Consider the following 72,089-nt stretch of genomic DNA (forward strand, 5'->3'; position numbering starts at 1 on the left):
AGGAAGTGTGCTGATTTGGTGAGACGATCAACTATTACCCGAATAGTATCAAAACCACTTGCAGTCCTTGGCAATTTAGTGATGAAATCCATGGTAATGTTTTCCCATTTCCATTCTGGGATTTCAGGTTGTTGTAGTAGACCTGATGGTTTCTGATGTTCAGCTTTGACCTTAGAACACGTCAAACATTCTCCTACATATTTAGCAATATCGGCTTTCATACCTGGCCACCAAAAATGTTTCTTAAGATCCTTGTACATCTTCCCCGTTCCAGGATGTATTGAGTATCTGGTTTTATGAGCTTCTCTAAGTACCATTTCTCTCATATCTCCAAAGTTTGGTACCCAAATTCTTTCAGCCCTATACCGGGTTCCGTCTTCTCGAATATTAAGATGCTTCTTCGATCCTTTGGGTATTTCATCCTTTAAATTTCCCTCTTTTAAAACTCCTTGTTGCGCCTCCTTTATTTGAGTAGTAAGGTTAGTATGAATCATTATATTCATAGATTTTACTCGAATGGGTTCTCTGTCCTTTCTGCTCAAGGCGTCGGCTACCACATTTGCCTTTCCCGGGTGGTAACGAATCTCAAAGTCGTAATCATTCAACAATTCAATCCACCTACGCTGCCTCATATTCAGTTGTTTCTGATTAAATATGTGTTGAAGACTTTTGTGGTCGGTATATATAATACTTTTGACCCCATATAAGTAGTGCCTCCAAGTCTTTAATGCAAAAACAACCGCGCCTAATTCCAAATCATGCGTCGTATAATTTTGTTCGTGAATCTTCAATTGTCTAGACGCATAAGCAATCACCTTCGTTCGTTGCATTAATACACAACCGAGACCTTGCTTTGATGCATCACAATAAATCACAAAATCATCATTCCCTTCAGGCAATGACAATATAGGTGCCGTAGTTAGCTTTTTCTTCAATAACTGAAACGCTTTCTCTTGTTCACCATTCCATTCAAATTTCTTCCCTTTATGCGTTAATACAGTCAAGGGTTTTGCTATTCTGGAAAAGTCTTTGATGAACCTTCTGTAGTAACCAGCTAGTCCTAAAAACTGGCGTATGTGTTTTGGAGTTTTTGGGGTTTCCCAATTTTCAACAGTTTCTATCTTTGCCGGATCCACCTTAATACCTTCTTTGTTCACTATGTGACCGAGGAATTGAACTTCTTCCAACCAAAATGCACACTTTGAAAACTTAGCGTACAATTCTTCCTTCCTCAATACTTCTAACACCTTTCTCAAATGTTCACCGTGTTCTTGGTCATTCTTTGAGTAAATAAGTATGTCATCAATGAAAACGATGACAAACTTGTCAAGGTATGGTCCACACACTCGGTTCATAAGGTCCATGAACACAGCTGGTGCATTAGTTAAACCAAACGGCATGACCATAAACTCGTAATGACCGTAACGTGTTCTGAAAGCAGTCTTTGGAATATCATCTTCTTTCACCTGCATTTGATGATACCCGGAACGTAAGTCAATCTTTGAATAAACAGACGAGCCTTGTAGTTGATCAAATAAGTCGTCGATTCTCGGTAGTGGGTAGCGGTTCTTGATGGTAAGTTTGTTCAACTCTCGGTAGTCGATACACAACCTGAATGTACCATCTTTCTTCTTGACAAACAAAACAGGAGCTCCCCACGGTGATGTGCTTGGTCGAATGAAACCACGCTCTAAAAGTTCTTGTAATTGGCTTTGCAGTTCTTTCATCTCGCTGGGTGCGAGTCTGTAAGGAGCACGAGCTATTGGTGCAGCTCCTGGTACAAGATCTATTTGAAATTCAACGGATCGATGTGGGGGTAATCCCGGTAATTATTTCGGAAATACATCGGGAAATTCTTTTGCAATGGGAACATCATTGATGCTCTTTTCTTCAGTTTGTACTTTCTCGACGTGTGCTAGAATAGCATAGCAACCTTTTCTTATTAGTTTTTGTGCCTTCAAATTACTAATAAGATGTAGCTTCGTGTTGCCCTTTTCTCCGTACACCATTAAGGGTTTTCCTTTTTCTCGTATAATGCGAATTGCATTTTTGTAACAAACGATCTCTGCTTTCACTTCTTTCAACCAGTCCATACCGATTATCACATCAAAACTCCCTAACTCTACTGGTATCAAATCAATCTTAAATGTTTCGCTAACCAGTTTAATTTCTCGATTCCGACATATATTATCTGCTGAAATTAATTTACCATTTGCTAATTCGAGTAAAAATTTACTATCCAAAGGCGTCAATGGACAACTTAATTTAGCACAAAAATCTCTACTCATATAGCTTCTATCCGCACCCGAATCAAATAAAACGTAAGCAGATTTATTGTCAATAAGAAACGTACCCGTAACAAGCTCCGGGTCTTCCTGTGCCTCTGCCGTATTAATATTGAAAACTCTTCCGCGGCCTTGTCCATTCGTGTTCTCCTGGTTCGGGCAATTTCTAATAATGTGGCCCGGTTTTCCACATTTATAACAAACTACATTGGCATAACTTGCTCCGACACTACTTGCTCCGCCATTACTCGTTCCGACATCATTTGTTCCTTTCGTTCTATTAACCCCTGGTCCGTAGACCTCACACTTCGCCGCGCTATGACCATTTCTTTTACACTTGTTGCAAAATTTGGTGCAGAACCCCGAGTGATACTTTTCACACCTTTGGCATAGCTGCTTCTGATTGTTGTTGTTGTTGTTGCGGTTATTATTGTTGTTAGGATGATTATTGTAGTTGTTGTTGTTGTTGTTGTTGTTGGGCCGTTTGTTGTAGTTGCGATTGATGTTGCGATTGTTGGGATAATTGTTGCGATTATTGTTGTAATTGCTGTTGTTGTTGTATTGGTGATTCTTATCACCGTTTTCCTCCCACTTTCTTTTGACTTGCTTCACATTGGCCTCTTTAGCAGTCTGTTCTTTAATTCTTTCTTCAATCTGGTTCACTAGTTTGTGAGCCATTCTACATGCCTGTTGTATAGAGGCGGGCTCGTGTGAACTTATATCTTCTTGGATTCTTTCCGGTAATCCTTTCACAAACGCGTCGATCTTCTCTTCCTCATATTCGAATGCTCCCGGACACAATAGGCACAATTCTGTGAATCGTCTTTCGTACGTGGTAATATCAAATCCTTGGGTTCGTAACCCTCTAAGTTCTGTCTTGAGCTTATTGACCTCGGTTCTAGGACGGTACTTCTCGTTCATCAAGTGCTTGAATGCTGACCACGGTAGTGCGTACACATCGTCTTGTCCCACTTGCTCTAGATAGGTATTCCACCATGTTAACGCAGAACCTGTGAAGGTATGCGTAGCGTACTTCACTTTGTCCTCTTCAGTACACTTAATTATGGCAAACACCGATTCGACCTTCTCGGTCCACCGTTTCAATCCGATCGGTCCTTCGGTTCCATCAAATTCCAAAGGTTTGCAGGCAGTGAATTCTTTGTAGGTGCATCCTACACGATTTCCTGTACTGCTAGATCCAAGATTATTGTTGGTATGTAGTGCAGCCTGTACTGCGGCTATGTTTGAAGCTAGAAAAGTACGGAATTCCTCTTCATTCATATTCACGGTGTGTCGAGTAGTCGGTGCCATTTCCTTCAAAATAGTCAAATGGAACAAGTTAATCATACAGAATATTAAGAGTAGTTAATAGTATTTCGTAGCATAATATGAACTCATTTATAAAAGCTTTTTCTTCATATGAGCATTTTATAAGTTTAAATTCGGGTAGTACCTACCCGTTAAGTTCATACTTAGTAGCTAATATACAATTCAACTACTACAATTCTATATGAAAAACTGATTATAATAATATTTTGCGTTCAAACTTTTACACAATATTTTACAAACTTACAATACTGCTTATTTTACATATAGCATGAAATATAGCACACAATAAATTTGATACAAGATGGTTGTGAAGATAATTCTAGCTAGTACACAAGTCGTTCAGCAAAGGCAATAAAGACACGTAATTCATACGTCCAGAAACAAGTCATGCATTCTGGTTTTACTAGGATTACTTCCCATCCTTGGTCTTGTGGAACATAACCGTTATGGCCGTTGATAAGACAGCGTGTTGTAACGTCGTCAAAGGGACGAGGGTTACGTAATGTCCAACAGTCCCGTAACAATCTAAAAACCTCATTTCTTACCCCAATTACCGACTCCGTCACTTGTGGGAACGTTTTGTTTAATAGTTGTAGCCCGATGTTCTTGTTCTCACTTTTGTGAGAAGCGAACATTACTAATCCGTAAGCATAATATGCTTCTTTATGTTGCATGTTAGCCGCTTTTTCTAAATCATGAAGTCCAATATTTGGATATATTGAGTCAAAATAATTTCTTAACCCATTGCGTAAAATAGCATTTGGGTTCCCCGCAATATATGCGTCAAAGTAAACACATCGTAACTTATGGATTTCCCAATGTGATATCCCCCATCTTTCGAACGAAAGCCTTTTATAAACCAAGGCATTCTTGGAACGTTCTTCGAATGTCTTACAAACTGATCTCGCCTTAAATAGTTGTGCCGAAGAATTCTGACCGACTCTAGACAAGATTTCATCAATCATGTCTCCGGGTAGGTCTCTTAAAATATTGGGTTGTCTATCCATTTTGTGTTTTTATACTGTAAAATAGACAAGAGTTAGATTCATAAAAAAAATACTTATTAATACAAGCAATTTTTACATATATCATAAAGCATAAGCACACTATATTACATATATTACACCACACGAATACAACTATCTTATTCCGACTCGCTTGTTTCTTCTTCTTTGGTTTTGGTTCGTTTTGCCAAGTTTCTAGGGATATATGATGTTCCCCTAATACGAGCCGTCGTTTTCCACATTGTTTTAGAAAAACCTGGTGGTTTAGAGGTTCCCGGGTCATTGTTACAACTTAAGGACTTCGGGGGTTGACGATACATATAAAGTTCATCGGGGTTGGAATTAGATTTCTCTATTTTTATGCCCTTTCCCTTATTATTTTCTTTTGCCTTTTTAAATTCAGTTGGGGTAATTTCTATAACATCATCGGAATTCTCGTCGGAATCCGATTCATCGGAGAATTGGTAATCCTCCCAATATTTTGCTTCCTTGGCGGAAACACCATTGACCATAATTAACCTTGGTCGGTTGGTTGAGGATTTTCTTTTACTTAACCGTTTTATTATTTCCCCCACCGGTTCTATTTCTTCATCCGGTTCCGATTCTTCTTCCGGTTCCGATTCTTCTTCCGGTTCCGATTCTTCTTCCGGTTCCGACTCTTCTTCCGGTTCCTCTTCGGGAACTTGTGAATCAGTCCACGAATCATTCCAATTTACATTTGACTCTTCATTATTATTAGGTGAGTCAATGGGACTTGTTCTAGAGGTAGACATCTATCACATAATATCAAACGCGTTAAGAGATTAATATATCACATAATATTCACATGTTAAAAATATATAGTTTCCAACAAAATTTGTTAAGCAATCATTTTTCAAGTAAACACGGTCGAAGTCCAGACTCACTAATGCATCCTAACAAACTCGATAAGACACACTAATGCAAAATTCTGGTTCTCTAAGACCAACGCTCTGATACCAACTGAAATGTCCCGTTCTTATTGATTAAAAACGTTCCATATTAATTGATTTCGTTGCGAGGTTTTGACCTCTATATGAGACGTTTTTCAAAGACTGCATTCATTTTAAAACAAACCATAACCTTTATTTCATAGATAAAGGTTTTAAAAAGCTTTACGTAGATTATCAAATAATGATAATCTAAAATATCCTGTTTACACACGACCATTACATAATGGTTTACAATACAAATATGTTACAACAAAATAAGTTTCTTGAATGCAGTTTTTACACAATATCATACAAGCATGGACTCCAAATCTCGTCCTTATTTAAGTATGCGACAGCGGAAGCTCTTAATAATCACCTGAGAATAAACATGCTTAAAACGTCAACAAAAATGTTGGTGAGTTATAGGTTTAACCTATATATATCAAATCATAATAATAGACCACAAGATTTCATATTTCAATACACATCCCATACATAGAGATAAAAATCATTCATATGGTGAACACCTGGTAACCGACATTAACAAGATGCATATATAAGAATATCCCCATCATTCCCGGACACCCTTCGGATATGATATAAATTTCGAAGTACTAAAGCATCCGGTACTTTGGATGGGGTTTGTTAGGCCCAATAGATCTATCTTTAGGATTCGCGTCAATTAGGGTGTCTGTTCCCTAATTCTTAGATTACCAGACTTAATAAAAAGGGGCATATTCGATTTTGATAATTCAACCATAGAATGTAGTTTCACGTACTTGTGTCTATTTTGTAAATCATTTATAAAACCTGCATGTATTCTCATCCTAAAAATATTAGATTTTAAAAGTGGGACTATAACTCACTTTCACAGATTTTTACTTCGTCGGGAAGTAAGACTTGGCCACTGGTTGATTCACGAACCTATAACAATATATACATATATATCAAAGTATGTTCAAAATATATTTACAACACTTTTAATATATTTTGATGTTTTAAGTTTATTAAGTCAGCTGTCCTCGTTAGTAACCTACAACTAGTTGTCCACAGTTAGATGTACAGAAATAAATCGATAAATATTATCTTGAATCAATCCACGACCCAGTGTATACGTATCTCAGTATTGATCACAACTCAAACTATATATATTTTGGAATCAACCTCAACCCTGTATAGCTAACTCCAACATTCACATATAGAGTGTCTATGGTTGTTCCGAAATATATATAGATGTGTCGACATGATAGGTCGAAACATTGTATACGTGTCTATGGTATCTCAAGATTACATAATATACAATACAAATTGATTAAGTTATGGTTGGAATATATTTGTTACCAATTTTCACGTAGCTAAAATGAGAAAAATTATCCAATCTTGTTTTACCCATAACTTCTTCATTTTAAATCCGTTTTGAGTGAATCAAATTGCTATGGTTTCATATTGAACTCTATTTTATGAATCTAAACAGAAAATGTATAGGTTTATAGTCGGAAAAATAAGTTACAAGTCGTTTTTGTAAAGGTAGTCATTTCAGTCGAAAGAACGACGTCTAGATGACCATTTTAGAAAACATACTTTCACTTTGAGTTTAACCATAATTTTTGGATATAGTTTCATGTTCATAATAACAATCATTTTCTCAGAATAACAACCTTTAAATCAAAGTTTATCATAGGTTTTAATTAACAAACCCAAAACAGCCCGCGGTGTTACTACGACGGCGTAAATCCGGTTTTACGGTGTTTTTCGTGTTTTCAGGTTTTAAATCATTAAGTTAGCATATCATATAGATATAGAACATGTGTTTAGTTGATTTTAAAAGTCAAGTTATAAGGATTAACTTTTGTTTGCGAACAAGTTTAGAATTAACTAAACTATGTTCTAGTGATTACAAGTTTAAACCTTCGAATAAGATAGCTTTATATGTATGAATCGAATGATGTTATGAACATCATTACTACCTTAAGTTCCTTGGATAAACCTACTGGAAAAGAGAAAAATAGATCTAGCTTCAACGGATCCTTGGATGGCTCGAAGTTCTTGAAGCAGAATCATGACACGAAAACAAGTTCAAGTAAGATCATCACTTGAAATAAGATTGTTATAGTTATAGAAATTGAACCAAAGTTTGAATATGATTATTACCTTGTATTAGAATGATAACCTACTGTAAGAAACAAATATTTCTTGAGGTTGGATGATCACCTTACAAGATTGGAAGTGAGCTAGCAAACTTGAAAGTATTCTTGATTTTATGTAACTAGAACTTGTAGAATATATGAAGAACACTTAGAACTTGAAGATAGAACTTGAGAGAGATCAATTAGATGAAGAAAATTGAAGAATGAAAGTGTTTGTAGGTGTTTTTGGTCATTGGTGTATGGATTAGATATAAAGGATATGTAATTTTGTTTTCATGTAAATAAGTCATGAATGATTACTCATATTTTTGTAATTTTATGAGATATTTCATGCTAGTTGCCAAATGATGGTTCCCACATGTGTTAGGTGACTCACATGGGCTACTAAGAGCTGATCATTGGAGTGTATATACCAATAGTACATACATCTAAAAGCTGTGTATTGTACGAGTACGAATACGGGTGCATACGAGTAGAATTGTTGATGAAACTGAACGAGGATGTAATTGTAAGCATTTTTGTTAAGTAGAAGTATTTTGATAAGTGTATTGAAGTCTTTCAAAAGTGTATAAATACATATTAAAACACTACATGTATATACATTTTAACTGAGTCGTTAAGTCATCGTTAGTCGTTACATGTAAGTGTTGTTTTGAAACCTTTAGGTTAACGATCTTGTTAAATGTTGTTAACCCAATGTTTATAATATCAAATTAGATTTTAAATTATTATATTATCATGCTATTATCATGTATGAATATCTCTTAATATGATATATATACATTAAATGTCTTTACAACGATAATCGTTACATATATGTCTCGTTTAAAAATCATTAAGTTAGTAGTCTTGTTTTTACATATGTAGTTCATTGTTAATATACTTAATGATATGTTTACTTATCATAGTATCATGTTAACTATATATATATCCATATATATGTCATCATATAGTTTTTACAAGTTTTAACGTTCGTGAATCACCGGTCAACTTGAGTGGTCAATTGTCTATATGAAACATATTTCAATTAATCAAGTCTTAACAAGTTTGATTTCTTAACATGTTGGAAACATTTAATCATGTAAATATCAATCTCAATTAATATATATAAACATGGAAAAGTTCGGGTCACTACAAAATTAAACCGTCGAATTAATTATTTTAACGGCATAAAACAAAAAATTTCCAGTTTAATTCGTAAAACGTGTCCCACGGATGGCGCCAATTGATCAATCCTTAATTAGCGATGTTACTTAATTACGGATTGAATGCAATAATAATGTAATGGAGGATGGAATGTTTGATGATTATTTTGGGCCCTGATGATCGTCTTTCACTTTAACTATCAAGTGATCAACCACCCCGACCCGGTCTTGATTGTTAATTAGCTTAATTCACCTTTGCGCGGTGTAAAAATCCCTTGGGCAAGATCACAAGTGGAAATTACGAAGGCTTAGGCAAAATGGCAGAGAATCAACAACCTATAAATGAGAGGCCAAGCTCTCTATTTATAGTGTTCGAGATAACCGCAATCCGCGAATTGCTTATCCTTCCGCGAAAAATCAGCGGATTGAACCGCAGTCCCCGATTAGTACGGAAATACAGCTGCTATGCTTATTTTCAGCGGATACTTCATGACTTTGCATTATAATTCGCGTAACTCTGCTCTTGACTTTTGGCAAATAAAATATACATATACAATGCTATGTATATGATCACCACCCAACAAGAAACCATTACCACCGAATTACCTGTTGCTATTATTATTACAATATTGGTTTGATAAAAATGTGAATATATTGGGGTGACAGTTGAAGGATTTTCTTATGCCCGAGAGACATAATAAATTAATGTGGCTAAAATGTTATGATCCAAGTCGGGTCATACCCAATAACAAGCTATCAACACTTTTATGTATTTATTTTGATGATTGGATCTTAGAAATAAATACTCGACACATGGACTTTAGAAAATGGGTTTTCTAAAATAAAAATGCTTGAGTTTAATTATTTGGATAATTATATATGTATAAGTTTAATTGTTATTAAACTATTACATATAACTTTTATAAAAGGTTATGAAAGTATTAAAGTATGCAAGTAACAATTGGCTTCCACTTATTTAAAAAAGAAAAAAAAAAAAAAAAATAATAATGAAATGGGCATGGGGGGTGGACGGTTTTTGGGACTCCAAGGCATGTCCCCATGCTTGCCTTGTTACACTAAATTTGCATATATCAAGAGCATGCAAGATGCACTTCTCTCTTGAATTTTACACACTCTTGCATTTCAAAAAAATAACCAAGCAAAATATCCTCTCCATTCTTCCTCTTTTTGGGCCGATTTTGGAGAAGCAAGAACAAGGGTTCTTCACTTGATTTTGCTAGTTATTTTGGTGTCCAAATCCTAACCTAGTTCGTGGGTGTTGATACATAAAGCTTGTGGGTATATCTTGCTTGAGGTTTCAAGTTAGAAACTAAGATTCATCTTCATCATCTTTCTTAGTTCTTCACCCTCACTTTAAGAGGAGGTATAAATCTTTATCTAGCTCTATTTACATTTTAGTATAATTTCAAGACTAGATCTATGAAATGGAATACATTTTAAAAGGTTAAAATTCACATGCAAATTTAAAATGCTTCCGCTTAATCTATACATATATACACGAATATATTTACATACAAAATGGGTTTTGTGATTTTGTTTACATGAGGTATTCCATCAATGGTATCTAGAGCCAAGTCTTGTTAATATACTTCTTGTTTTTGGCTAGAAAACTCATTTTTCTTACAATCTACTAACATGCATGAAAGTAGATTTGAAAAATCATGAGTTTTGGGTGGGTGTATGGTTTGGCCGAAAGTTTTGGGTCCCAAAAGTGGGTTTGGGACTTCAAGTTTGGCCAAGGTTTTTTGTTATGTTATTGTTCACAATCGAGCCTAGACCGTGTGCATGTTTGGTTGTATGATTTGGTTGATTATTCATTCTTGTGGTTTGTAATAATTATTCATTCATTTTGGTGTGTAATCAAGTTGTAATTATTCTTGTAATTTCATGTAATTTATTCTATTTGGTTTGTAAAAATAGAATAGGTTGTTATTTCATTTTCTAGAAAAATTGTATTAGGATATAATTTTGTAAAAAGAAAATGAAGATTCAAGATGAAGATTACAAGATGGAGCTTATGGAGATTACAAAAGAAAGTGGGAGATTTTGTTTAAAATCTCTTACTTTGATTACCCTTAAAGGTGACATTTGTTTTTTGGCTAAACAAATGTCCACCAAAATGGCTCTTGATTGTGAACATTTTATTTTGCATGCTTGTATGATTATGTTTGTATGTTTGGATTACTACAACAATATCACATGTTAAAACTTGCATAATACAAATTATAAATGGTTATAATAAAACATAACATAATGACACTAATAATTGGTTATTAGGACTAAATAAAATGGTTTATTTAAAATGATAATAAATTGGTTTATATCTAGTAATTGGTTTACTAAAAGGACATGAAAATAAGTTTTTTTATAAAGTGCTACACACCAAATGCATGATGGTGTATAGCTAATTGTTTTCTAAAACTAGAATGTAGAAAACTTAAAATCCCTTTAACTAAAACAAGGCAAACAAGTTAAACGCCATCCTTTTGTATGAACACTTAGACATATTAGGAAACTCTTGATGGGATAAAGGTCACCTAACCGTCATGAGCGAACTAATATGAATAAGGTACACTTCGCATACATGTGGGATAAAGGTCACCTAACCACTTGTATGTTAAGTCTACATGTTCACACAAGTAGGACGACTTGATTTGGGAATCATGAACTTAGGGTCACCGAAGCATGATGAACAAATAGGCGTTGATGGGATTAATATGCCATGTAAAAGGATTGCATGATCCCATAACTTAGAAGTTGCAAAAGGATTGCAATTGTCATTATGACTACCTAGCTAAATCAAATACCGGGATAAAGGTCACCTAACCGGAATTTGATTTACCGTTGGATTCTAAGATTTAATAAGACAATTAATATTAAAAGGGTATTGTTTATTAAATATAAAATCGATACTTAAATGAACTTTATTAAATTTTGTAGATGGCCGCTAACAACAACAACAACTTGCAAAACGTACCTATTAACATGAACCACCTATCATTACGGTCTCTCCTCGAGAAAGACAAACTCAACCATACCAACTTTATGGATTGGTTCCGCAATCTTCGGATTGTCCTCAAGTATGAGGATAAAGCGTATGTGCTTGAGGACCCTATTCCCGATCAACCGGACGAAAATGATACGGAGGGCATGGCTTATTGGGAAGCCTATAGGCACGATTCCTTACAAGTCTCGTGCCTAATGCTTGGGACTATGATTCCGGAACTTCAAAAAGATTTCGAGCATCATAGTGCATATGACATGATTACGCAATTGAAGGAGATGTTCCTTCAACAAGCGCGTGTCGAGCGCTTCGAGACCGTTCGGGCGCTACATGCATGTCGTATGGATGACACCCAATCCGTTTCATCTTATGTCCTTAAGATGAAAAGCCTTATCGATCGCGCTAACCGTCTCAACCTAAACATATCCAATGAGCTTGCCACCGATCTTATCCTAAACTCCCTTACAAAAAGGTTTGATCAATTTGTAGTTAACTACAATATGAATGGGATGGATAAAAGCATTGGTGAGCTTCATGGTATGCTTAGGACGGCGGAAACTAGCATGGGTAAAAGGGCTTTACCCGTGTTGGCGATTGAACAAGGTGGGTCCAAAGGTAACAACTCTAAGCTAAAGGTGGCTAAGAGAAAAGGACCCGCCTATCAAGGCAAAGGGAAGGGGAAGGTGGTTACCCCAACCATCAACAAGGCTAAGAAGCAAAAGGTAGCCGAAAAGGCAAACCCCAAGGAAGACCCATGTTTCGGTTGCGGTGAAATGGGTCACTGGAAGCGAAATTGCCCGGTCTACCTTAAGGAGTTGAAGGACAAGAGGGATGCGGGGCAAACCTCAGGTAATATATATATGGTATATATTGAGCTTAATATTACTTCTTCTAATACATGGGTATTAGACACGGGATGTGGAACTCACATTTGCAATTCTTTGCAGGGGTTCAAAAGAAGTGATCATATGGCGGGAACATCAAGTCTCTATATGGGCAATGGTGCAAAGGTGCATGTTAAAGCTCACGGAGATTTTGTTTTGAAGCTTCCAAGCGGATTGGAGCTAATTTTAAATAATGTTTTGTATGCTCTCGATTTGTGTAGAAACATTATTTCTATTTCTCGCTTAAAACAATGTGGTTTCAATGTTAATTTTATTAATGATGATATCCATGTTTCTAAAGATAATGTATTCTATTTCAAGGCTTCGCCTTTAAATGGGATTTATGAATTGGTTCATGATGACGCATCATCTAGCTCTATATACCATACTAGCACCAAGAAACTCAAAAAGGATTTGAGTGATTCCTACTTATGGCATTGTCGCCTTGGCCATATAAACAAGAACCGAATGCATACACTTCATAAGAATGGACTTTTGAAGACAAATGAGATAGACTCATTCGATGTATGCGAATCTTGTTTACAAGGCAAGATGACTAAAGCACCTTTCAAAGGGACCTATGAAAGGGCTAAAGACTTATTGGGATTAATACATTCGGATGTATGTGGACCTTTTAAGCCCATGACTAGGAATGGTGAAAGATACTTTGTTACTTTCATTGATGACTTTAGTCGTTTCGGATATGTCTACTTATTAAGACATAAGGATGAAACTTTTGAAGCATTCAAAGAATATCAAAACGAAGTACAAAATCAACTCAACAAAACAATTAAGGTACTTCGTACCGATAGAGGAGGTGAATACCTAAGCGATGCTTTCCAAGATCATCTTAGGAGTTGTGGGATTATTTCACAACTTACTCCACCAGGAACACCCCAACTTAATGGAGTTTCCGAAAGGAGGAACCGAACCTTAATGGATATGGTTCGATCTATGATGGCAAGAAGCTCGTTACCTCTATCATTTTGGGGTTATTGTCTGTGCTCTGCGGCTCGTATTTTAAATATGGCCCCAACCAAGAAAGTGGAACGAACTCCTCATGAGATGTGGTTTGGAAAACCTCCTTCTCTTTCGTACTTGAAAGTATGGGGATGTGAAGCTTATCCTAAGCGCTTCGTCGCTAATAAGCTAAATGCTCGATCCACGAAGTGTATCTTCATAGGATATCCCAAGGACGATATGGGATACTATTTCTATGATCCGACCGAGCAAAATGTATTTGTTGCTCGAAAGGCGGAATTCCTTGAAACTAAGTTCTTATTGGAAGGAAATAGTGAAAGGAAGATAGATTTTGAAGAGGTTCAAGATCAAATAGATGATACACAATTGGTTGACACTAGCACTCAACATGAAAATGTTGAGGATGATCAAATGGATGATCAAAGTATACAAAACGTTCGTAGATCTGGTAGGATTAGTAACCCTCCTGAGAGATATGGGTTTCTCATAAATGGTTGCTATACGATTGATTTGGATGAACCAATCAACTACCAAGATGCTTTATCAAGGACTGATAAAGACAAGTGGCAGGAAGCCATGAACTCCGAGATGAAATCCATGTATGACAATCAAGTTTGGGAACTTGTTGTGCAACCTCCTAGCTCTAAGCTAGTTGATTGCAAATGGCTTTTCAAGATGAAAACCGACAAACATGGAAACTTGGATACATACAAAGCTAGACTTGTAGCAAGAGGTTTTACTCAAACTCAAGGGGTTGATTATGATGAAACTTTTTCACCTGTAGCAATGCTAAAGTCTATCAGGATATTATTTGCCATTGCTGCTCATTATGATTATGAAATATGGCAAATGGATGTCAAAACCGCTTTCCTAAATGGATATCTTGAGGAAGATATCTACATGGTTCAGCCTGAAGGTTTTGTTGATCCTAAACATCCTGACAAAGTATGTAAATTAAAGAAGTCAATCTACGGACTAAAGCAAGCATCTAGAATGTGGAATCATCGTTTTAATGAGGAAGCCAAGAAATTTGGCTTCATTAAAAATGGTGATGAAGCTTGTGTATACAAGAAAGCTAGTGGGAGTACTGTCATGTTCCTTGTACTATATGTGGATGATATATTATTATTTGGGAATGATATTCCCACAATGGAAGGAGTCAAAACATGGCTAAGAAGTTGCTTCTCCATTAAAGATCTTGGAGAAGCGCAACACATATTGGGGATTGGGATCTATAGGGATAGATCCAAGAAATTGATAGGTTTAAGCCAAAGTACATACATTGACAAAGTCTTGAAAAGGTTCAAGATGGAGGACTCTAAGAGAGGTTTGGTACCTATTCAAAGAGGAACCATTCTCAGTACATCTCAGTGTCCTACCACGAAAGATGAACAGGAGAGAATGAAGAAAGTCCCATACGCGTCTGCTATTGGGTCAATCATGTATGCAATGATATGTACTAGACCGGATGTGTCATGCGCTTTGAGCTTGACAAGTAGATACCAGAATAACCCAGGTAACAGTCATTGGATTGCGGTTAAAAGTATATTGAAATACCTTAGAAGGACTAAGGACATGTTTCTAATATACGGATCTGGTGAGGATGAACTCGTAGTAAAAGGTTACGTGGATGCGAGTTTCCAAACTGATCAAGATGATTCTCGATCACAATCCGGTTATGTCTTCATGTTAAATGGAGGTGCAGTCTCTTGGAAGAGTTCGAAACAGGGAGTTGTTGCATTATCCACTACAGAGTCAGAATACATTGCCGCCTCATTGGCAGCTCAGGAAGCTGCATGGATAAAGAAATTTGTTGACGACTTAGGAGTGGTCCCTACCATTCAAGACCCTCTTGAGATCTTTTGTGACAACGAGGGAGCAATAGCTCAAATCAAAGAACCTCGTGATCACCAAAAGACACGTCACATTAAACGGCGATTCAACTACATAAGGGATGAAGTTGAGAATGGAATGATATGTATTCGCAAAGTTCACACAGATCTAAATATTGCGGATCCACTCACGAAGCTCCTACATAATCCAAAGCACGAAAGACATGTTAGTGCAATGGGACTTCGATATTCTAGTGATTGGTTATGATCTGTTTTATGTATTGTACCGGAACGAATTGTTCAAACTCATTAATATAATTATGGTTTAATTTATTTTGAGTTAAGTTCCTATTTAGCATATTTTATCCATGAATAAATTATTATTCTAAATTCCGTAGTTGATCACATCTGTGGGAACAAATGTGAGGTTTAGACTATTATGAACTTGGATTGGTTAACATTCAAATGGTGAATGTGAAGCAAGGTTGCAACCAAGGTTCATAGATATTTGTGGGATACAAATATTGGAAGACCCGCTCTCAAGACTTACTGTATGGAGCCTTTGTGGTTGATCACATGTAATCTTGAGTAAAGGCGAATATCATTGTATCCTCTGACCTGAGATACATATTGGGTTCAGATATTCACTATGTATTATGCCTTGATTCTTTCCTTCGCTATTCTGAAATATGGCAGCTCATAAGGAAGAACTCAGGTATAATGCAAAGCGTATATTTAGGACGTATGTAGTCAAGATGGAATTTGTCCCTCTTATTCGTTGAGAGTCAGATGTCTAAGGCCTGATAAAGTTAAATCTATAAGAGAGTGATCATTCTATGTCTCTTGGATTTAACATGACATCTAGGATGAAAGGATATAATGTAAGATTCACCTAATCATATTCGAGATGGGAACTCGAAAGGGATGATGTTATTGAATGGCACAAAGTCATAACATATTAGGGGTGATGGACGGTGTGTTAGGCTGTATCCATCACTTGCATTAATTCCTTATGTTTCTCGTGCAAGTGGGAGATTGAAGGATTTTCTTATGCCCGAGAGACATAATAAATTAATGTGGCTAAAATGTTATGATCCAAGTCGGGTCATACCCAATAACAAGCTATCAACACTTTTATGTATTTATTTTGATGATTGGATCTTAGAAATAAATACTCGACACATGGACTTTAGAAAATGGGTTTTCTAAAATAAAAATGCTTGAGTTTAATTATTTGGATAATTATATATGTATAAGTTTAATTGTTATTAAACTATTACATATAACTTTTATAAAAGGTTATGAAAGTATTAAAGTATGCAAGTAACAATTGGCTTCCACTTATTTAAAAAAGAAAAAAAAAAAAAAAAAATAATAATGAAATGGGCATGGGGGGTGGACGGTTTTTGGGACTCCAAGGCATGTCCCCATGCTTGCCTTGTTACACTAAATTTGCATATATCAAGAGCATGCAAGATGCACTTCTCTCTTGAATTTTACACACTCTTGCATTTCAAAAAAATAACCAAGCAAAATATCCTCTCCATTCTTCCTCTTTTTGGGCCGATTTTGGAGAAGCAAGAACAAGGGTTCTTCACTTGATTTTGCTAGTTATTTTGGTGTCCAAATCCTAACCTAGTTCGTGGGTGTTGATACATAAAGCTTGTGGGTATATCTTGCTTGAGGTTTCAAGTTAGAAACTAAGATTCATCTTCATCATCTTTCTTAGTTCTTCACCCTCACTTTAAGAGGAGGTATAAATCTTTATCTAGCTCTATTTACATTTTAGTATAATTTCAAGACTAGATCTATGAAATGGAATACATTTTAAAAGGTTAAAATTCACATGCAAATTTAAAATGCTTCCGCTTAATCTATACATATATACACGAATATATTTACATACAAAATGGGTTTTGTGATTTTGTTTACATGAGGTATTCCATCAACAGTAGGGTTGATTGGCCACATGCACTCCACTAGTTCATTTTCATTATTAAAAAGAAATAGAAACCAAAATTTTTCCCTTTTAAATTATTGATTTATACAAACTGGTTGATTTACCTGTTTGTAATGGGGCCGTTATATGTTAATTGGGCTGTGATTCGATTTTTCCCTGTTGGGTCGAGACACATGGGCCGTGATCCTTGTAATAACAATTGGGTCGTGACCTCTGGTTGGGCTTGTGTTTTATTTTTGGCCCGAGAAGTTTATTGAGAGGAAGATAAATGAAACAGATGATAAGGGTTATATAGATTTCGGTTATTTATGAAAACAGAAAAACGAAATAGCTTAGATTGTTAAGGTGTTGGTGGGTGAACGAGAGGTCTTGGGTTCGAGCCCTGTCTGGGACATTTTTGTTGGGAAAATTTTTAAAGGTAGCCCTCCTTTTCTTATTGTTATTATTATTATTATTATTATTATTATTATTATTATTATTATTATTATTATTATTATTATTATTATTATTAATAATAATATTATTATTATTAGTATTATTATTACCATTATTAACATTAATATTATTATTATCAAGTATTATTATTAAGTATTATTAGTATGAAGTATTATTATAAATATTATTGTTTTTATTATAAAAATAACATAACTTTTTAATATTATTATCATTATGACGATTTTTACATATTATTATCATTAATTTTATTATCATTAATATTAATATTTTTATTATTTTCCTTATTGATATTAGTATTATGGTATTGATTATAATGACGATAATACATAAATGATACGAGTAATGATGATGTTAAGATGATGAGTTGATAATGATAATAATACATGGTATAATCTTTATAAATGTCATTATTATTATTTCTATCATTATTATTATTATTATCATTATCATCATTATTATTAATAGTATTATCATTATTATTATTACTATTATTATATAAAGATACAACTTTTTATTATTATTTTATCAAATAAATATTAGTTATACAAAAAAAATTTATTTAATACATATAACATAACTATATAACATAACTATATTAATATTTTTATAATAAATACTAATTATTTATCTAAAGTATATAAGATAAATATAGTTAATTAAATTATTAATGAAACATATAATTTACTAAAATAAAAATTAATAATAATATATATAAATTTATTCGACTACGATTATATGTGTTAATATATATATATATATATATATATATATATATATATATATATATATATATATATATATATATATATATATATATATATATATATATATATATATATATATATATATATATATATATATATATATATATAACTGATATAGGTTCGTGAATTCGATGCCAACCTTGCATTGTTCAGTATCGTCGTATGCATATTTTGCCACAATATCGTATCGTGAGTTTCATTTGCTCCCTTTTTAAATGCTTTTACAATATATATTTTTGGGACTGAGAATACATGCGCTGCTTTTATAAATGTTTTACAAAATAGACACAAGTACTTGAACTACATTCTATGATAGAATTATTTGAATTCAGTGGTTCGATTTCTATACAGATTGCATTAGCTACCGTAGGTGATATTGTTTTGCATTTTGATTGCATTAGCTACCGTCGGTGAGATTGTTTTGCATTCTGATTGCATTAGCTACCGTCGGTGAGATTGTTTTGCATTTTTGCATTAGCTACCGCCGGTGAGATTGTTTTGCACTTTCCGGGTTCTCATCAGATGTTCTTCATATGAATGATTTTTAGCCGTGAGCAGACCGGCATATTATTTGAAAATGAAATCTTGTGGTCTATTAAATTTATGAAATGATTAATTACGATAAACTAATGAACTCATCAACCTTTTGGTTGACACTTGTAAGCATGTTTATTCTCAGGTTTGAAAGAAATCTTCCGCTGGGCATTTGCTCATTTTAAAGATATTACTTGGCTAACGGAAGGCTCGAAAGTAGAATATTATAAAACAAAGGTTAATTCATTAAAAGATGAATGAGCCGAACAAAAACACAATAGGATAACAGAAGGCTAGAAAGTAGAAAATGAATTATGTTATATCTTCGACAAAGATTACACTTTTATGTGGATATATTTTAATTAAGTCACATCACATATATTTTAGTTATATTACGTTTTGTTTTTATCATATAATAGAAAATATTATAATATTTTTTGAACATCCTATAGATATCCATTAACCTGCTTAATCCACCGAATATGGATATGGATGGATGAACTGAATTTAAATGAATATGGATATGAATGAATAAAAATTAAATGAGTATGGATATGAATACGGCGTCACCCGATCTATATCCGATCCATTGTCATGCCTTGGAGTGATGGATGATGCAGCATATGATGATAGCTTTGAGCAAATTATGTGGCTTTCTGCGATACAGCGGGCGTTTCCTGACGGTGGTTGTAACATTCCGATGACGGGCCTAGGTGAAATTTACCTTTCTGCCCTATAAGTGTTTAAAAGTGTATTTTGATAAAATATTTATTCATTAAGTGTTAATATTTAATAATAAGTCCAGTGGGTGCGTTTAGTGACAAAGGTCACAAAATTATTTGTTTATTAAATTTGAATCCCGTTAGGGCCGCTAGCGAGATGCGTTTTATCGCTAAAAACTGTTAAATACCCGTGTGTTATCCGGCGTGAGTTTTAATACCAATTTAAAAGTTAGTGACTGACTAATTTTTCCCCATTATTTCCCTAGTCACGATTTCTCTCTCTTTTTTCTTCTAGTTCTTATTCTTATTTCTAACCAAACACTAGCTTCATTGGTGATGATTATGATGTAATCCAAGTTCCAAATCTGATATTATGCATCCATAACATCTAACAATCAGGTTTGTCTTCCTAATTCTGTGCTTGATTCTTGATAATTTAGGGTTTTTGATAAAAAGTTAAAAAATGCAATTGCCATTGGTGCTTGAATCTTCCTTTTTGTGTTGTTATTTGTTAGATCTATGTTAGATTAATAATAATTACATTTTTGTATCCTGATTTCTTATTTTGTTCTTGATGATTCGGTGTTCTTGACAAAAATGATAAAAATGCATTTTTTTTTTGTCTTGAATCTTGATCTTGTGTTGTTGTTAGCTTGATTTATAGCGATCTTTATATGTTTGTGTATCATTGTTAACTTTTAATTTGGTCAAAAAACTGCTTGAAACTTGATTTTTGTGGGTGAAACCGAGAGGGACAGCAGCGTAGCTGCTACTACTGTTATTGCTGCTGCGCGGAGGCTGTTTCTGCTGCATTTGTGCAGCTGGAGCTGCTGTTTGCAGCCTTTATGCTGCTGCTCTGTTGCAGTTCACCCACCGTAGCGTGCAGCGGCTTGGCGTGGCCGCACCCCGATGACCCGTACACTTGTTTTATGGTTCGTGTGTTGGTTTGTTCGCCCGTTTCACCCCGTTTGACCTCGTTTGACCCGCTTGGACTATATTGTGTCAAAATGGGTATTTGTTGGTTTTGATATGTCCACGATGTCGTGTCAAGTGTATATGCATGTTTCGATATTTTAAAATTGGTTTTGAGCTTATTTGGGTTAAAGTGGGAAAATTATGATCCATTTGGGTCATTAGTGTCCGGTTGACCCATTTGTGTGACCTTTATCTTTCATTAATTATGTATCAGTATGATAGTGCAGAAAGAAACACAGTAGAATAGCAACGAGAATAGTTGAAGAAACTAATGTATTGGACTGTGCTATTTATATTTATATATTTATTTTACTTAATTTTAATTTTATAATTTTATATACTTCAGATTTTTTTTTTCTTTCTGAAAAGATGCCTCCAAGAATTGCCCAAATCCGGCTTGTGAGTTCACACCCTCAAGTTTACGAACCTTGTGATGACTCATATGCGCTGGTCGATGCACTTTTGGCAGACAGAACAAAACTATTAGAACACGACCCTTCATTTTGTATGGAAATTGGTAGCGGTAGTGGCTATGTAATAACAAGTCTTGCTCTTATACTTGGATCTGAATCAAAAAACGCTTATTATTTTGCAACTGATATCAATCCTGATGCTGCAAACGTGACCCGTGAGACACTTGAAGCTCACGGGGTTCATGCTGAATTAGTAAACACTAACATCGCTTCAGGGCTCGAAAAACGCATGTCGGGAATGGTCGATTTGATGGTGATTAACCCGCCGTATGTGCCGACACCCGAGGATGAAGTGGGCTGTTCCGGGATTTCGTCTGCTTGGGCTGGAGGTGAAAACGGTAGAAGTGTTATTGATAAGATTTTACCAATTGCTGATACTTTGTTGTCGGAAAAGGGTTGGTTGTATATGCTATTTCTTGCAGAAAATGACCCGTTACAGATATGTCTTCAGATGAAAGATAAAGGTTTTGGTTCAAAGATTGTTGTTCAGAGATCAACAGAAGAAGAAACTTTACATGTCATTAAGTTTTGGCGTGATGCAGATATTCAAATGGAGGGAAACGAAGGGTTGTCTAGTGGTAAAACAACATCTCAAAGGGGTTTTGATTTTCTGCGTTCACAAATTTCTCGGTTGTCGTTCAAGGAGACTAGACAATAGCTGATTGACAAAAGGCAAAATACAGAGATTTTTCTTTTGATACGCATAATCACATTTCTCTTAAACTGTGTTAAGGTTGAGCAAATGAAACATTTTGTGTTTTGCAGCTTTGGTGTGTGCTTAGTGTGTTTGCTGATGAGCTACCGAAGCTGCTTAGTGACTTAATTTTTTTGATCATTATTTTTTGGGTTAAAGTCAAAAATAGGCTACAAACTTACACAAATGTACCGATGTCGTCCACAAACTCATTTCCGTCCTACTGTCGCCTACAAACTTATAAAAAATGTACTGATGTTAACATTTTGTTACCGGTTACCTACTGAACCGGTAAAGTTAATTATTTAACTTTTTTTATTCATTTTATATGTCCCGATGTCGACCATATACTTTCAGTTGTGTTCTGATGTCACCCATATACTTTCAGTTCTGTTCCGATGTCGCCCATATACTTTCAGTTCTGTTTCGATGTATCACCGACGTGTCATGACTACTTAGAAGCCACGTATCAACCATTTTGGTTGACGGTTAAAAAAAGTATTTTGTTTATATTAGCACATTTTTTATAAGTTTGTAGGCGACAGTAGGACGGAAATGAGTTTGTAGGCGACATCGGTACATTTGTGTAAGTTTGTAGCCTATTTTTGGCTTTAACCCTTATTTTTTGACATGAGCTGCTTAAACAAATACCTGTTAATTAGTAGTGTCTGGCTACTTGACATAGCCACGGCATATGAATATTTTAGGCTGTACAATTCTCTAGGGGGTTGGTCTATTACTCTATTACTAATGAGATCTTCATATCATCATATATATAGTGGTGGTAGAATAAAAAGACCCATTTGAGATATTTTAAACTTAAGATACAAATGTTGATACACGCATACAATGAAAAAACACGCATACATCTTATTCCCCTTGAAATATTTTAAACTCGACTAATAAATCTTGGTAACTATATGTCACATTCGTATACTTAGAACACAAACAATTATATTTATCTACCTAACTCTTAACAAAATTTTTGTTTTTATAATTACAACGAGCTTAGCTTAATACACAAACTCATAGATCATAAAGAACAATTAAGTTAGAGTGCCAACATTATTCATATATATAGGTTGCAAAGGTATAATCTCTGGTTCAATTTGGTACTATACCGATAATACCGTCACCGAATAGGTACCGTTTTCTTAGTTATATTCTGTTTCCGGTTCTTAATTTTGAACAAGTTTAGTTTCGGTACATTCTGTTTTGGTACGGTTTGGTTCGGTATTCGTATCGATGGAATTTATGAATGTTCTTTGTATATATCAGTTTTATAATATATTTTATCAGCTAATTTCTTTACTAAAAAATAATAAACTACAGATCATCAATCTATAATAACCACATGGATCATCAAAAATTTGGATGGATTCATATAAATAAGGAAAACTAGTTAAACGGGATTTGTTTGTGAGATTCACTAATTTTACGAATAATGTCTGAATATAATAAACGTAAAAGTTACACTACAAACTACAAATATAAATGTGATTTGCTTGTGAGTTTCACTAATTTTACGAATCATATCTAAATATAATAAACGTAAAAGTTACACTACAAACTACAAATATAAATTATTAATTAATTAATTATTATTATTATTATTATTATTATTATTATTATATATATATATATATATATATATATATATATATAGGGGCAGGATCAATGGGTAAGTAACCAATCGGGGGGAAGCGGGGGGAAGCAAAATTTTTTTTTTTTTCATTTTTTTGGAATTTTTTTTTTCCGGCATCAAGATCACACGAAAATATGAACATTTAGAAGAGACACTTCGTGATGAATGTTATTATTTAGGCGGGAAAACGATCGACAAAAATAACATTCAAGATAATATTGTTCGTGAAGAATATGAACGTTGTTTTTTCATGTTTTGTGAAGTAAAATTTAGCCCGATTTAGAGTTTAGGGTTTAGGGTTTGGTGTTTTGGGTTTATTCCATAAACCCAAAACACCAAACCCTAAACCCTAAACCCTAAACCCTAAACTCTAAACCGTTCGTGTTAAAAACTCAATCTAAATCCTAAATCTAAACCCTAAACCCTAAATTTCTAAACCCTAATATCTAAACCCTATAAACCCTAATATCTAAACCCCAATAGCTAAAACCTCAACATACGCTCGAAAAACACGATAATTGTTATATATTACTTCTTCGAGCGTTTTCCCGCCAAAATAAAAACATTTATCACAAAGTGTCTCTACTAAATGTTCATATTTTCATCTCATCTATAATGTTCGTGAACAAAGTTTTTTCAAAAAACGAAAAAAAAAGTTTTTGCTTCTCCCCGCTTCCCCCCGATTGATTACTTCCCTCTTGATCCTACCACTATATATATATACTAAAAGAGGTGTGAAATGTTGTAGTTTTAGTTAAATCTGATTGTAGTTTTGAGTTTGTGTTCACATTATAAACGTTCCCTCAGCTTCGCCTATATTTTCACAACGGTCCCTCAGCTTCGCCTATATTTTCACAACGGTCCCTCAAGTTTACACTTTTTAAGGGGTACAAAGTGTAAATATATAATTTAATTAAAATATAAGAAACTAATTCCACCCGAATTTATAACGGGCCCTATCTTCTCGCTGGGTGCGAGTTAAATTTTTCAGAGACCACCGTTCAACTTGGAAAAATCTTATGAACACAACGGGACTAACTATACGCGAAACAGGCACTTCTAAAAAAAAACGCTAAACACAACGACAACCCGTATCTTCCCGCTCGGCATGAGTTAAATTTTTTCGACGATAGCGTCAGACTCAAAATAATTTTATAAACAAAACGATGCTAACTACGTTCGAAACAGACACTTTTTAAAAAACGCTAAACATAACGACAACCCGTATCTTCCTGCTCGCCGCGAGTTAAATTTTTTCGCCAGCACCATTAGGCTCGAAATAATTTTTTTATTAACAAAACGAAACTAACTACGTTCGAACCGGACAGATTTTAAAAAACACTAAAGACGACGACACCAACAACGACGCATAACAGATTGCCCGTTTACCCTTCTGTAAATAAAACTGCGTTAAATATGAATCCGCCGGCCGAAAGCTTCCGCCGCATCGCGCGGGCCGGTCCGGACTAGTTGTAAATAGAAATAAAATAAATACAAGTAGCTACATGACTACATATATAACAACTGTTTGTTGTTTACTCGAAGTGGGGGGTGGGTGGTTAAAGCATTCGTCTGGTCGGCGTCACACAACTGAAAAATCTTATAGTAATAGTGAGTGCTGCGCACACCGCAAATCATCATTCTCATCATTACCATCAACAAACTCAACTTCATTTTAATAATAATAAATAAATAAATAATAAACCCTAAAACTCACTGCTACAATATAAACTCCCCTCCTTCAATTTTACCTCATAAACCTAGATCTGTATCTCAGAAGTCTTATCATTTTAATCCGCGTTACTCATATTTTAACCTCCATTGTTACATTTCAAGGTACTATCTCAATTTCTTATGTTTGCAATAACCTCAGTTGTTAATTATTATTATTATTATTATTATTATTATTATTATTATTATTATTATTATTATTATTATTATTATTATTATTATTATTATTATTATTATTATTATTATTATTATTATTATTATTATTATTATTATTATTATTATTATTATTATTATTATTATTATTATTATTATTATTATTATTATTATTATTATTATTATTATTATTATTATTATTATTATTATTATTATTATTATTATTATTATTATTATTATTATTATTATTATTATTATTATTATTATTATTATTATTATTATTATTATTATTATTATTATTATTATTATTATTATTATTATTATTATTATTATTATTATTATTATTATTATTATTATTATTATTATTATTATTATTATTATTATTATTATTATTATTATTATTATTATTATTATTATTATTATTATTATTATTATTATTATTATTATTATTATTATTATTATTATTATTATTATTATTATTATTATTATTATTATTATTATTATATGTAATGTAATGGATCGGTGCTAAAATTAACGTAGTTCGGTGTTATGGAATTGAAGTTAACATAATTCGCTTTTGCTTAATTGAAATTAGGATGTAACTCATGAGCAAATTCTAATGAAATTGAAGTCAATCAGTAATGCTATTACGAACATGATAGGATCTAAAACTGCTACAGCATAAGTTATTGTGAATTTTGATTAATTAGCTGCGATTTTGATGTTTGTAGTGAAATGTACTTAATGACTTAGGTCTGAACCCTAGATGTTGAAATTATATACATTTTGACTTCCTGGACTAAGGAATATTGAGGGACCTGCTCTGTGTTAGTGCACGCTTCTATTTGTCATAAACATAACTTGGATCTGTCATCGAACAGAGTAATACTTGATTCTGCGAGGATTATTCAGTACAGTGTATATAAGTTTATCTGTTGTTGCTGGTGATGGGACACTAATATAAAAATAGTGATATTTTGCTATGTTCAAGTTCAATATTAATGTGTTGCTTGAAACTTTAAAACTGCAGTGGAGGATTCTTTAAAAAGAGCTATCGTAATAATGCAAATGCCTAAATCTCGACTGAACTTATCCACACAAGAAACGTTGTCAACGTCTCCTCGATCAAGGGAGGTTGAAGGTGCTTCGAGATGGAGTGAATACTTGAGTCAAGAAATGGGAACTCCGATGCCATCTAGAACCTCCCGAAATAACGGATCAGAGGTATCATTCCAGCTTCCCGGAGTATCGCATAAGGGGTTGAACATGCAATGGGTATATCAGCTTACGCAAGTTGCACAAGGACTAATGGCCAAAATCTATAGATTGAATCAAATATTGGATTATCCGGATTCAGTTGGTCATGTATTTTCTGAAACGTTTTGGAAAGCAGGCGTCTTCCCAAATTGTCCAAAGATATGTATTTTGCTTTCAAAGAAGTTTCCGGAACATCATAGTAAATTGCAGCTTGAACGTGTAAGCACTGTATTATCTTTTGTGTTTTTCTTATATATAATTTCTAACTCCTTGGGAAGCTAAAACTTGATTATAATCTTTTAGGTTGATAAGTCCGCTTTGGATGCTTTAAATGATCAAGCTGAAGTTCACTTACAAAGCTTGGAGCCATGGATTCAGGTGTGGAGTTCACTTTATACCTGATCACATGCTTGTTAACTACATTCAGGAATATCTTTTCTGATCATTTTTACTTTAACTATGACTCTAGGGTATGGTACATGATGATGTTGACCAGAAAATTGATTTATGTATGTAAAGACCTGTCTCTCTGTGTGTGTTTGGCTTAAGTCCGAGAAACAATTATCTGCTTTGCAAATTCCACTGGGTTACCCATCAGTCAACCAACTGTGAACTCCCACTTATGATTCTTATTAGGATTTTTAAAGCCGATGAATAAATATTTTAACACAAATAGTTGCCTTGGTGGAAGCTTGACGAATATATGAGAGATTCAGTTGTTTTCGGCAGTTGAGGATCAAAACAAAATAGCCCGTTGTATTCTGAATCAGCTGCCAAACACAAATGATACTTTAAGTCATCTAACTATGTGTCAAATTTTAAGAACCTCGTAAGTGGTAAAGTGTACACATTAATATAGTTGACAATTTTTTTCTCACTGTGAGATTCTCACTCTTTGTAATCTTCCAGTCACAAAAAGGGACAGCGAATTTTTTATTTCTATTTTTCGTTATCTCATACTCGCATGTCTATGTTGAGATGAGTTGTTAACATTCAAGTGACCTTTGCTTGTTGAGGTGAAAAAAATGGTTAAGTATGGTAACGGGTCAAAAATAGATCAGGGTTAAAGAGAGTAAACTTATAATAAATGTCAAAACAGGCCTGGTTGGGTTGACCTGCCGAACTTTCTTTTGTTCATTTCCTTCTCTGTATTACTACTAGTTATAGTTAATGAACTTTATCAGTCAAATAATGAATATTATATTAAAAAAGATTCAGGGCATTGTAATTTACAAGCATGTATATACACTGTAGGCATTTTTTGCGAATTTGACCCATTTTGTTTGTAGATAGTTTTTCTATATTATACATCTGACCTGTTATAAAGCAAATACAACACAAATTGATGGTTGCCATATTCACACGAATGGATTAAAATTGCCACCACTAAATGTCATCATCTTTAGAAGGAAGATTTGAGAAACACATTATGATATTCGGTTTAGTTTGTACTTTCTCTTTCTGACTTTTTTTCCTCTTGATGTTCTAATCTGCTACTTGTTTCCAGTTGCTTTGTCGTTTACTCTGAGTTGTTGGTTAGTACTAATGTACGCATGGAGTTGTGGGTATGGATTTATGTGGAATAAATAGTTTTACAATCTTTTCTAATAACATGAAGTTTGTTTAGCTACTCCTTGATATGATGGCATTCCGAGAACAAGCTCTGCGACTTATATTGGATCTGAGCAGCACCGTCATTACTCTGTTGGTTAGTTACATTATATATCTATCTACGGATGTCTTTTATAAAGAATTAAACTGGTTTTGATTATCTGTGAAAAGATTAAAGAGAATTTGGATTTCAACATCAACCATGGAAATTATAGACCAATAGAATTTATCACTCTAACAATACCATACTGCATACATCAAATATACACATGTATATATGTTCTTTTTCAGATTTTGTGAATTGTATTCCTGGTTTCTTACTCATTTTGCAGCCCCATCAGAACTCTCTTATCTTACATGGCTTCATGGATCTCTTCTGTTCATTTGTTCGAGTCAATCTCTTTGCTGAGAAGGCAAGTCTGTAGGCCATGTATGATTGATGTTTTGTTCTTGATATTTTTCTTTCACTCACATCTTCTAGGTAAGAATTACAGGATGCATGCAGGTTTTTAATTTACTGAGAACTATGTTGTTTGATTTACAGTTGCCAAGGAAAATGATGTTCCAGATGTACAACCTTTTTCATTCGATGTTGAGAAATGACCGAGACTGTGATTTTTATCATAGGTATCATAATTTTTTTTTCTATTTCTTAGAATAATTTGAGCACCATCATTGTTCAAAATCTTTTACATGTTTGTGCACTTGCTATGCAGTTAAACTTTCTGTAATTTCTACGTCGGTCTGCTTATGTTACTTAGGTTTTGATGAACTAATAATCTTTTTTCTTGCAATAATAGGTTGGTTCAGTTTGTAGATGCGTATGATCCACCCTTGAAAGGGTTGCATGAAGATCTAAATTTTGTCAGTCCTCGTATTGGAGAGGTTATTACTTATTTCTCTTTCTTGAAGCTAGTTTGATCTTAAAGTGAAGTGATATGTTTTGGCTTCTTAATTTATAGTTTCATGTTTTTCATATGTATCTTTATATTAGTTTCACTATTATTTTTTTTTTCCATTTTTTTTTTCTGTCTCCATTGCTTTCTTCCAACTTAAGCTATTTACTCTTCATGGGCATTCAGAAACACACACTGTTTCTTGAGTAAGGCGAGGACACTTTTGTGGGACTAACATTGCACACTAAACCCATCTATTGCAGGTTTTGGAGGCTATAGGCCCTACTATATTTTTATCTACAGATACACGAAAGCTCAGAAATGAGGGTTTTCTTAGTCCGTTTCATCCCCGATATCCTGATATCCTCACAAACTCAGCACATCCAATGGTACACCTTGTTTTAGCTCGACTTGTATGTGTGTATAGATAGATTGATACACATAAATCTTGTGTTTATTGCTAAATTTCTTTCTTTTTTGTTTACAGAGAGCTCAAGATTTGACAAATGTAACTTCTTATAGGGATTGGGCACTATTTGGCTATCTTGTCTGCCCTGATGAGCTTCTTAGAGTAACCAGCATTGATATAGCTATGGTACAATTTTTACACTTCTCTGGCATTTTACTTTACATGTTGAGTCTTGCATGAATTTTATCCTCAGATGTTTATTCTTCATATCTAAATCAAACTAATATAAGCATATCAGGACCGTAGTGCAATGTGCTGTCTCCAGAATTATATAATATGCCATTGAGAATTGGGAGTGGTTAAGCTTTTATGTGATTTATTGAATGATGCAATTTGTGATGCATCTGCTTCTTCATCTAATTCTATATGCATCTCTTTGTTTGTTACCCCTTTATTATCACATGTACTTATACTTATTAACAGGATCCTAGCTGTATCTTTTATTGTTGTACCTTGTACCTGACAATCTACTTTGACTTCACTGTTTGTGATAATTACAGGTTGTACTGAAGGAAAATTTGGTCCTCTCTTTATATAGAGATGCGGTAATCTCTAAACAATATCTGAAATTGACGTTATTTTTTGTTTGATGAAATGTAATACTGTAATGTTTTATTTTTGAATTACAGTATATATTGTTGCATGAAGACTACCAGCTATATGTATTGCCCCGGATATTGGAATCAAAGAAATTGGCAAAATCTGGACGTACAAAGCAAAAAGAAGCAGATTTGGAATATAGTGTTGCAAAGCAAGTCGAGAAAATGATAAGGTATTGAAAGTAGTCTAGTTCTAGAGTAGTGGTGTGCAAATTTTGAGTAATCATTGCCGAATTATGTGTTATAAGTTTGAATTAACACATTGCTATAGGCATTGTATACTTCTCTAATGAGCATCTTACGTACATGCTCTGTGCACTTTCTATCTGATCAATTATACTGGTTATAAATCGATAATTATGATCAATTGTGTTTTTTTTTTTTTTTTTTTTTTTTTTTTTCTTTTTCTTCCTGCAGTGAAGTGCATGATCAAGCGATATCATCCTGTGATGCAATTCATCATGAGAGAAGAATTCTATTGAAGCAAGAGATTGGGCGGATGGTTCTCTTCTTTACTGACCAACCGAGTTTATTAGCTCCTAATATTCAGGTATGTTGTACTCTTTATTTTTTACATTATACGGGCTATATTTTTCTTATTCTGTAAGTACTGATATAACAGATAAACTTTTGTTGTACAGATGGTATTTTCTGCGTTGGCATTGGCACAAAGCGAAGTCATATGGTACTTTCAGCATGTTGGAATTAGTTCATCAAAATCTAAGGCAAACCGTACAGCGGCAGTGGACATAGTATGTTCAAATTCCATCCTTGGAAGTATTATTATTATGACCCAATAATTAATGATTATATATTGTATATGGCGATTCTGTGATACGACATGTAATAGCTATAGTGACTTATACACTTTCGGCTGCAGAATGCAAATGATCCTACAATAGGTTTTTTGTTGGATGGAATGGACCGCCTTTGCTGTCTAGTACGCAAATACATTGCAGGTAAACTTTGATTTGATTACATCTGCATATCTAAAAGATTTTCAGAATAATCATTTATTATTCTAATATAATCCTCTCTAATGAGATCCCCAATGCCTTGAATCATTTACGATGATTTGCAGCCGTCAGAGGATATGCTTTATCCTATCTTTCATCTTCAGCCGGCCGAATTCGCTTTTTGCTCAACACTCCTGGAATGGTGGCTCTTGACCTCGATTCCTCGCTTAAAGGACTATTCCAAAAGATCGTCGAGCATCTTGAGAATATACCAAAACCACAGGGTGAAAATATCTCAGCTATTACATGTGATCTATCAGTAAGTAATACTTCTGAAACTATATTGTATTGGTTTGTTTATGGTGGCTGCAGTTTGTGCTGCTTACATATATCTTTATTTGAATACATACATAAATGTATTGAAACCGTTAAACAGGAATTACGTAAGGACTGGTTGTCAATCTTAATGATTGTTACCTCTGCTCGGTCATCTATTACCATTCGACATCTGGAGAAAGCAACGGTTTCTACTGGAAAGGAAGGCTTGTTATCTGAAGGGAATGCTTTATACAATTGGTCCAGGTGCGTTATACTGGGAAACTTGTTTATATAATATAACCTACTATAAGTATGTTAAACAGTTATATTATGCGCCAAATCTTATGTCATGCCGATTGGATTTCTCATGTCAGATGTGTTGATGAACTTGAATCTCAACTTTCAAAACATGGAAGTCTAAAAAAGTTGTATTTCTACCATCAACATCTTACAACTGTATGTTCGACCTTTTTATTTTATTTATAAACTTCTAATAATATGTATTATCATAAAATCTGCTTATTATGCTTCTCTCATTAGTAATACTTCTTACTTGGACGTGGATTGATGCAGGTTTTCAGGAATACCATGTTTGGTCCCGAAGGTCGCCCTCAACATTGTTGTGCATGGCTTGGTGTTGCGAGTAGTTTTCCAGAATGTGCTTCTACTATTGTTCCCGAAGAGGTAACTTCTACTATATCTATTCTCATTCCGTAGAGGTGGTAATTATAACCCGTTTGTACAGAAACGGGTTAGTCCAGGTTGTGTTATATCGGTAACAGGTTAATTTCCAATGGAATAAAGTTACAACGGGTCATAAATATCGCGTGACATGAATCTAAATGCTTTCAATCGTTTTATAAAAAGAAAGCATATTTAGTACATGCTATTCTCACAAAAGAGAAAAAAATGGACAGAGAAGTGCTGGTGGGCCGGGCCACCCCATTTTAACCCACACATATATATATTACCCCTTGCTGTGCGAACCCATATTGAAATATGAACCATTCCTGCCCAATTTTCCATCCCTAGCATGTAGTGATGGCGTATATTGAAGGACAATATGATGACTTTTGATTGGTTGATTGCAGCTAACTAGAATTGGCCGAGATGCTGTTCTATATGTCGAGTCACTCATCGAGTCTATCATGGGAGGGTTGGAAGGGCTAATTAATATCCTTGATTCTGAAGGAGGTTTTGGGTCTCTGGAGATGCAGGTTCTTTTTTGTTCATTCATTGCCTCGATATGTTAGCAAGTTAATACTATTAAATTTAAATTACTTATGCATGAGACTGACATTAAACCATTTAATTGTCAGCTTCTTCCGGAGCAGGCAGCAATTCTCATGAACTTGACATCGAGACTATCTATACCATCAGCAAAATCCCCAAAGGGCATATCTGGTATGCATTTACCAGGCTATGAAAGCTACCCTGAATGTAATAACTCCGTTAAAATGTAAGTGGATGCAATATTGACCTTTAAATGTTGTTATGTTATATTATATGTTACCTGAGAATTAACACGAAGACATTGATGTATGGTTGCCAGGTTAGAAGCTGCCATGCAGAGGTTGACTAATCTTTGCTCAGTCTTGAATGATATGGAGCCTATATGTGTTTTAAATCATGTCTTTGTTCTGAGGGAGGTCAGCTTCTCTGTTAATTACTAGTGTTTGGTCTTGTGTACAAAATATAATTATTAGATAAATCGCTGATAATGATTCTTAGATTTAAATATACCGGTTATTACTCTGTATTATTTAAAGCTAAAACAATGCATTTCACTGTTAAAATGATTCTTAGATTTAAATATAATGGTACATAACCTTAATAATGGGCATATTATTATTTAAAGCTAAAACAATGAATTTCATTGTTAAAATAGATGACTAAGATCTAAACTCTTGGAACGAAAATGAACTTGTTTGGATATACTTGATTATATGATTCCCCTTTCAATATCTGTTATGAATTTGAATAATTTCATTTTTCATCCACCCATTAATGTTTGTGTGACTTGTCTTTGCCTGTATTATCTAATATATACTTCTGATCTTGCAACTACAGGTTTGTTTGACATTTTAGGCTTCTCATGGTAGAGTATGTATGTTTAGTGCTAACGACAGTATTATACATGTTCAGTTCCTTAAAAATTTGCATTTAAACAACCATATTGCCCTAGCAACTAGAGATTATGCATGATACTATGATAGTCTATGTAGATGTAGCAAACTCGGCATGGTAGGCGAGTTCAAGAATGGGGTCAACGTGTCGAATCAAGATGACTCTAAACTTCTTGCCCTAGCCTTTGACCGGCCGTTGACCGGCATTGACCGAGTTTTTAGCCGAGTTGGAGCTCGAGAACTCGGCCAGCTAGTGAACACGAGAACTCGACGATTTCTCGCCGAGTTTTACAACACCGAACACTGATGTGATGTTTTAAATATAATGATTTAGGAGGTTTTGTCCATCAAATATACTATTTATGCTTTTTTGACCTGTGCAACACATTTAAAGTTTGAATCATTACCTAGTTTTCTTGTTTTTATCTGTTTGAACCTACAGGAATACGAATAGGAATTTAAGTTTTAAACACAATACTAATCAACCCATATATGAGTTGATGAACTAAAAACTTAAAATAACTGCCATGTACGATTGTGCCCACTCTATTGTACCGTGACTAACATATCTCCATGAATTCTTACAATGCAGTACATGAGAGAATGTATCCTCGGGAACTTCAGGAGAAGGCTGCACGCTGTATTAAAAGCAGATACAGATCTTCAACGTCCTACTGTTCTTGAATCTCTAATTCGTAGACATGTAAGCATAATCCATTTAGCAGAACAGCACATCAGCATGGACCTCACACAGGGTATGCGTGAAGTCCTATTGACCGAAGCTTTCTGTGGGCCCGTTTCATCTTTACACACATTCGATAAACCTGTTGACCAGCACACTGGGTCAGCCATCGAGGCTGTGTGCAACTGGTATGTGGAAAATATCGTGAAGGACGTGTCAGGAGTTGGTATCCTTTTTGCACCACTTCATAGATGCTTCAAAAGCACACGACCAGTTGGTGGCTATTTTGCGGAGGCTGTCACTGATCCTAAAGAAGTACAAGCTTTTGTTCGTACATTTGGTGGCTATGGAGTTGACCGACTTGACCGAATGATGAAAGAACATACAGCCGCCCTTTTGAACTGCATTGACATGTCACTAAGGGCAAATCGGGAATCATTAGAAGCGGTTTCGGGTAGCATTCATACTGGTGATAGGATAGAACGGGAAGCAAACGTAAGACAAATAATCGATGTGGAAACAGTTATTGGATTCTGTATTCAGGCTGGTCAAGCCATTGCTTTTGACTCACTTTTAGCTGAAGCTGGTGGGGCCGTACTTGCAGAAGGTGCACCGTTGATACACTCGTTATTAACGGGGGTTGCAACACATTTACCAGTTGAAATACCTGAAAAAATAGATATCAGGCGAATGAGAAGGGTGGCAAATAGTGTTGGAGTTGTGGCTGACCATGATTCTGAGTGGGTGAGAGAAATATTGGAGGAAGTTGGTGGTGCAAGCGATAATTCTTGGGGATTGTTGCCTTACTTATTTTCGACGTTTATGACTTCTAACATCTGGAATTCCACTTCCTTTAATGTCGATACAGGAGGTTTTAACACTAATGTTAACTGTTTGGCAAGGTAAACATCTCACAACTTAACTATAGATGTAAAATGAATGGGCTGGGCAGGTTGGGTAGTGGGTAATTTTTTGTATAGGTGAACTAGGCGATCCTGGTTTACCTGAATTTCATAAGTAATTTTTGTATTAGTATACAATTACAGAAAATATCTACAATAGTAGTCTGATTTTCTGAATATAACAAGAAAGGAAGATTTTTATCTAACCTATAAAATGATGGTTGAGTTTTTAAACATACCTTGTTTGACAGGTGCATTTCTGCTGTCATTGCTGGAAGTGAGTTGGTTAGAGTTGAAAGAGAACATCGACAGCGACAGTTGTATTCAAACGGTCGTGCTGGTGATACTGTTGAGCCAGAAATACCAGATCGCCAGTCTGTTGAATCAAACATTAAGTCAACAATGCACCTTTTTGTCAAAATTTCTGCAGGGATTGCACTAGATTCCTGGAATGAATTCGGCAGGTAATCATAATTGTTCATTTAAGGAAAAAATTTGCGTTATTTTTATTTTGAATACAAATGGAACTAGAGATTAGAGATGTCAAATAGATGGGGAGGGTTACTGGTGAAACTCGTCTGGTCAAAACAGGTAGTTTTCTTATACGGGTCGAAACGGTTGTCTTGTCCTGGAACACTTTTTTATGTCTAAATTTAACAACTGGAATCCCAAATAATGATTACATGTTGCAACTCTTCAACTCATTTGTCCCATTTGATGTTTCCTTTTATTTTGACTATTTGACTGGTTAAGATAAGACATAACTAAATTGGCTCACAATAAAAAAGTATAAAGGAAATGGACTAGATTGAAACACAATTTAGTAAAAGTGTTTCACTAATGATCAAATAATTAAGTTTTTTTTTTTTTTTTTCTTTATCCCAAAAAGTATAAAGGAAACTCATGGACCAAACCCAAGGTTACAAATTCCCTCTTTGTTACTAATGGACTAGATCAGAAACTTGTGACCTAAAGTCTTATCATATATGTGCAGGTCTCATCTGGTGGCAAAGCTAATATTTTTGGACCAATTATGTGAATTGTCTCCGTATCTACCACGGACTTCACTTGAAATGCACGTTCCTTATGCAATTCTACGTTCCATATACAGTCAATACTATGGAAACTCTCCTACCAATCCTCTAGCACTTCTAGGTATGTCCCCACACAGTTCTCCAGCTGTATCCATGGGTAGTCATGCTTCTCCTGCCATCAGGCATCCATATGGCGGCGATTCAACACCACAATCAGGTCATGATTCAGGTTACTTTAAGCCTGCATCAGTACACGGCCAAGATCAGCTGTACGAGGGGGGAGGGCATACGAGAATCACAGATCCAAAACATAAAAACGGAAGGAGATCATCGGGTCCGTTGGATTACAGTTCAAGCCAGAAAGTGAGGTCTATGGAAGGCTCGACTTCTGGTAGCAGAGTTCCTAGTCCCCTCCCAAGATTTGCCGTGTCCAGATCTGGTCCCATAGCATATAAATAGAGAGACCGTTTTTAGCAGCATGTTGTAATGTAATTGAAATTCTTGAATGTGTTGTCTTTGCTATCAGTATATACTCCGAATGAACCACTTGGTGAATTTGATTTTCCACAGATTTAATCAAACAACAGCCTTTATCTGTAACCTAACGAGCTGTCACTTTTATATAATCTCATTCTTAACATGGGTATGAGGAATGATTATCTCACTCCCCATGCTCTACATTAGTGGGATTGCATATTGTTATTATTTTTAACACGCTTAATATGTAACAGTTGCGTTATCCACGACTTGTTTTAACCCTCATATCCACCATCAGTGTTATCCCCCCGATTATTGTACCTCCTAAAATAACAGAAAAGTATGAACTGGGCTTCATACTTCTACGGCCAAAAAAGTATGCTTTAATATGTGCACTTCTCATATATTGACAGATGGATGTAGTTTGGTTATGATGATGCAAAATTTTTAAAGGTTGGCCTAATTTTATCAAATTTCTCTACATTAAAAATTTGATATGCTAAAATCAAAAACTATTTGCATTTCTTTTCCCCGACTATAGAATCCGGCATCCATCGAGCAGTGGCAACGTTTTTGATGAAACATGACTAGGAACTTCGAAATCAACAGGTTTAATTCACACAAAGGTGGAATTAGTGAATCAAACCATTAACTAGTGAATATGAGGAGCTTTTTGGGATTAAATTAGTCAAACCACAACAAGGATTGGATTTGTGTGATTAGATTAACGCCTAGAGCTATTATTCACTACTAGAGTGATTTGGGTTGAGAGAGAATCGGATTAGAGAACCAGATTTGAGTGGTGTGTGTGTGTGTGTGTGTGAGAGGCTTAACCTAAAATGAAGAACATAACACTTATATACCCCTGCTGTTGACTCACCCGTACGAGTCATCCATCACACGTACGAGTTGGCTTCATCAGCCGTACGGGTGATCACTCACTCGTGTCTTCTCATTTAGGTTATAATTGTGACTTAGCCCAGCATCAACCGTGCGTATGAGCCTGTCAGCCGTACGAGTGAGACTTCAATCGCACGTCTGACTAAGTCTAACATAGTCAAACATCTATATCGCGTTCCTGCAGTACCTGTAACCACATACAAACACAGATAGGATAATAACGAGCGATCATGGTATCCCATAAACTGAAGTACTAATCACAAACGTAGGCTAGATGTCTAGGGACTTACAGAAAATGCATCAACAACTCCCCCTAGGACCTAGAACATCGATTACAATAAAGTAAACGTCCGTGAAATACATACAAGTCCAAAAGTAACATCAGTTTAACATCAAGTACATATCCAGATTCTCTCTCTCACCTAAATACATCATAATCAAAAACAAAAACAAAAAATACAAACTAGCAACACAGAATTCGACATAGATCAGCTGGCATGAACTTGGTTTGAGCTTTGAGCATCACTTTCTCTGTTGAGGTATGCATAGTAGACATCGATCACACGTTGATATCTCATAGCTTCCTCTTTTCGATCATCTCTAAACGTAATGTGATGGTGGTGATGAGTCTCCACATCAAATCTCGATAAGTTCCTCAGCCACATAGGATCTAGAATCCTCACATTGTCGAACTGTATGCTTCCATCTTCCTTTTCAATTGCAGTTAAGATCACTGCTTCTTCCGACAACTCATCATAGAACCACCATCTGAAGTTTTTGCATATATCCTTGGGTAAGGGCATCAATGGAGATTGGTTCATGTACTTGGCTGGACGGAACTTAACAACGCGTACAGGTCCACCTTTAGAATTTTTCTTTGTTGGGTGCATGGAAAACCTGGCGGCTGTTGACTTAAAGATATCCCATTTCCCTGTCTTATACTCATATCTGAGTTTTCTTTGAAACCACCTGGAAAGGTCACAATCTTCAGCGTTCAACATCTTCAGCTTAGAAAGTTGCATGATCTCGAAGTACGGTAGAGTTTTGAAGTGACTAGGACGTGCCATGTAATCAACTCCCCCTTCTCTCTTGATCGCGAATCAATTAATCTCCTTGAAGTAACCCCAGCTTAGTATTTTACCCTTGGAATACTTCTTGGTTCTCTTTCCTCTTTCGTAGAAACTAGCAAACTTCGGCTCGAGTTCTGGCTTATTCAACTGATCAGGTAGGGTTACCTGCAACGGCCCGGCTTTTTCGACTTGCTTTTGTGCTTTCACGAAACTGCGTATTTGTGCGTACTGAGCTAGCTTATGCTCTGGGATCTTTAATCATGGTTAATTACTTTCGTTAATATCTTACAACGTGCTATTAAGTGTGTAATCACTTAACTTGATCCTCGAATGCTTTTACGACCGTTGGTGTCACTTATCGTTTTAAACGAAATACGTACTTGGTATACGTTAAACTTTTGTCGTAATTGGAATATTATGACTGCGTAAACTTGATTGTTATTTATTATAACAATTACTTGGCTTAAGGGCATATTTAATTAAGCTTAGTATTTACTAATGCTTACTAGTTACCTTAATGGACTTAACATCTTAATTGACTTTCCATGTCCCGACATGTCCTTGTGACACACGTACTTTTCACGAATAATATTTCGAATATTATTTACGTTCATGATTAATTATTATTAATCATTTTTAATTAACTAATGTAAGTAGTTAATTGATGTTAAAGCGAAGGGGTACAAAATAGTAGTATTTTTACTACAAAATACTATTAAATACGATACAATTTTACACAAGTTATTTATTTATAGAGTGGATATACTTAAACCTTGCTACAACACTTATAGGCAGTGTACCTAATCGTAAAGTAGTGTAGTTTTTAGTAAGTCCGGTTCGTTCCACAGGGAGCTAACCAAGTTTAACACTATATTTTTAAAAACTATATTTGTATAAAAATATATATATAGGAGTAGTATTATTATTATTATAAAATGGGGTTTTTACCGTTTAATGACCGGTTTTTCGATTTTAAAACTTTAGTCGCAGTTAAAACCTAATGTAAAATATTAAAAATAAATATAACTTAATTTAAAGCGTAAAGTAAATAACGATAATGAAATTTCGATAAATAAAAGTGCGATAAAATAAAATTGCGATAATTAAAAAGTACGATAATTAAAAGTGCAATTAAATATGAAATAAAGTAATTATGCTTATTTAAACTTCCGTAATCATGATGTTTGACGTGTTGATTTTAGTTTTATTACCATGGGTTAATTTTCCTTTGTCCTGGATTATTTAATATGTCCGTCTGGTTTTTGTCCATAACAGTCCATCAGTCATAAATATAAAGTGCGAGTGTCCTCGTCAAATTATCCTTATATCCGAAGTCAAATATTCCAACTAATTGGGGACTTAAACTATAATTACACCAATTTTTCTTGTATATAATTCACCCCTGTTTTAATAAGTCCATTGACTATTAATCCATTCCCGTGTCCGGTTAAATGAACGATTATTAGTACTTATAAATATCCCGCCCATCGTGTCCGATCGAGTGTATGTGGTTATTTATAGGTACGTCCAATTGTAAATCTTTATATTAAATTAACAAACTATCATTTAATTAAACAAATATAAAGCCCATTAATAGCCCATAGTCTAATTTCCACAAGTGTTGTTCTTTTGTCCAAACCCCAATTATGGTACAAAGCCCAATTACCCCGTCTTTAATATTTAGCCCAACATCATGATTACTTCGGCATTAAATAAGCATAATAATAACTTAGCTACGAGACATTAATTTAAAAAGGTTGAACATAACTTACAATGATTAATAATAGCGTAGTGTTACACGGACAGAATTTCGACTTACACCCTTACAACATTCGCTAACATACCCTTATTATTATTAAATTAAATTAAAATTAAATATATATATATATATATATATATATATATATATATATATATATATATATATATATATATATATATATATATATATATAATACGTGAGAGTGAGAAGAGAAAAAGATGTGTTTTATTCGGCCAAAAACTGCGAAATTTATAGATGTGGCCTGACATTTTGGGTCATGCGACCGCATGAAATTCCTTCTTCCTGGCCATGCGATCACATGGCCAGCTGGTACAGCTCACATTTGGTTGTTTTCTTCTTGCCGACGGTTTAATTAAATATATATAATATATAAATAATTTTAAGAATTATTTATATATTATATTATATTTATATGCATAGTTGACTTGTAATTTTTAGTCCGTTGCGTCGAGCGTTGAGAGTTGACTCTGGTCCCGGTTCCGAATTTTCGAACGTCCTTGCTGTGACGACCCGGGAATTTCCGACTAAATTTAAACTTAATCTTTATATGATTTCGACACGATAAGCAAAGTCTGTAATCTTGAGTCTCAAAATTTTTGAACTGTTTCATATATTCATTTGACATTTGCCTGTTTCCGATGATTCACGAATAATTGTTTGTAAATAAATAAATAAATAAATAAATATATATATATATATATATATATATATATATATATATATATATATATATATATATATATATATATATATATATATATATATATATATAAGTATAAATATAAAAGTATAAAATGATAAAAATACAATTTAATCATTTGAATTAAAAATCAATCTATATATGTACATGTATATGATTTTTATATAGTTAATATTATATGTATATTGTAATATATATAAAATATATGAATATTAAGTATTCAATATATGTTATTATATAAGTATCAAATATTACATAATTAATAATATGTAATATTAATATAATAAATTTAATTACAAATAAAATATAAATGTTATATTTATTACTTTCATTATTATTGTTAACATCAATAGCATTAATATAATTATCATATTTAGTATTATTATTATTATTAGACAATAATATAATTTATTACTATTATCATTAACAATGTTATTATTATTATTTTTTTATTACTCTTATTATTATTAGTATTATTTTGTTATTATTATTATTAATATAATTAATAATTAATAAATTATTAATATTCATTAAATATAAAATATAACAACAAATATTTGTTCTGTTAGACATCAATATATGATTTTTTACTTTTTATAATTTTCTTGAACCCGTGATTTAATATTGACAATCAATGGGTGAGCTGTAAAGATTATTCAGTTGACTGTTTCTATCTCTTTCTATAATATATACATACATGCATTAGCATGATTAACATTCACCATCAACTGCTCAATCCTCCTATTGTAATAACCTTCCCAACTTACTACTTACTTATGTTTCTTGCTAAACTTATGCAAAACACGAGCACACAACCGCAAATCATCATCCACGACTAACGGCTGCTAGTATTCTCCTGTTTTGATCACCATCAACAACTACTCGATCGAAGGTTAGTCTTTTGGTTTCAAACCAATACTAATTACTGTTCAAGCCTTCTGTATGTTACTACTCGCCTTCTACGATCATCCAAACATAACAATATGGGTGTTATTGCTTGCTAGTGTCTTTTTGCTCGACCCCTCATTCAAACCATCACCTTAAACTTTACTACCGCACCACCATCATCATCACAAAAAAAAAAATATATTTGAATTTATCTTCTGTTTGTTTTGTGAGTTATACAACCACCACCATCGATTAACCTCACCAATTTCCCCACCCATTACAAACAATTACCACCTTTGAACTTTCACCTTCCACCACAAATTTCCATCGACCACCTTACCACCACCATACCACCTTTTTTCTCTCTCACCACCACTCTCTCCAAAAACCACCCAACGAACTACTATCGATATTTTTGTTGTTTACTATACGCTGCTGCTACTTTGATTCTGCCTTCTGTTTTTTGCATAAGTGACGTCCCAAAACAAACATGCTATTACTACAAATCCTTGCAGCCTGTCACGGTGCTTATCAAATAAACAAAACCCAAAAACAAACCGTTAAATCAGTTACTATTCGAAAAGAGAACAAGTCATGCCCTACTAGTTCCGTTTGATTTCTATTTCTAATAGACCTACACACGTTTTGTCACAATGATAATGAAAACATTAAACTTCAAATAAAGAAACTAGTGGTGGGTGCAATAATAATTCATGGAGTGGTTTAAAAGTAATAAAAGTGTGGTCATAAGTATTATGTTTATACAGGATGGGTCTAAAGTTTTGCCATATGGTGTGTACAATCAATCAAGTGGGACAAAAAGGCATTCCCTTGGTCGACAATTTCTAAAACAACTAACCCACTTGATATAATAAATCATTTACATATTGGATTCAACAAGTGGCTGCATTATTTTTTAAACCATGTGGAAACTTTGGACCAAGAAATAAAATAAAATAAGAGGTTTTATGTATTGTTTGATAAATAGCGATTAGGAGATTAGTGAAAGGGGACTTAGTGGTTTTGTAGCAAATATAACGAGTTCGTTGATGATGTAATGATGATGAAGAGGTTACGGATGGTGTATGTTTATGATGACGCGTTGATTTTTTTGCTTTCGGTCGAACTAAAGAAACCCTACACACCCTTTGTTACAACCTGGTTCCATTAAACTAAAAATAGATTGGATTAAGGGTTATTTTGGACTGCAAATTCGGATTGGGCTGTTTTATTTTGGATGGGCCGAATCCTATTTTAATTGTTGGGCCGAGATGTTGGAATGGAAGAAAATAAGTGACGGGTTATAAATAATACTGCGGGGTTTAAATCATAAAAATATAAGTGGTGAAATGGTTAAGGGTTAGTTCAGGTTAGCGGGAGGTAGTGGGTTCGAGCCTGGTCTGGGGTTAAATTTTTTTTGGGGAAAAGCCTTTTAACTCATCAAAGGTAATATATCTTTATTTTCAGTATTAGTATTGGTATTGTTATTATTATAACTATTAATATTATTACTACTAACATCATTATAAGTATTATTAACAAGTATTATTTGTATTAATAGTTATTATCAAAATTATAATTTTTATTGTAAAAATAATACGACTTTTTATTATCATTATTGTTCAAATTATCATTGTTACTAAAACTATATTTTTATTTAAAAAATAACATTATTATTAAAATTATCATTTTTATTTGAATTAACATTGTTATTATCATTATAATGAGATTATAACTTTTATTTATTAATATTAGTATTATTTTACCAAATGCCAATTAGTACATAACACTGTATTAAAACATATAACATATAATTTTTTAAAATAACAAGTATATCAATAATAATATATAAATTCGATCGATTTCAATTATATGTGTTAATATATATACAAATAATATAGGTTCGTGAATCCGAGGTCAACCCTACACTTGTTAAATGACGTCATATGTATTTTTACTACAAAATACAGTACGGTGAGTTTCATTATTCCCTTTTTAAATGCTTTTGCAATATATATTTTTGGGACTGAGAATACATGTGCTATTTTTATAACTGTTTTACGAAATAGACACGAGTAAATGAAACTACATTCTATGGCTGAATTATTAAACGGAGTATGCCCCTTTTTAGTCTGGTAATCTAAGAATTAGGGAACAGACACCCTAATTGACGCGAACTCTAAAGATAGATCTATTGGGCCTAACAAGCTCCATCCAAAGTACCGGATGCTTTAGTACTTCGAAATTTATATCATGTCCGAAGGAGGATCCCGGAATGATGGGGATATTCTTATATGCATATTGTGAATGTCGGTTACCAGGTGTTCAATCCATATGAATGATATTTTTGTCTCTATGTATGAGACGTATATTTATGAGAATTGGAAATGAAATCTTGTGGTCTATTAAAATATTGAAATGATTGTTATGTTAAACTAATGAACTCACCAACCTTTTGGTTGACACTTTAAAGCATGTTTATTCTCAGGTATGAAAGAAATCTTCCGCTGTGCATTTGCTCATTATAGAGATATTACTTGGAGTCATTCATGACATATTTCAAAAGAAGTTGCATTCGAGTCGTTGCATTCATCAAGATTATTATTAAGTCAATTTATAATTAGATGTATTATGAAATGGTATGCCTGCTGTCAACTTTCGATGTAATGAAAGATTGTCTTTTCAAAAACGAATGCAATGTTTGTAAAATGTATCATATAGAGGTCGAGTACCTCGCAATGTAATCAACTGTTGTGAATCGTTTATAATCGATATGGACTTTGTCCGGATGGATTAGGACGAGTCTCTACAGTTGGTATCAGAGCGGTAGTCTTAGCGAACCAGGTCTTGCATTAGTGTGTCTAACTAATAGTCATTAGGATGCATTAGTGAGTCTGGACTTCGACCGTGTCTGCATGTCAAAAGTTTTGCTTATCATTTTTGTTGAAAATCATCTGCTTATCATCCTTAGGAAATTAACTACTCATTATTCTTAGTCTAGACACGTTTTACTGCATTGACTGCATGAATAGTGTATAGACAAAATTCATATCTTAGCGTATCTGATAATTCATATCTTAGCGTATCTGTTACTATAGACCTTGCCTGATATCTCTCGTAAATTTCTCCTTAATTTAAGGGATCCTGGTACTATATATATCTATGCAAATTATGCATTGAGAATACCATCCAACTATAAATTGCTGTCACTAAACTCTTCATACCAAAAATCTTTCCTGAGATCGCGTAAGATGGCCTCTACGAATTGACAAGTTCCTCTGACTCCGAAGACAGCGTGACAGGAGCACACCAACCAATCAACTACCGTGATTACTGGAGAAAATGGGGGTGGGTTCGCCACATACTCACCCTATGGAGAAGGGAAGAAGGTACTCCATATCATGAACCGAATCTACCACCTAACCTTGGAGTACTCGACCCGCTCACCGGCGAACCTGTTCGCAACACTATTTATACCCTTTTTGCAAGAATTTTTCGTCTTGAGGCTACCATTAACAGAACTAGAGAAGATATCCGACCTCTACCTCACACTGATAACCAACCAGGGTTAGTAGAAGAAGTTAAAGAACTCTGAGCTTGAGTATTAACTTTAGAGAGCACGGTACACAATTTGCAAGCACCAGCAGTATCACCAACACCAGTAACATCACCAGCCTCAGCACCAACGGCACCAGTATCACCAACAATCCAAGTTTCAACAATCTATGCCTCAACATCTCATTCTGTACCTCGAGTATAATCATCGTTCTACGAATCGTTCTACATCAATTAACTTCGTTCGACATGGCGATTATGTAATCTGTAATGTTTTAGAGATTATATATTCTCGTTCTAACGGTAAATCAAATGAGCTTAATATCATATTGACTCATTAAATCCATAATTACATCTGAAGAAAATATATATGTATATATATATATATATGTATATATATATATATATATATATATATATATATATATATATATATATATATTCATAAAGATTGTAATTGCAAATTCTTTCGTACAAACTGTTAATGATGAAAATATTTTAACGGGTAGGTAATACCCGAGGAATATTTAGATTTCACATTAATAAGTTACACTGTACATTCTTCGAATCTGACTCAACGGTTATTTACTATCCTACTTACATCCACATATATACGAATCCGTTCACCATAGAATAACCATTTTCATTCAATTTCATATTTGGATTTTGACTTATCGAAATCCAACAAGTGGCATAATGAAGAAAACATTGGACAAAAATAAAATTTGTTAGAAACAAACAAATTAACTATGAAAAAAAAAAAATTTGTTAAGAATCCACGCTAACTGTTCCTAGCTAACTGTTAATTCCGTATTACATTTTATTTATCGCAATTTAATTATCGCAATTTATTTTATAGCAATTTAATTCTCGCAATTTTATTTTTTGTCATTTAATTTCTGTTATATACTTTACGCACTTTATTTATCGTCATTTAATTCCTGCTATTTATTTTACGCACTTTAAATATCGGGACACGTATACAAGGTTTTGATATATCATATCGACGCATCTATATATATTATTTGGAATAACCATAGACACTCTATATGCAGTAATGATCGAGTTCTCTATACAGAGTTGAGGTTGATTCTATAATAATATATATAGTTTGAGTTGTGATCGAGTCTGAGACATGTACATGGGTCACGATACGTATTAATTAATTCGAATATTATATATTTAACTATATATGAATTATTAAATTGCTAACTGTGGACTATCAACTGAGGACTACCAACATTGGACAATTAAAATGAATTAAAATATTGATTATAACATATGAAGCTAAACAATTCTTCAAGTTTGCCACTTGATTTCATCTTAAACTTCATTTGTATCTTGACGATTACAATCTGCGTTCAAACCTTTCATGATTTTTGAAAACACCTTAATCGAGAGGATGAACCTACCGTACTTCATCTACGAAAGAAAACATTGATGCATATAGTTATGCACCTAAAAAACACTCGGAACCTGAGTAAACGTTTAACACGTATCTGTGCTAATTCCTTTAGTATTATTATTATTACCAAAAATAACTTGGTAATTCTTATTAAAGTAGCAAATTTTGTCACAGCTCCAGCAAGTCAACTTCGACTATTCACTCAGATTAGCTTATTATAACCATGATATAAAAGTTGCCTTTCGTCAACAATACCGGAAAACCGTTTATATCTCACTACCTTAGCAGTAAACTTACCAGCAACATCATTGATCTTTGACCTTATGAAAAGTTATTATATTCATTGAAATCCTATCATCTACTCATCTGCATCTGATCACGAGAATTGCCGTACCAAATACCGAGAATCAGCAATCAGTATTTCAAAATCTCGCAGCATGTCTACATCAACAGTTATATGTAAACATATAACATTTTTCTCTTAGAATTATGATTTTCCATTCTGAAATTCTGAAAAGCACCCAGTTTACAAATCAATACCACAAATTCTGAAAAAGCTGAATACAGCAGCAAAAACTGTACATGACCTTAACTGTCGAAAGTTTGATGATAAAGAATGGAGTATTGGAAAAACTCAATAGAAAATTTAGTACCGAAAAGCGGATTATGCGAAACTATGAAGGAAACCATGGACAAATTACAAAGAATAAGTTTGACTTCAAAGAATCCAAATGATTCAATGCCTGCTGAAGCCTTTAGCAAATGTCTTGCTCCTTACTCTAAACCCTTGTGGACGATATTCTTCATCATCCTCCGATCATAGATATTCCAAGATATCATTGTATCTTTCCTTATAAATATCCTCCATATTTCTGAAGATATTTTTATAACTATTCTTATCTGAAATCATTAATCTCTTCGTGCTATCAGTGTTACATCATATAGAAACTGTTAGTTTCTATATTCTGTAAACTTTCGAGCTTAAAATATGAATGTATTGAAGTAATGTTGGGAACTGATGCATGAGTTAGTATAATATAATGACACTTGATCAACGTGATTATATTACAGTAAGTCATGCTGAGTTTCTAAATGGAACATGATGATTCACAGATTATAACGTCATCATGTGTCATGTTACATAACTCTGTCATTCTGATTAACTTCTGAACATATCAAAAAAAAAAAAAAAATATTCTTGATAGTTCTATCCTCAGTGATTCTGGTAATTTGACAAATCAAATTGTGCTATCACATTCCTCCCTGCCTAGAACATTATAATCATTCGAAACTCTATATCTACAAATTCTGGATCATTATTCGCTTGACTTGAAGTCGGGAAGAGAAAACAAAAGCATAGGGCTTCGAAATATAAGGGAGAATATAAAGCCCGATAACAACACATAAATTACAAACCGTGTATATCAATGTTTATCGCAACATAAAGACAATGGAGAATTAAAAACAATATAACCTCAAGGGCGAAATAGAAGAAAGCAGATTCCTCCGGTGGTAGATGAAAAAGGAGGAAGACATAAGTGATTGTCAGAAGAAGGACAAGGATCAGTACCTGATTAAGCATTTTTACAACATTTAGAAGTATGGATTAAGGAAGGAAGTATAAGAATTGTGAGAATAATAAAACGGAAGAGGTAAATTTACAGTGGAAACATCTGACAGAACAATCGAGGCAGATCATCGCATTTAATTATAGAGATCTTAATTTCCTTATTCGTAGAAGAATCAAATCTTTTAGATTTTGAAGATTTTCTTTTAATCCTTTGAATTCTGGAATTCAACCAAGGCAACGTCAAAAAGCTAAGACACGCCTTATTTTCTAAATTCAACCCTGACTACGTCAAAAGCTAAGGCGAATCTCTATTCAAATCTTTTGCGATAGCTTCTCTCATACGCTTCAAGTAATTTAATTGTTCTATTCAGTTACTTAGCGATGATAAAACTCTAGTTATCAATTTATATTCGTCATGAAAACATTTTTATTGTTAGCCATGACCACCTTACTCAAATTTCGGGACGAAATTTCTTTAACGGGAAGGTACTGTGACGACCCGGGAATTTCCGACTAAATTTAAACTTAATCTTTATATGATTTCGACACGATAAGCAAAGTCTGTAATCTTGAGTCTCAAAATTTTTGAACTGTTTCATATATTCATTTGACATTTGCCTGTTTCCGATGATTCACGAATAATTGTTTGTAAATAAATAAATATAGATATATATATATATATATATATATATATATATATATATATATATATATATATATATATATATATATATATATATATATATATATATATATATATATATATATATATATATATATATATAAGTATAAATATAAAAGTATAAAATGATAAAAATACAATTTAATCATTTGAATTAAAAATCAATCTATATATGTACATGTATATGATTTTTATATAGTTAATATTATATGTATATTGTAATATATATAAAATATATGAATATTAAGTATTCAATATATGTTATTATATAAGTATCAAATATTACATAATTAATAATATGTAATATTAATATAATAAATTTAATTACAAATAAAATATAAATGTTATATTTATTACTTTCATTATTATTGTTAACATCAATAGCATTAATATAATTATCATATTTAGTATTATTATTATTATTAGACAATAATATAATTTATTACTATTATCATTAACAATGTTATTATTATTATTTTTTTATTACTCTTATTATTATTAGTATTATTTTGTTATTATTATTATTAATATAATTAATAAATTATTAATATTCATTAAATATAAAATATAACAACAAATATTTGTTCTGTTAGACATCAATATATGATTTTTTACTTTTTATAATTTTCTTGAACCCGTGATTTAATATCGACAATCAATGGGTGAGCTATAAAGATTATTCAGTTGACTATTTCTATCTCTTTCTATAATATATACATACATGCATTAGCATGATTAACATTCACCATCAAATGCTCAATCCTCCTATTGTAATAACCTTCCCAACTTACTACTTACTTATGTTTCTTGCTAAAATTATGCAAAACACGAGCACACAACCGCAAATCATCATCCACGACTAACGGCTGCTAGTATTCTCCTGTTTTGATCACCATCAACAACTACTCGATCGAAGGTTAGTCTTTTGGTTTCAAACCAATACTAATTACTGTTCAAGCCTTCTGTATGTTACTACTCACCTTCTACGATCATCCAAACATAACAATATGGGTGTTATTGCTTGCTAGTGTCTTTCTGCTCGACCCGTCATTCAAACCATCACCTTAAACTTTACTACCGCACCACCATCATCATCACAAAAAAAAAATTATATTTGAATTTATCTTCTGTTTGTTTTGTGAGTTATACAACCACCACCATCGGTTAACCTCACCAATTTCCCCACCCATTACAAACAATTACCACCTTTGAACTTTCACCTTCCACCACAAATTTCCATCGACCACCTTACCACCACCATACCACCTTTTTTCTCTCTCACCAGCACTCTCTCCAAAAACCACCCAACGAACTACTATCGATATTTTTGTTGTTTACTATACGCTGCTGCTACTTTGATTCTGCCTTCTGTTTTCTGCATAAGTGACGTCCCAAAACAAACATGCTACTATACAAATCCTTGCAGCATGTCACGGTGCTTATCAAATAAACAAAACCCAAAAACAAACCGTTAAATCAGTTACTATTCGAAAAGAGAACAAGTCATGCCCTACTAGTTCCGTTTGATTTCTATTTCTAATAGACCTACACACGTTTTGTCATAATGATAATGAAAACATTAAACTTCAAATAAAGAAACTAGTGGTGGGTGCAATAATAATTCATGTAGTGGTTTAAAAGCAATAAAAGTGTGGTCATAAGTATTATGTTTATACAGGATGGGTCTAAAGTTTTGCCATATGGTGTGTACAATCAATCAAGTGGGACAAAAAGGCATTCCCTTGGTCGACAATTTCTAAAACAACTAACCCACTTGATATAATAAATCATTTACATATTGGATTCAACTAGTGGCTGCATTATTTTTTAAACCATGTGGAAACTTTGGACCAAGAAATCAAATAAAATAAGAGGTTTTATGTATTGTTTGATAAATAGCGATTAGGAGATTAGTGAAAGGGGACTTAGTGGTTTTGTAGCAAATATAACGAGTTTGTTGATGATGTAATGATGATGAAGAGGTTACGGATGGTGTATGTTTATGATGACGCGTTGATTTTTTTGCTTTCGGTCGAACTAAAGAAACCCTGCACACCCTTTGTTACAACCTGGTTCCATTAAACTGAAAATAGATTGGATTAAGGGTTATTTTGGACTGCAAATTCGGATTGGGCTGTTTTATTTTGGATGGGCCGAATCCTATTTTAATTGTTGGGCCAAAGATGTTGGAATGGAAGAAAATAAGTGACGGGTTATAAATAATACTGCGGGGTTTAAATCATAAAAATATAAGTGGTGAAATGGTTAAGGGTTAGTTCAGGTTAGTGGGAGGTAGTGGGTTCGAGCCTGGTCTAGGGTTAAATTTTTTTTGGGGAAAAGCCTCTTAACTCATCAAAGGTAATATATCTTTATTTTCAGTATTAGTATTGGTATTGTTATTATTATAACTATTAATATTATTACTACTAACATCATTATAAGTATTATTAACAAGTATTATTAGTATTAATAGTTATTATCAAAATTATAATTTTTATTGTAAAAATAATACGACTTTTTATTATCATTATTGTTCAAATTATCATTGTTACTAAAACTATATTTTTATTTAAAAAATAACATTATTATTAAAATTATCATTTTTATTTGAATTAACATTGTTATTATCATTATAATGAGATTATAACTTTTATTTATTAATATTAGTATTATTTTACCAAATGCCAATTAGTACATAACACTGTATTAAAACATATAACATATAATTTTTTAAAATAACAAGTATATCAATAATAATATATAAATTCGATCGATTTCAATTATATGTGTTAATATATATACAAATAATATAGGTTCGTGAATCCGAGGTCAACCCTACACTTGTTAAATGACGTCATATGTATTTTTACTACAAAATACAGTATGGTGAGTTTCATTATTCCCTGTTTAAATGCTTTTGCAATATATATTTTTGGGACTGAGAATACATGCGCTATTTTTATAACTGTTTTACGAAATAGACACGAGTAAATGAAACTACATTCTATGGCTGAATTATTAAACGGAGTATGCCCCTTTTTAGTCTGGTAATCTAAGAATTAGGGAACAGACACCCTAATTGACGCGAACTCTAAAGATAGATCTATTGGGCCTAACAAGCCCCATCCAAAGTACCGGATGCTTTAGTACTTCGAAATTTATATCATGTCCGAAGAAGGATCCCGGAATGATGGGGATATTCTTATATGCATATTGTGAATGTCGGTTACCAGGTGTTCAATCCATATGAATGATATTTTTGTCTCTATGTATGAGAAGTATATTTATGAGAATTGGAAATGAAATCTTGTGGTCTATTAAAATATTGAAATGATTGTTATGTTAAACTAATGAACTCACCAACCTTTTGGTTGACACTTTAAAGCATGTTTATTCTCAGGTATGAAAGAAATCTTCCGCTGTGCATTTGCTCATTATAGAGATATTACTTGGAGTCATTCATGACATATTTCAAAAGAAGTTGCATTAGAGTCGTTGCGTTCATCAAGATTATTATTAAGTCAATTTATAATTAGATGTATTATGAAATGGTATGCCTGCTGTCAACTTTCGATGTAATGAAATATTGTCTTTTCAAAAACGAATACAATGTTTGTAAAATGTATCATATAGAGGTCGAGTACCTCACAATGTAATCAACTGTTGTGAATCATTTATAATCGATATGGACTTCGTCCGGATGGATTAGGACGGGTCTCTACACTTACGTACAATTTAATATTTTGTATTTTGCGTTTTGCGTCTTGTACTCTTGTAATTTTGAGACGTTTCTCATCAATAATTTGAACCACTTTGATTGTACTTTGTACTTTTGAGCTTTTTGGTCATTTGCGTCTTCAATTCGTTGAATCTGTCTTTTGTCTTCACCTTTTATTATTTAAACGAATATCACTTGTAAATAGAACATTTGCAACCAAAAGCTTGTCTTTCTTGAGGGATAATGCTATGAAATATATGTTCGTTTTTAGCATTATCAAATATTCCCACACTTGAGCGTTGCTTGTCCTCAAGCAATATAGTCTTGAAAATAAAAATACTAGAATCACTTCTTTATTCTTCACACTTTGTACATCAGTGATTTTTATATGGCGGTATGAACAATGGTAGTAACGATTTGGTTTACAGTCCCACATGACTATGAAAATTTAGATCTTTTAGGAAATTGGATATTTATAAAAACATTTGATCTTTTGAAAATTCAATCTAGCTTTTACCCTAGATAAGTTTTCCGGAATAACCCTTCACCGGTGTTTGCAAATTGTTTTTGTGGGTTTTGTGGGTTTCAGATTTGAAAATTTTAGCTCAAAACTTGCGGTTTTGTGTCACCCATTTGCTAATCTTGTATTAGGAAAGCAACACGTCCAGTATACTTGCTTCGTATATTACCTTTCGGTAAACTACCGTCCAGTTGTAAAAGAAAGCATTGAACAAGCAACTGTTAAGGCAATGTCCCCTGACATGCTTTTAATTATGGTCTATATCGTGTCGGATGCAATTACTATCCTTTGTAGGAGCAATAGTAAAGCTCACCCTATAGTTTTTCGGTCTGTCACAAGGTCCTGTCTTCGACCATGCTATGCAACCACCGTTCTTACGATTGACATCCGATTTGGTTCAGGTGACCTAATGAATTCCAGGTGAATTCCTAGGATTTTACGTTCAATGGTAATGAACGCATTGAAAATGGGTTTTCAGAAAAAAAAATCGGTTTGTAATTTTTATCAAAATTTTTCTCGTTCAAGCTCGAGTTTAGATATCATCGAATTTCATGAGTTTGAATTCTCATTCTTTAAGGTCAATCTCAAGGATTGAGTAATATCAGTCTTAAAAGCTGATTTTTGATCTTTTAAGGAGATTATCCTTTTTGGGGATCTGATTCATTAGTCTTATCAAGCTAATTTGCACGGTGCCCTCCCCATTTTACGAGACAGATCCTCTCATGGTTAGGATAAGTCTGACCACTTGGCGACCCTGTTTGATACTGAGGTCCGTGGATTTCCAGCTGATTTTCGAGAAAACTTTTCAAGATTTTTCGTATACTCTACAACTGGTCTGGACGATAACTTCCTGACCTAAATCAAGAAGTGCGTGTCTTTTTCGGAAGACTTTACTTCCTTTTAATGATGGAATTGATTCATTGTGTAGATCCATCTTTCTTTCAAATATATTACAATTTACCGGGTAAAACGGTTAATTTTGTCCAAAACAAAAGTATCTTCAATTATTTGTACAAAAATATGTGATATATGTTTTAAATAACTTGGTAAATTTTTCTCACACTTGGCTTTTATTTTCCTTTTTTTGCCTTTTTATTGTCCTCTATTCCATTTTAAATGAATCCTAACATTTTGGATTGTTTCTCAATTTATGTCCTTTCTGAGGTAACAATAATTTCGGTGTTAACACCTAGTTTTATCGTTCATAAATTTGTATAAACATGATTTTGAATTCATTTATTTGAAAATTTTGAAAATTTTTACTAGAATTGGGTAGTCAGTATATAAGACTAGGGCTGTTCTTTATTATCAGAGAGCACTAGATTCCAATACAACTACTGCGTTACTAGTATTTTTAATGGTAACCAAGTGTTTAAGTTAAAATTTTAAAAATCCGAAAGAATTTAACCCCTTCCCACACTTAAGATCATGCAATGCCCTCATTTGTAAGAAATCAGTACAATTTAAATTATTGAGGGTGATTAGCGTAGAAAAATGATTAAATTTTACCAAAGTTTCCAAACATATTGGCGTTTGTTTGCTAAATGATAAATGGTGCACATTATTTGTTCATTCCGTCTTGTTGTTACATCACATTTGTTTTTCGTTTTGTCGTCCAAATTAGTAGCTTTTGCTGAACTTAATGTCAGTCTTTGAAAATGCGCTGTTTTACCCTGTTGTGTACATGGAATAAAATACATACAATACAAATATAAACATGCATGGTAATTTGAAATGGGACTTAACATCCCACTTTCAAATCAAATATGAAATATTAGTACAACATAATAAAAAATGTTAAAACTTACATAAAAATATCACAATATTATATGTTTAAAAAAATAAAAATAATAAAAAGATAAAAATCATAGAAATAACCAACGGAACTATATCAATCTGGATAGGGGTTCCAGTTCATGTCGTCGGGCGAGTTCCATGGTTGGTTATAGGTGTACTGATAGGCCTGGTTAGGGTTGTAGAGAGTAAATGGTGGTTGCATATCGGGCTGGTGTGGAGGATAGTAAGCAGGTCGGGTCAGTACGTAGTGATCCTGAGGTGATAGCTGGCTCATGATCTGATGCTGATGATAGTGCCATCTATCATGCTGTCGTTGCCTAGAATGCTCGTACACATCCTGGGTGTGCCACTGCTCGTATCGACTATGTCTATCCTGGTTTGTCATTTCTACCTCATCTATACGCTGGTAGACGTCAGTCATAGCCTCCCTAATGACATCCGTAATGTCATTTGCTTTCTCCATTTCCTCATCTGAACCTCTCTCTACCTGAGGATGATTACCATCATATGATATCGCCTGATTGCGTCTGCTCTTTAATACCTTAGCACCCTGATAGACCTTCAATCCTAAAGTATCATCCTGTTCCCAACATACCAAAAGTGGACCCCATTGATTCCTATCTACACCCAAATACTCTCCAATGAGAGTAACAAAAATACCTCCTCCTATTATTCTCCCGTCCTGTATTCCGGCTACCACTTTGGACAGATAAAAACCAACACAGTAGGGGATATTAACAAAGCTTCTAGTGTTTCGAATACACTTAAGGTAAAATAAGTCGTGTAAGGTCATCTTTTCCTTGTTTTTATCTCTTTGTGTAATCGAATTAGCCAAAAATCTTTGTATAATACGTAGCTCTGCTTTATTAATATCTAAGTAGGAGTGTCTTCCTCCTAGCGAAAAAACATTATAATCTGACATACGCCTCCAAACGGCGTTTGCGTCAAAATTCCTATCTACCCGCTCCCCATGATAAATCAAATTTGTACAATTGGGTAGTAGTAATTCACCAGGAGTGTAAATCTGTAAAGCCCTGGCCATGTCCAGCATGGACATCCTGTACATCCTACGGCCAAGTATAAATCTAAGAAAACTTCTATCATCTAACCTATCTACATTCGCATTAAGTGAAATGTAACGACCCAAACCAAAACACAAACGAACCCGCGGAAAATATCAAATAAGAATTTTTTTTGCTGGAACAGCATATGGCGCGGCGCGCCAGAAGGCCACGCGGCGCGCCATTCTGGTCTGTCCCAAAAGTCTTGAAATGCTAAAAAGATTGGCCACTTCCCGACATAATTAGACAAAACGCTTTTAACAACAAATTCAAATATGTAAAACTAACACATCCCATTAATAAAATGAGTTTTAAAAAGCGGGGCCCACATCGGCCGTTTTACTAGTTTATTCAAAATATGAGTTTCGACCATCAAAAAGTTTAAGTACCAAACTACACTACGAGCATGGTGTTTGGGATTAAACTACCCAAGTCTCGGTCAAACTCCAAAAGCTAAAAATCCCAAAAGCATTCTCTAACAACGACGGGATCTTTAATCCAAGATGATGCCCTTACCCTTGTCCACAACCGAACCTATAAAAAGGTAAACAACGCGAGAGTAAGCAAAGCTTAGTGAATGAAATAATTATACACATACATATATAATATACCTACTTGCAAATCACTTACCCAAACACCGCATACATGCTAGCAACACAATTAGCTTATAATCTCGAATACAAGCTAGAAATCTCCAATACCACAAGCTAGCATAGCAACGTATATAATATAATTCGAATAATATATTATGCTTACACTTACAACACAAATAACCATGGTTAACCAATCGTACAAGGGAATGGCGCTCGCAAAAACGCCATCGGTGTTCATAACATCCGTTAGGGTACTTAACACCTCGTATCACTAACCCCTAGGGTGGCACCTTAACACCTCGGCACTTCACCCCGAGTGGCATCTTAACACGTCGATGCTTCACTCATTATTTTACAGAGTGGTGTCTTAACACCTATACACTACACCCCTAGGTGGCATCTTAACACCTTGATGCTTCACCCCGAGTGGCATCTTAACACCTCGATGCTTCACTCATCACGTGAAACGTGGTGTCTTAGCACCTCGACACTACACATTTCACACTACAACAAATAGATACATTATATACCTACACATATAATTATTCCACTCACCTTACGCCTTCGGTGAAAGATAATCAAGTTCGAGAACCTTCAATGTAACGTACCTATTACATTATACATAATATCAATCACAAACTCAAGTTGGTCAACCCACTAAAACTCCATTCTAGGGTTATCTTGACCCATGGTGCAATTTTGACCCATTTGCAACCCTAACCCTAATATTTGGGTTAACATCCCTAAAACCCTAATCATTATCTAAGTTAGGTCCTAAGACACTTTCCAATACAAGGTTTATGCATCAAACACATACATTTACCCACTTAGGTCCACCATGACCCATTTGACCATTTAAAGTCAATACACCCATTTCGGGTCACCCACTAACCCACTTAACACCCATTTACATATATATAAGTGTGCTAGTACTTTAACTAACCAATTTAGGCTCATAAACATAGTTTAATACTTTGAAAACCCTAGTTATTCATCTTTGGGTCTACATGACCCAAATTCACCCAAAACACCCAATTTACTAACAAATGGGTTTTAGGTTCATCACTTACCCCAAACCCTAACCCATAATCAAATTAAAATCAAGAAATCAAGATTAGAGCATACCACTATCACCAAAACGTGGCTAGAGGAAAGATGAACAACTTTGAAACTCGCACTAAGACCCGATTCAACCTCCTTCTTCCTTTAATGGAGCTTTCTCACTCTAGAACCTCTTCTCTCTCTAGAATTTAATGGAAGATGATTAAGTGGGTGGAAATGGAGTAAATGAGGCTCCAAAAACTGATCCCAAGCCTTAAAGTCGGATTCCTTGTGATTTTACCAATTTGCCCTCAAAATATCTAATTAAAAGAAATCTGTCACAGAACAATGGCGCGGCGCGCCAAACGCCCAGCCCAGTTTTCTGCCTTCTTTTAAATATGTACAACCAAAACCCCACTTCAAGTACATTAACTACACCTATGTACACTACAAATAAACGGGTCTTACAACTCTCCCCCACTTGAATCGGAGCGCGTCCTCGCGATTCACGCCGCATGACAAGAAGGAAGATAAACCAACACAAACTCTTCGGGCTCCCAAGTAAACTCGAAACCTTTACTACGACGCCATTGAACTTTAAAAGTCCTCACTTCTTTATTTCTTAACCTTTTGACCTTCTCATCGAGTGTGGCAATCGGTTCCTCAATATACTCTAACTTATTGTTTAACTCAATTTCGTCTAATGGTACCCACGATGAATCATCCGCAAGACACTTACGGAGATGGGAAACATGGAATGTATTATGGATCCCCACAAGCTCTTCGGGTAATTCCAAACGATACGCGACTTCACCAACACGAGCTAAAACCTTAAATGGCCCAATAAACCGAGGAGCTAACTTTTCCCGTTTTCGAAATCGAATAATACCTTTCCATGGCGAAACCTTAAGCATCACCATGTCACCTTCTTGAAATTCGATCATTCATCTACGCTTGTCGGCATATGACTTTTGTCTATCTTGCGCCTTTTTCAAATGATCCCGAATCATGTCAATCTTGCTATTCGTTTGTAAGACCAAATCGGTACTCCCGATTTCCTTTTGGCCAATTTCACCCCAACAAATCGGAGTTCGGCACCTCCGCCCATAAAGCATCTCGTAAGGTGGCATCCCGATACTAGTATGATAACTATTATTGTACAAGAATTCCACCAAAGGTAAGTGCTCGTCCCAACTACCACCAAAATCAATAATACACGCCCGTAACATATCCTCCAAAGTTTGATTCGTACGTTCAGTTTGACCGTCTGTTTGAGGATGATACGCCGTGCTCAATTTCAATTGTGTATCCATATCTTCGTGAAACTTTTCCCAAAACCGAGATGTATAACGAGTATCTCGATCCAAAATAATTGATATAGGAACTCCGTGTCGAGAGATGACTTCCTTGATAAACAACTTAGCCAAGGTATCCGACGATATCGCTTCCCGAATGGGAAGAAACAAAGCACTTTTCGTCAATCGATCAACTATAACCCAAATCGAATCAAATTGGGTTCTCGCCGTTTTAGGTAACTTTGTGATGAAATCCATGGTAATGTGCTCCCATTTCCATTTTAGGATTTCCAACGGTTGTAACTTACCATACGGCTTTTGGTGCTCAGCCTTAATTTGCAAACACGTGACGCATTGCTCAACATACTTCACAACATCACGTTTCATGCTCGACCACCAATAATCCTGTAGTGACCCGAACTTTTCCATGTTTATATATATTAATTGAGATTGATATTTACATGATTAAATGTTTCCAACATGTTAAGCAATCAAACTTGTTAAGACTTGATTAATTGAAATATGTTTCATATAGACAATTGACCACCCAAGTTGACCGGTGATTCACAAACGTTAAAACTTGTAAAAACTATATGATGACATATATATGGATATATATATAGTTAACATGATACTATGATAAGTAAACATATCATTAAGTATATTAACAATGAACTACATATGTAAAAACAAGACTACTAACTTAATAATTTTTAAACGAGACATATATGTAACGATTATCGTTGTAAAGACATTTAATGTATATATATCATATTAAGAGATATTCATACATGATAATATCATGATAATATAATAATTTAAAATCTCATTTGATATTATAAACATTGGGTTAACAACATTTAACAAGATCGTTAACCTAAAGGTTTCAAAACAACACTTACATGTAACGACTAACGATGACTTAACGACTGATAATGCTAAAAACGAACATATATTTCATAGCATTATTCCTCAAGAAAGACAAGCTTTTAGTTGCAATTATTCTATTTACAAGTGATATTCGTTTAAATAATAAAAGGTGAAGACAAAAGACAGATTCGACGAATTGAAGACGCAAACGACCAAAAAGCTCAAAAGTACAAAAGACAATCAAAGAGGTTCCAATTATTGATAAGAAACGTCTCGAAATTACAAGAGTACAAGATTCAAAACGCAAAGTACAAAATATAAAATTGTACGCAAGGACGTTCGAAAATCCGGAACTGGGACTGGAGTCAACTCTCAATGCTCGACGCAACGGACTAAAAATTACAAGTCAACTATGCACATAAATATAATATAATATTTAAATAATTCTTATAATTATTTAATATATTATATTATTTATAAAACGTCGGCACAAGAAAACAAGCAACATGTGAGCTCTCCCAGCTGGCCATGCGATCGCATGGCCAGGAAGAAGAAAGTCTATGCGATCGCATGGCATGAAAAGTCAGGCCACATCTCCTATAAATTCGCAGTTTGGTGAACCAAAATATCCATCTTTCTCTCTTCTCTCATATATACGTAAAATATATATATATAATTTATATTTTAATTTTAATTTTAATTATAATTCTAATAATAAGGGTATGTTAGCGAATATTGTAAGGGTGTAAGTCGAAATTCTGTCCGTGTAACGCTACGCTATTTTTAATCATTGTAAGTTATGTTCAACCTTTTTATATTAATGTCTCGTAGCTAAGTTATTATTATGCTTATTTAATCCGAAGTAATCATGATGTTGGGCTAATTACTAAAATTGGGTAATTGGGCTTTGTACCATAATTGGGGTTTGAACAAAAGAACGACACTTGTGGAAATTAGACTATGAGCTATTAATGGACTTTATATTTGTTTAACTAAATGATAGTTTGTTAATGTTAATATAAAGATTTAAAATTGGGTGTCCTTATAAATTACCATATACACTCGATCGGACACGATGGGCGGGGTATTTATATGTACGAATAATCGTTCATTTAACCGGACACGGGAATGGATTAATAGCCACTAGAATAATTAAAACAGGGGTGAAATTACATTCAAGGGTAATTGGTGTAATTGCTAACAAAGTAGTAAAACCTTGGTTTACACGCAGTTGATAACCTGGTGTATTCATTAAACAAAGTATTAAAACCTTGTTACAATTCGAATCCCCAATTAGTTGGAATATTTAACTTCGGGTATAAGGATAATTTGACGAGGACACTCGCACTTTATATTTATGACTGATGGACTGTTATGGACAAAAACCAGACGGACATATTAAATAATCCAGGACAAAGGACAATTAACCCATGGGCATAAAACTAAAATCAACACGTCAAACATCATGATTACTGAAGTTTAAATAAGCATAATTCTTTTATTTCATATTTAATTTCCTTTATTTTATATTTAATTGCACTTCTAAATATCGCATTTTTATTATTATTGTATTTAATTGCACTTTTAATTATCGTACTTTTTAATTATCGCAAGTTTATTTTATCGCACTTTTATTATTCGCAATTTCATTATCGTTATTTACTTTATGCTTAATTTAAGTCTTGTATTTATTTTTAATATTTTACATTTGGTTTTAACTGCGACTAAAGTTTTAAAATCGACAAACCGGTCATTAAACGGTAAAAACCCCCTTTATAATAATAATATTACTTATATATATATTTGTATTTTTATAAAAGTAAACTAATATAGCGTTGAGCTTTGTTTAAAAAAGATTCCCTGTGGAACGAACCGGACTTACTAAAAACTACACTACTGTACGATTAGGTACACTGCCTATAAGTGTTGTAGCAAGGTTTAAGTATATCCATTCTCTAAATAAATAAATATCTTGTGTAAAATTGTATCGTATTTAGTAGTATTTCGCACTAAAAATAATACTATTTTGTATACACCCCCTACGACATCAAGTATTTTTGGCGCCGCTGCCGGGGATCGTCTTAAAAACCGGAAGCGCAACGCTATATATAAAAAAAAAAAAAGATTTTTAGTTTACTTTTATTAAAATTCGTTTTTATAAAAATACGTTTTAAATATTCAAAAATATAAAAAGAAAAACAAAAATATAAATATTTTTAGGAGTTTGATAAATATTTAAATTTTATAAAGTTTCTTTATTTCCATTTTTTTTTAGTTTGTAAAAATATAAGTTTTAATTAATTAATAAATATATTTTATATTTTACAGGAAAAAAAAAATAATAATAATAATTAATTCGGCCTGTACTGTAGCAGCCCACTCTATGGCCCGAAACCCTAGCCCATGCGATCGCATGGCTGGGCAACTGAGGACTCATGCGATCGCATGAGCCCATCTGACACGCCAGATTTGACTTCCTGCTGCAATAATTATGAAATTAATATTATTATTATATAATTAAAACCCTAATTAGGGTATTTTTTTATTATTAGTTTTGTTTTTATTATTATTAATTTGTTATATTTAGTTTTATTTTAGTTTTCATTAAATTATAAAATTAATAGTTTTATAAAATAAATAATATAAAAATAATATTTTTATAAAAATTGTACTTTTTACAACTTTTTATATATTTTTATATTTTGTCCCTTTTTAATCGTTTTAGCGTAACTTTTGTATTTTTAGCTCATATTTAGTTTTAATTCATAGTTTTTGCCATAATTATTTTTACTTCTAGATTTTTAGGCTTTGCCGTAAAATCCCTTAAGTGCTTTTTCTTTAGACTAAGATTTAGGTACTCTAGAATTTTGCGATGCCTTTTTAAGTTTTAGTTTCTTTTTAAGTTATTTCCATTTGGGATTCAGTTTTTCCTGTAAGCTTTAATATTTTTAGACACCTTTTACTATGTATCAATTATCATTCCAATTAGTAATTTCAATTTGCGATTATAATTTTAAGTTAGTTGTAGTAATAAGGTTAGGTTAGTCAAAGTACTTTTAAGTTTTTATAAGTTTCTTTTATTTTTCCGTCACTTTTTATTTTTCAACCTTTTTTTTTCGACGAACTCTTTTTCTTTCTTATTTCTCGCTATTATAGTTTTAGGACATAGATTTTTATTCTACTTCTTATCTAAATTTCTTAAAATTACGAAAATTTATTTTAAGTGGTTAAATTGATAGACATCAAAATTTTCTGGTTCATAGTAATAGTTGGATTTGTACGTGGACCGGGTTATTGGAGCCAAACAGTCCTCAATTATATTGAGACCAAACGAATCCTGCCCCTCTGCTGCATCTTTTGGCTATTCGAAACGTGGGCAAAATCAGAAAAGTCTATTAATTGGATAACTTATTATAATTTTTCTTTCCTTTTTAAAACTAATAGGATATTCAGTGAATGCACCGAGCAAGACGTTCACCACCTTTTGTACGTTCACCACCTGTAACTAGATCAAGACATTTAGCAAATATAACCGCCGTTGATTTTTCTTTAGAATCGTCATCCAGTAGACCAAGTACTTCAGTTCAAATTTCCGATAATCCATTTTTTGAACCCAACCTCACAATTGAGAATCCGGAGAATATTCAGGAACGGTTCATAGATCCTGAACCATTAAACTTTCCTCCGGAGCCACCAATTATTCAAACAGAGATTGTTGAGGAACGAACCATTAAATCAGAATCCTCTAGTGATTCCGATTCAACAAATTCAATTATGGAGAATCTGGAACCTTTAAGTATGGAAGACCGAATGAGAGCTAAACGCACTGGCCAAGGTCACGCAATTACTCATCCTGACATTAATGCGCCAGATTATGAAATCAAAGGACAAATTCTACATATGGTGACTAATCAATGCCAATTTAGTGGTGCGCCGAAGGAAGATCCAAATGAACATCTACGTACCTTTAATAGGATCTGCACACTATTTAAAATCCGAGAAGTGGAGGATGAACAGATATATCTCATGTTATTTCCCTGGACTTTAAAGGGAGAAGCCAAAGATTGGTTGGAATCATTACCTGAAGGGGCGATCGATACATGGGATGTTTTAGTTGACAAATTTCTTAAACAATTCTTTCCTGCATCTAAAGCCGTAAGACTTCAAGCAGAAATTGTTACGTTTACACAGAAACCAAATGAAACTCTATATGAGGCGTGGACAAGATATGGAAAGTTGTTAAGAGGATGTCCGCAACATGGTTTAGACACCTGTCAAATAGTACAAATATTCTACCAAGGATGCGACATCACTACAAGGAAAGACATAGATATAGCAGCTGGTGGTTCTATTATGAAGAAAACCGAAACTGATGCTTACAAAATTATTGATAACACTGCTTCCCACTCACATGAGTGGCACCAAGAAAAAGACATCGTTAGATCATCTAAAGCAGCTAGAGCCGATTCTAGCCATGACTTAGATTCCATTTCCGCAAAGATAGATGCTGTGGAGAGACGAATGGAAAAGATGACTAAAGATATTCACTCAATACGAATTAGTTGTGAGCAGTGTGGAGGACCACATTTGACAAAAGATTGTCTCAGTATTGAATTAACAATGGAACAAAGAGAGAATATTTCATACATAAACCAAAGGCCTGGAAATAATTATCAGAATAATTATCAACCGCCAAGACCGATTTACAATCAAAACCAGAATTATAACCGAAATATTCCATACAACAACCAACAAGGTCCTACCAATCAACAAGTATCTAATAACAATTACAATCAGCAAAGACCTAATTTTCAAAACAAACCACCACAACAAACCGATGATAAAAAGCCGAATTTAGAAGATATGATGACAAAGCTAGTTGAAACTCAAACGCAATTTTTCACATCTCAGAAACAAACCAATGAACAAAATGCTCAAGCATTTAGAAATCAACAAGCTTCTATTCAAAATCTGGAACAAGAAGTAAGTAACCTAGCAAGGTTAATAGGTGAAAGAAAACCGGGAAGTCTACCTAGTGATACAAATGCTAACCCCCGGAATGAAACAGCTAAAGCCATTACCACAAGAAGTGGTACAACACTTAAACCACCTGAAATACCTGTAACTTCTGATAAAGCTATTCCTACTCCACAAGAACCACAACCTGATCAAGATAAGGAAAAAGAACCGGTAGTTGAGAAGGTTAATGAAGATAACACATTTAAGGATAAACCTTATGTTAAACCATACCAACCACCACTTCCTTACCCAAGTAAAATGAAGAAAGAAAAACTTGAAGCCGAGCAATCCAAATTTTTGGATATGTTTAAACAGATAAATGTAAATCTTCCTTTCATTGATGTGATTTCAGGAATGCCTAGATATGCTAAATTCTTGAAAGATCTAATCTCAAATAGAAAGAAAATGGAAGAATTCTCGGCTGTTACTATGAATGCTAATTGTTCAGCAGTGCTGTTGAATAAGATACCAGAAAAACTATCTGATCCAGGAAGTTTCACAATTCCATGTTTTCTGGGTAGTCTTAGTTCAATAGAAGCATTGGCAGACTTAGGTGCTAGTATAAATCTAATGCCGTATTCACTATACACTAAACTAGACCTTGGAGAATTGAAACCAACCAGAATAAGCATACAACTAGCCGATAGATCAATAAAATATCCTAGAGGGATAATGGAGAACATGCTAGTTAAAGTTGGTACTTTAGTATTTCCAGTAGATTTTGTTGTTCTGGACATGGAAGAAGATTCTCAAGTTCCTCTCATATTAGGAAGACCATTCTTAAACACGGCTAAAGCAATGATAGACGTGTTCGGTAAGAAACTGACCCTAAGTATAGAGGATGAGAGTGTTACCTTTTCAGTTGATAGAGCAATGCAACAACCACAATCTGCAGATGATACATGTTATTATATTCAAACTATAGATGCAGATGCAGAATTATTAGAAGAATTTCCAGAATTACAAGGAACAGGAGAATGTTCTTTAGGAGAAGGTAATGAACCAATTGATGAAGCTGAAATGTTAGCTACACTTATAGCTAATGGATATGAACCAACAACAGAAGAAATTCAAATGCTAAAAGAAGAAGACAGATATCGATACAAATCATCGATAGAAGAACCTCCGAAATTAGAGTTAAAGCCACTTCCAAACCATTTGGAATACGCTTATTTACATGGTGAATCTGAATTACCTGTAATAATATCATCTTCTCTTACTGAAAATGAGAAATCACAACTCATTTCTGTGTTGAAAGCTCATAAACCAGCCATTGCATGGAAGATTCATGATATTAAAGGAATAAGTCCTTCGTATTGCACACATAAAATCCTTATGGAAGAAGGTCATAAAACGTATGTGCAACGCCAACGAAGACTAAATCCTAATATGCAAGATGTAGTTAAGAAAGAGATTATTAAACTGCTAGATGCAGGTTTGATATATCCAATTTCTGATAGTCCATGGGTAAGCCCAGTTCAATGCGTACCTAAGAAGGGTGGCATGACTGTCATTACAAATGAAAAAAATGAGCTTATTCCTACTAGGACTGTAACAGGATGGCGTGTATGTATTGATTATAGAAAATTAAATGACGCCACCAGAAAAGATCACTTTCCCTTACCTTTCATAGATCAAATGTTGGAAAGATTAGCCGGAAATAGTTACTATTGTTTTCTAGATGGATTTTCCGGATATTTTCAAATTCCAATAGCACCCGAGGACCAAGAGAAAACCACATTCACGTGCCCTTATGGTACTTTTGCTTACAAACGCATGCCATTTGGACTTTGTAACGCCCCTGCAACCTTTCAAAGGTGTATGATGGCAATTTTTCATGACATGATAGAAGAATGCATGGAAGTTTTCATGGATGACTTTTCAGTCTTCGGTGATACATTTGAATCATGTCTAGTTAATCTGGAACGAATGCTTCTTAGATGCGAACAATCAAATCTAGTACTTAATTGGGAGAAATGCCATTTCATGGTTAAAGAAGGCATCGTTCTTGGACATAAAATTTCAAAAGAAGGAATTGAAGTGGATAGAGCTAAAGTAGATGTAATTGCTAAACTTCCACATCTCACTAATGTTAGAGGAGTTAGGAGTTTTCTAGGGCATGCCGGTTTTTACCGACGTTTCATAAAAGATTTTTCTAAAATTGCCACTCCTATGAATAAACTCCTAGAAAAGGATGCTCCATTCATCTTTTCAGATGAGTGTATCAAATCTTTTAATATTCTTAAAGAGAAACTCACTAATGCACCGATCATGATAACACCAATTTGGAATCTACCATTTGAACTAATGTGCGATGCAAGTGATTTTGCAATGGGAGCCGTTTTAGGACAAAGGATTGAAAAACGATTTCAACCTATATATTATGCTAGTAAGACGTTACAAGGAGCACAAACGAACTATACAACTACTGAAAAAGAACTCCTTGCTATTGTCTTTGCTTTTGACAAATTTCGATCATATCTCGTTCTAGCAAAAACGGTGGTCTATACCGACCATTCTGCTCTTAGATACCTATTTTTGAAACAAGATGCTAAACCAAGATTAATCCGTTGGATCTTACTCTTACAAGAGTTTGATATTGAAATCCGAGATAAAAGAGGAGCAGAAAATCTCGCCGCTGATCATCTTTCTCGTCTTGAAAATCCCGAATTAGAAGTTCTGAATGAATCGGCCATACAAGACAACTTTCCTGATGAATGTCTATTGAAGATAGATTATAAAAAAATCCCATGGTTTGCAGATTATGCAAACTACTTAGTTTGTGGATTCCTTGAAAAAGGATTATCGTACCAAAGACGAAAGAAATTCTTCAGTGATATAAAACACTATTTTTGGGAAGATCCACATCTGTTTAAAAGTTGTCCCGATGGAATAATACGCCGATGTGTATTTGGAGATGAAGCTAGTAAAATTTTAAACCATTGTCACACAGGACCAACAGGAGGGCATTATGGGCCTCAACTAACAGCAAGAAAAGTTTATGATGCTGGATTCTATTGGCCTACAATTTACAAAGACGCACACCTTCTTTGCAAATCCTGTGATGCTTGTTAAAGGGCCGGAAAAATAAGTCAACGTGATGAAATGCCACAAAATGTCATCCAAGTATGTGAAGTATTTGACATTTGGGGTATTGACTTTATGGGTCCATTTCCAAAATCTCATAATAATCTATATATACTCGTAGCCATTGATTATGTATCTAAATGGACGGAAGCACAAGCTCTCCCAACTAACGATGCACGAGTTGTAGTCAACTTTTTAAAACGTCTTTTTGCAAGGTTTGGAACACCGAAAGCTTTAATAAGTGATCGGGGTACTCATTTCTGTAATAATCAACTTGAGAAAGTTCTTAAAAGATATGGAGTAACTCATAAAATCTCCACCGCATATCATCCACAAACAAGTGGACAAGTTGAAAATACCAACCGAGCTTTAAAACGTATTCTAGAGAAAACTGTAGGATCAAATCCGAAGGAATGGTCCATTAAATTGGAGGATGCACTCTGGGCTTTTAGAACAGCCTACAAAACTCCAATTGGAACCACACCTTTTAGACTTGTTTATGGAAAAGCATGTCATCTTCCAGTAGAAATTGAACACAAAGCATTTTGGGCTTTGAAAACATGTAATCTTGGTTTACATGAAGCCGGACGTCTACGATTAAGTCAACTAAACGAATTAGAAGAATTAAGACATGAAGCATACGAAAATTCGTTAATCTATAAAGAAAGAACGAAGAAATGGCATGATAAAAGAATCAGAAGTTCAAAAGAATTTAAAGAAGGAGACATAGTTCTTCTTTTCAATTCACGATTCAAGCTATTTCCTGGAAAATTGAAATCAAGATGGTCTGGACCATTCATAGTCAAAAGAGTTTTCCCATACGGAACGATAGAATTGATAAATTCAAATGGGATTGAATTTAAAGTTAATGGTCACAGAGTTAAACATTACATACATGGTCCGATGGAAGTCGACAACGAAGTTAATCACAATTTCGACACCACAGCTAACTAAGTGTGGGGAGAATCAAGTCTTTAAAGGATAATATGTATTTCTGTTAGAGTTAGATTGTCTGTTTTCGTGTAGTTCTCAAAAATGGAACCCGAATGGTCTTTCCCTAGCAGACCCTAAAGAACTAGTCTTCTCCCCCCATTCTGAATTTTTATTTTTTTTAGGTTTTTACAAAATAAAGACTGCCTGTGAACTAAACCATGGTCTAATGCTACACGCTTTGATCACTAAACGTAATAATGACATACTCCCGAGTGAATTAGTATCAGTAATCATAGAAAGAATGGACGGAGTTAGAAAAGAATCCAGATGCGAAGATAATAAGTTACAATTTGGTAAAGGAAAATCAAAATCCGCAGCGAAAAAAAGAGCACGACACCTAGAAAGATGTCACAAATGCGGAAAATGGTCACATGGAGGTAAATGTTCAAATAATCAAACCTATTCAAATACCGAATTTGTTACTTTATGCAGAGACGGACCGTTCATATGTTTAGAAGAAAAGACACTGAATGCTCGAGGTTATGCCTATGTAGCCATGGAAAACCAATTAAACCGACTATCTTATGAATGGGATAGATCATATAACTAAGAAATCTATTTCACAGGTATGTATGTACAGTTTTTATTTTTATTTTTATTTTTAACCTTTTAATAATAAACGCTAATTTGTTCGCTAAAAAGTATTAAATTGGTATTGAATAAAATTAGGTTTGGCGACCGAAATTATTGATATCATTCAAAAATTTATTACATCACTGCGAAATTTAACGTTTATTCTTAAGGTATAAATATCTTTAATCAATCAACCCAAAATATTTCAAAAATTCGTCATGAGTTAAATTAGGTCTTGGAACCGAAATTACTTTACCGAAAAGAGGGACGCATATTTTTGATAATATTTGATTGATTAAAGTGGGATAAAAAGCCAAAAAGATTTTTAATTTTATTTTTACCATGTTTTTAAAATTAATATTTAAATCTTAAATTAATATTGTAAACTTTGTAAAAACAATATTTTTAAAATTGTAAATATTTGAATTTTTAAATTAAGTTTGGTGTGAATTTTTAATTTTTAAAATATGAATTTTTAATTTTATGCATTTCAAATTTTAAGTTTGGTGTGAATTTTTAATATTAATTTTGAATTTTATATTTAAGTTGTGTGAATTTAAAAACAAAAATTTACTTTATCTCATTAAGTTAAAAATATGATTTTTTAAAATTCGTCGTAAGTTGAAGACTAGGTCTTTAAACCGAAATTGCTTTACCCGAGGGAGGGACGAGAACTTTTATTATCATTATTTTTAATCTTATTGAATTAAAGTATGCCAAAAACATTAAAAAAAAAACCAAAAATCTTTACTTTTAAAAACAGCGCTTTGATTTGACAAATTTTAAAATTTTGTCGAGGGACAGACTAGGACAACGATCCGAAACGCCCTCGCTCCTAAAGGAAACCAAATTTTTAAAATTTAAATAATTATAAGTTTTATAAAGTATAAGTTAAAAAAAAAAAAAAAAAAAAAACCTGAAAACACTGTACCCGGACCCCCATGCGATCGCATGGGTTTTACACTTCAACTCCATGCGATCGCATGGAGCTGAAGTCCAGACCTGATACATACAGCAGCCTGTTCTGCCTTCCTCACCACAACACACACACATTCACGAAACTCACCCAAAAATTCACCAATTTTCGCCATTTTTCCACCGTAATTCGTCATTTTTCTTGCTCTAATCATGCCTAGATTCTCATTCCTCAGCAAATTGGTAAAAATTACACCCCTAAACTCTATAAATTCCTAGTTTTTGTGATAATTACCAATTTTTTACCTAATGCAATTTTGTTAATTTCTAGTGTAATTAGTGATAAATTGTTAGTATTTTATGCATGTATAACCTAGATTGATGCTATTTAACATGATTTGAAGCCAAAAACTTCAAAATTTTTAGAAATCTAGGGTTTGTGTTTTTGAGCAATTTGGGGCTTTTTGATATAAACAGGTTATGGCCGATTTTTGTCATGAATTATTGCTAAATTGAGTAGTGTAACATGTTTAGATAGTTAAATGATCCAAACAATGATCCTAAACATGATTTTTGGAGATTAAAGTGGACTTTTTAAGTCCAAAATTCATGAACTTGATTAATTTGATATATTTGCCATTTGAGACTTGTTTAATTATTAATAATGAATATTTTGACATGTTATTTGAGTTAAATGCTTATGAATTTTGTATACATTTTCATATGTGCTTATTTGAAAAGTGTAGAATTGTGAAAAATTGTGAAAATGTGTATAAGTTTAATTTTGATTTAACATGTTATAGTGATTATTTTAAGTTGTTATTTTGCTAACACTAATGCATATTTGGATGCGCAATTTTTGTGTTTAATGTGTTTTACAGAGAGCCGATACTGGAGGTCCAGGAGCATCATCATCTAGACGACCAGCACAAGAACCACAGCCAGAAATGCAACACGAACAAGAACCACAACAGGAACAACAACAGCCTGATCAGCACATACCTTATTATGATCCGGTACAGTTTGTTGATGAATTCA

General features: G+C 33.7%; 2 protein-coding genes across 3 annotated transcripts; both read left to right on the forward strand.

Annotated features, from left to right (window-relative positions):
- Positions 1–20,278: 20,278 nt before the first annotated feature.
- Positions 20,279–22,230, forward strand: LOC139862365 (uncharacterized). 2 transcript variants are annotated; one of them, XM_071850958.1, is made up of 2 exons: positions 20,279–20,417; positions 21,340–22,230. In XM_071850958.1, exon 2 carries the CDS (start codon positions 21,363–21,365, stop codon positions 22,122–22,124), a length of 762 nt encoding a protein of 253 aa, XP_071707059.1. In that variant the 5' UTR covers positions 20,279–20,417; positions 21,340–21,362; the 3' UTR covers positions 22,125–22,230. The 2 variants fall into 2 exon arrangements, with proteins under 2 accessions (XP_071707059.1, XP_071707060.1); XM_071850959.1 differs by having other exon boundaries at positions 20,286–20,417; positions 21,363–22,230.
- A 3,150-nt stretch (positions 22,231–25,380) lies between these two features.
- On the forward strand, positions 25,381–37,140 carry LOC139861072 (protein NAP1). Its single transcript, XM_071849374.1, is given in 23 exon segments — positions 25,381–25,641; positions 26,720–27,165; positions 27,250–27,324; positions 28,574–28,654; positions 28,890–28,970; positions 29,102–29,184; positions 29,358–29,442; positions 29,717–29,842; positions 29,941–30,048; positions 30,423–30,694; positions 30,939–31,071; positions 31,163–31,273; positions 31,402–31,480; positions 31,603–31,796; positions 31,914–32,059; positions 32,170–32,251; positions 32,369–32,479; positions 32,887–33,012; positions 33,115–33,254; positions 33,348–33,444; positions 34,514–35,505; positions 35,757–35,969; positions 36,500–37,140. Coding segments are annotated over 22 exon segments (4,248 nt in total). The 5' UTR covers positions 25,381–25,641; positions 26,720–26,751; the 3' UTR covers positions 36,999–37,140.
- The last annotated feature ends 34,949 nt before the right edge of the window (positions 37,141–72,089 follow it).

Source organism: Rutidosis leptorrhynchoides, chromosome 8, assembly GCF_046630445.1.
Source record: "Rutidosis leptorrhynchoides isolate AG116_Rl617_1_P2 chromosome 8, CSIRO_AGI_Rlap_v1, whole genome shotgun sequence".
In the NCBI taxonomy this organism is placed as follows: Eukaryota; Viridiplantae; Streptophyta; class Magnoliopsida; order Asterales; family Asteraceae; genus Rutidosis; species Rutidosis leptorrhynchoides.

Excerpts from the sequence above, each read along its gene's own strand:
- LOC139862365 (XM_071850958.1), top strand. The coding sequence starts at position 21,363 with ATGCCTCCAAGAATTGCCCAAATCCGGCTTGTGAGTTCACACCCTCAA.